The sequence below is a fragment of the Peromyscus eremicus genome, chromosome 5 (genome assembly GCF_949786415.1).
Source record: "Peromyscus eremicus chromosome 5, PerEre_H2_v1, whole genome shotgun sequence".
NCBI classification, from domain to species: Eukaryota; Metazoa; Chordata; class Mammalia; order Rodentia; family Cricetidae; genus Peromyscus; species Peromyscus eremicus.
The window spans coordinates 55,969,858-56,021,543 of NC_081420.1; the positions used below are offsets into that span (position 1 = coordinate 55,969,858).

General features: G+C 42.3%; 1 protein-coding gene and 1 pseudogene across 1 annotated transcript; both read left to right on the forward strand.

The window, feature by feature from the left end:
- Positions 1-20,927: 20,927 nt before the first annotated feature.
- LOC131910508 (26S proteasome regulatory subunit 10B-like) lies at positions 20,928-22,010 on the forward strand (annotated as a pseudogene).
- Positions 22,011-25,895: 3,885 nt separating this feature from the next.
- Positions 25,896-50,424, forward strand: Rbm17 (RNA binding motif protein 17). The gene is made up of 12 exons (XM_059263492.1): positions 25,896-26,019; positions 31,593-31,730; positions 35,383-35,499; positions 37,383-37,549; positions 38,742-38,839; positions 40,718-40,774; positions 43,190-43,331; positions 46,001-46,164; positions 47,455-47,528; positions 48,305-48,403; positions 49,734-49,806; positions 49,911-50,424. Exons 2-12 carry the CDS (start codon positions 31,608-31,610, stop codon positions 50,012-50,014), a joined length of 1,218 nt encoding a protein of 405 aa, XP_059119475.1. The 5' UTR covers positions 25,896-26,019; positions 31,593-31,607; the 3' UTR covers positions 50,015-50,424.
- Positions 50,425-51,686: the final 1,262 nt, after the last annotated feature.

Consider the following 51,686-nt stretch of genomic DNA (forward strand, 5'->3'; position numbering starts at 1 on the left):
CCTACTGCCTGCTTTAGTCTCCCCTTCCTGAAGAACACATTTCTCCCTCCTTTTTCCAAATTCATCTTAGAAACGGCCAAAATACCATTGAAATTAATCCCAAAGTCTTTAGCCTGATATTTACAAGTTTTCATACCTGGCCTCAGCCTACCTCTTCAATGTGAATTCTCCACTTTTTCTTCACACCTTCTGTGAAGAAAAATGGTCTCCTCTTTTCTTAGTTGTCTTTGAAGAATCTGTAATTCCAAATCTTACTCACTCTTTTTTTAAAAAGTTAGTGTATAGTAATTATACAAAGCAATGTAATTCATTAAGACATTTTTCAGACATGCATATATACAAAGCAGTGTATTTCATTAAGACATTTTTCAGACATTTATATAATATACTTGACCATATTTACTCCTCAATTACTTTTTAATTGTTTTCCTTTTTTGAAAATAGATTCTTGTCTCATACAATGTATCCTCATTACAGTTTCCCTTTCCTCTACTCCTCCCAGTTCCTCCCCACCTCCCTTCCCATCCACATCCACTCCTTTCTGTCTCTCATTAGACAAAAAGTGGGCTTCTAAGGGATAATAATAAAATATAAAGATAAAACAAAAATTAACACATTGGGTTTGAGCAAAACAAACAGAAGGAAAAGAGGTAAAGAGAAGGCACAGGAATCAGAGACCGACTTGTTCATACACTTGGGAATACCATTAAAAACGCTAAACTGAAAGGCATAATATAGAATCCAAGAACCTGGTACAGACCCGTGCAGGCCTGTGCCTGCTGCCCCATCCCTGTGAGTTTATATGTGCTCTGCTCAGCTGATTAGAGGGCCTTGTTTTCCTGGTGTCCTCCATCCCCTCTGGCTCTTACACTCTTTCTGTCTCCACTTCCACAGGATTCCCTGAGCCCTGAGGGAAAGGATTTGATGGAGACATCCCATTTAGGGATTACTGTTACAAGGTCTCTCATTCTCTGCGTGTCTGGCTGTGGGTTTGTTCCCATCTGTTGCAGGAGGAAGCTTCTCTGAGGATGGCTGAGCAAGGCACTGATCTAGGAGTGCAGCAGAGCGTCATTAGGAGTCATTTTACTGCTACATTTTTACTGTTGTTCTGTTCTGTTTTAAAACAGTAGTATTTGATTTTACTCTGGGTCCCTAGGGTATCTAGTCTAAGAATCTTCACCCAAGCAGTGTTGGGTACTGGTTCTGTCTTGTGGAGTGGGCCTCAAGTCAAATTAGACATTGGTTACTCCCATGAGCTTTGTGCCACCATTGCCCTAGCATATCTTACAGGCAGGACAGCATTGTCTATCCGAGGGTTTGTGGCTGAGTTGGTGTTTACCTTTTGGTATGTGCAGAGTACCTTCCTGTACCAAAGATGCCAGAACATGGAGGTAAAGGCTCTATCTATGCAGGCACCAGCTCAACTTCTCCGTGTTCAGCGAGAAGTGTTGTCTTTAGCAACGAGACCTTGCTGTCAGTTTGTGGAAAACAACCTATTATCTTGGCAACGGCCTAGGTTGTTTGGGGATTCCCAAGGGACTCCTTTAGCCAACAACTCAATTAAATGTAACCCAATCCTGGTACTTAAAGCTTCCTTTGGTGACAAGAGATAGCTAGTTGGGGCTCTGTCGTTCCCCCCCCCACACACACACACACTATTTGGTGATTTCCTTTAGATCACCTTCATATATGTATATATTTAAGGAAGCTTCTACTGTATTAAGTTTCCATACTACACCTCAAATGGCCCTTAATTTTAACTATCTCCTCTCATATTCCCTCCCTCATCCCCCTCTCCCCTCCTCTTCTCCATTTGATCCTCCTGTTCTAGCTCCCCATCCATTCCTAAGCATCTATTCTATTTCCCTTTCCTAATGAGATCTATCCATACCCCTTAGTCCCTTACTCTATGTCTAACTTCTATGGTTCTATGGATTGTAGCTTGGTTATCACTGACTTAACAGCTAATATCCTCATATAAGCAAATGCATATCATATTTGTCTTTCTGGGTCTGGGATACCTCACTTAGGATGATTTTTTTTCTAGTTCCATCCATTTCCTTCTGAATTTAATGATTTCTTCTTCCACTTCTTCTTTTAATGGCTGTGTAATACTCCATTTTGTAAATGCACCACGTTTTCTTTAGCCATTCTTCCGTTGAGGGACACATAAGTTGTTTCCAGTTTCTGGCTATTATGAATAGAGCAGCAATGAACATGGTTGAGCAAGTGTCCCTGTGGTAGGATGAAGCATCCTTTGGGTATATGTCCAGGCATGGTAAAGCTGCTTGATTTCCATCTTCCTGAGGAACCACCACACTGATTTCCATGATGGTTGTACAAGTTTTCACTCCTACCAGAAGTAGAAATGTGGTCCCTTGCTCCATACCCTTGCCAGCATGAGCTGTCACTTGTGTTATTGATCTTAGCCATTCTGACAAGTATAAAATAGAATCTCAAAGTAGTTTTGATTTGCATTCCCCTGATGACTAAGGACATTCAACATTTCCCTGTTTCTCAGCCATTTGAGTTTCCTATTTTGATAATTCTCTGTTTAGATCTGTACCCCATTTTAAAATTGGGTTATTTTGGGGCTTTTATATCTAGTTTATTGAGGTCTTTATATATTTTGGATATCAGCCCTCTATCAAATATATAGTTGGTAAAAAAAATCTCTTCCCATTCCATAGGCTGTCACTTTGTTCAAATAACAGTGTCCTTTGCTGTACAGAAGGTTCTCGGTTTCATGAGGTCCCATTTATTAATTGTCAGTCTTAGTATCTGCACTATTGGTGTTCTGTTCAGAAAGCTGTCTCCTGTGTCAGTGTGTTCAGGGTTGTTCCCCACTTTCTCTTCTATCAGGTTTAGTGTATCTAGTTTTCTGTTGAGGTCTTTGATGCATTTGGACTTGAGTTTTGAGCAGGGTGATAAGTATGGATCTATATGGATTCTTCTACATGCAGCCATCCAGTTTGACCAGCACTATTGGTTGAAGATGGTGTCTTTTTTCCATTGTGTATTTCTGGCTTCTTTATAAAAATCAGGTGTCCACAGGTGTGTGGATTTATGCCCAGGGCTTCAACTCAATTCTATTGATCAATGTGTCTGTTTCTGTGTCAACACCATGCTGGTGGTGTTGTTTGTTTGTTTTTCTCTTCCTTCCTTTCTTTGTTTTTTTTTTTAAACTATAGCTCTGTCATAGTACAGCTTGAAATTGGGCATGGTGATATAATACCTCTAGCAGTTGTTTTATTATTCAGGATTGTTTTTTCTATTCTCTCTCTCTCTCTCTCTCTCTCTCTCTCTCTCTCTCTCTCTCTCTTTCTATATGAAGCTGAAAATTGTTCTTTTTAGATCTGTGAAGAATTGTGTTGGAATTTTGACAGGGATTGCATTGAATCCTTAGATTGCTTTTGGTAGAGTGGCCATTTTTGCTATATTAATCCTACCAGTCCATGACCTTGGGAGATCTTTCCATCTTCTGATATCTTCTTCAGTTTCTTTCTTCAGCATCTTAAAGTTTTTATTATACACGTCTTTCACTTGTTTAGTAGAGTTACCTCAAGACGTTTTATATTATTTGAAGCTATTGTGAAAGACGTTGTTGCCCTGATTTCTTTCTCAGTCTGTTTGTCATTGTATATTAGGAGGGCTACTGATTTTTGTGAGTCAATTTGGTATCCAGCTACTTTGTTTAAAGTGTTTACAGTTGTAGGAGTTTCCCAGTGGAATTTTTAGGGTTGCTTATGTAACTATCATATCATTTGCAAATAAAGATACCTTGACTTCTTTCCTTCCAATTTGTATCATCTTGATTTCCTTTAGTTGTCTTGTTGTTCTAGCTAAGCTTTCAAGTATTATATTAAATATGCATAAAGAGAGTGGAAAAATGCTTTATTCCTGATTTTAATGGAATTTCTTTGAGTTTCTCTCTATTAAAGTTGATGTTGACTATGGACTGCTTTTATTATGTTGAGGTATGTCTGTTGTATCCCTAATCTCTTCAAGACTTTTATCATGAAGGGGTGTTGGATTTTGTCGAAAGCTTTTCCTGTATCTAATGAGATGGTCATGTGTGTGTGTGTGTGGGGGGGTTCTTTCAGTTTGTTTATATGGTAGATTACACTTATCAATTTACATATATTGAACCATCTCTGCATCTCTGGGATGAAGCCTCCATGGTCATGGTGGATAATATTTTAGTGTGTTTTTGTTTGCAAATATGTTACTGAGATTTTTGCATTTATGTTCATGGGGGAATTGATATGTAATTCTCTTTATTTGTTGGGTCCTTATGTGGTATGAGTACCAACTCCCCTATTACTTTTTAAGGTCCAAATCCATATACCACTCTCTTTAAAAACGTCTCATCAGATGCCACCATCTGAGATGTTCTCTTCTCTGAGCTGTTACCTCTCCAGTACTGAAATAATCACTAGCATTGAGTAAATGGTTACTACATGGCAGGCTCTGTGCCAAGCATTTTGAATGTCTTATCATATTGACTTTTACACAGCAGCTGTGTATGACTGGTGCATTATCACGATTTCCATTTACTGATGAAGATATTGCGTTACTGTGGTTATGAAATGCGTACTCTCACACAGCTTGTAAGGAGTGGTGTCTGCAAATGTAACCCTCAAATGGGCCACCATCCCATCACTGTCAAGACATTGGCCAACTTAAAGCTGCTTTCATCACTGGATGTGTGCCCAAGAATTCCAACTGTACTCCGTGTGTCTTTAGAAAAAGGATCTGTCTTCTAACATGACCTTTTTAGTTTCAGTTCTGAGTGGAGGACCTAGCACATGATACATACTCACTATCTGTTGAATTAAGTATTCTATGGAGAACCATTTAAAAGGCTTCTGTATAAATGCTTTATTTGTTTTCTTTTCCCCACTGGATGTGTTAAACAGATGTGTTTCTGTCACGGTGACAAAATCCTGTTAAAAATCAACAAATTTGTTTGGCTTACAATCATCTGTAACTCTTCTCATGGGACATCCCTCTTCTGGCTACCACAGGCACCAGTTATGCATGTTGTGCACAGAAATACATGCAAACAAAACACACAAATACATAAAATAAAAAAAATTAACGCACTTGTAGGCAGAAGTTTCTCAGTCTCGCCCAGCCTGCAGTCCAGACAAATCTCTCCCACCCGCTGTCCCACAGCCACTTATAAAATAATTACACAGAGGCTCATATTAATTACAAACTGTATGGCCTATGGCTCAGGCTTCTTGTTAGTTAGCTTGTAAAACTTAACTCAACCCATTATTATTAATCTATGTATTGCCACGCGTTCCATGGCTTTACGTGCGTCCCATTACATGTTGCTCCTTGGGAGCAGGTTGACATCTCCCGCACTCTCCTTTCTTCTCACTATCTCTCTTGGATTTTCCCACCTTGCTCCATCCTGCCCTGCCATAGGCCAGTGCAACTTTATTTACCAGCCAATGGGGGCAGCACATATTCACAGCATATAGAAAGACATCCACAGCACACACTTTATTTTTTAAAATTAAAAATCAAAACAATGTTTTGGTAGAAAACTTCAGTGAAGTTGGATAGTCATAGGCTCAACCATAAGTTCAAAAAGTTGGGCCTGCTGATGCAATTTTTTTTTCTTACTTGTAAAATCCCTCCTTTGACTCTAGACCTACCTCTCCTTCAGAGCAGATGGGTCAACAGGAGTGGAGCACGCTAGCCTTGTGCTCTGAGCACACGAGACTACTTCCTGAAAAGAGAGAGATAAGAGAGGAAAGTGGCGTAACGTCTTGTCCGTTCTAGGTTCCGAGCAACATTGTTCTTCTCCTCTGAGTCTCAGCTTTCCTACATGTCTCCTATTTCTAGTGTCAAATCTTGAGGGAAAAAAGTCAAAACAAAAACAAACCATGGAATTGTTCTCAGCGATGATGCCAGAGGATTGTCTCCTCAGAGGCTAGTGTTTTTCATACAGCACCAACAACAGTGTTCATAGAACATTAAAAGGAAGGGAGGACGATCTCGCAGAAACTCTGCTGCACCCAGAAGCAGTGCTCCAAGTGGTTCGTTTCACAGAATCAAATATCTGTCTCATCAGCTATGGCAGGATGGCATATCAAGAATACCTTGAATCAACAATACTCATTTTTTCTGAGAAGCTAGAAACTTTTGTTTGGATAGCCTCATTTTCCCTGCCCAACACACCATGAAATATTTTTTATTTGATACAGGAAAAGACTGAGCCTGGGAGAATTCATCCACAGTAGAAAAAGGACTGTCTTCTTTCTTTCCTTCTTTCCTTTCTTCCTTCCATCCTTCTTCTCTTTCTCTGTTTCTTCTTCTTCTTCTTCTTCTTCTTCTTCTTCTTCTTCTTCTTCTCTTCTTCTTCTTCTTCTTCTTCTTTGTTTCATGATAGTCTCTCATGTAGCTAGGCTAACCTTGTATTTGCTATGTAGCTGCAGATAACTTGAATTCTTGACCCTCTTGCCTCTACCTCCTGAGAGCAGGGATTATAGGTGTGCACCATCACAAACAGCTCAGAAAGGACCCATTTCTAATTTTCTTACCTCTCTGTCATTTGCTGAAAGCAGTCTCTGTTTTCATAATCCACATTTTCCCATGTTGTTGACCGGCCCACCTGTTTTATGCAAAATACTTTCTGCTCAGATTTGAACCCTTGTGACCCCCACCTATTTATGAAGTAGCTACTATGTGCCAGGTGCATGTTAAGCATTGGGAAAGCAAATAAATACACATAAAATCCGTCATATTGTCACTATGGCCCTTCAGTTGGGGTGAGGCTGACAGACAAGAAGCAATGAAACCAGTGCATAGCATAATGTTCCATGGTGATATGGATTATAAAGAAAAGTAATGGAAGTAAGCAAGTCATGCCAGAGATAAGGTGGAGAGAGTGCCCTTGTAAGTGAAAAAGTCACCTAGAGAAGGTGCCATTTGCTAAGCTGGAGTGGAGTAGAAGCTGGGTTTATGAGAAAGACATACAGCCAAGAGTTCTGTTTTTGATGTCAACACTTGGCAGTTCTGGGCTGGGGATGTAACTCAGTGGACAGAGTGCTCATTCATGTGTATGAAGCTCTGGATTTCATCCCTATTACTTCATAAAACTAGGCATGGTAGCACAGTCCTGTAACTCCAGCACCCTGGATCGAGAAGCAGGAGGGTCAGGAACTCCTTCTGGAAAGAGTTTAGTAAAACTGGCCTAGGTCTAGGGTTATGAAAGCAATGTAAAGCCAGGCCTCCTCAGCTGCATAACGAGTTCAAGGCCAGCCTGGGATACATGACACCCCATTGAACAACAAAATGGAGCTACTATATGCATGTTGGATAAACACCTCATTGGAGAAGTTGTACTCTGACATGGAACAAAACCTCCCTCTCCGAGAGAAGAGTACCTCTGAGCCAAGGAGTTCAGGGTAACTAATATTGCAAGACAGTAATCAGACTAGTGGGGGAGAGAAGCCAGGCACACAGGAGATCAATGCAGGTTGGGCATTTGTGCAGGGCTCAATTGTTTAAAAGCTTGCAGGTTAAGAGTCTGGGATTTTATTCTGTGTGGAGAAGCTACAGGTAGATGAAAGCCAAGGGAAAAGGCACTCAGGCTACTGCAGTTGCTCAACTCGGGGGTCATGTATAGTCTGTCACTGCTGGGAGACAGTAAGTGGTAGCTACTTGGGACTCTGTTTTAAAAAGTATAACCAGCAAGAGCTGGGGATGTAACTTAGTGGTAGAATGCTTGCCTAACATCTACAAGACACACACACACACACACACACACACACACACACACACACACTCCCCCGGTATATTGCCTCATTGATCAAATGGGGTGTGTGTATAAGGAAAATACAAAAATCGATTCTGACTCAAATTTTTGGCCTGACTCCCCAATGGAAGATGTTGCTTCTGGGGCTGGAGAGATGGCTCAAGTGGTCACGAGAGCTTTCTCCTCTTCCAGAGGACCCAAGTTCAGTCCCCAGCACCCATGTAGGGCAGGCAATTTCCAGCTGCCTGTAACTCCAGCTCTATGGGAATCTGACACCCCTGGTCTCCATGGGCACCAGTGCTCGGGTGCACATTCCACAAGCATGCACACTTGTATACATAATTAAAATACTTTTCTGCATTTTTCAGGAGTATGGGTGTTTTTCCTGCATGTATGTCAATGTACCACATGCCTTCAGAGGCTGTTGGATCCCCTGGAACTAGAGTTACAGGTTATTGGGAGCTGCCAAGTGGGTACTGGGAATAGAACCTGTGTCCTCCAGAAGAGCAGCCAATGCTCTTAAGGGCTGAGTCATCTCCTCAGCCCATGAGGAGCATTTTTAAAGATGCTGCTGGTTCCTGAGAGAGATGAATAGAAGCTGGTGTGTGGTTATGAAGAAGATGTAGAGCCAGGACTTCTGTTTTGGGGCGATGGCAACTGGCATCTAAATGGAGACGCTGTGTGGATTGACTAACTACCTCAGTGGAGACAGTGTGCTCTAAAGTAGAGCAGAGAGTATATAAACAGGAAGTGGAAGGAGTTGAGGGACTAGAATATATAGCTGTTCAGTGGTGGCTCAAGCCTTTCATCTCAGCACTTGGAAGGCAGAGGCAGGTAGATCTCTGAGTTTGAGGCCAGCCTGGTCTACAGACTGAGTTCCAGGATATCCAGGGCTATACAGAGAAAGCCTATCTCAAAACACACACACACACACACACACACACACACACACACACACACACAGAGAGAGAGAGAGAGAGAGAGAGAGAGAACAACAACAACAACAAAAACCCCAGAGTGTATTTTTCAGAGCAGACTTGGGTGAACAGCACGTGAGCAGATGGTACAGATGTCACATCTACTTTCTGTGTGTATGTCACACATTCACAACCTCCCCGTCAGACCGGCCATCTTCTGCAGCTGATGAACCCACTTCGCCACGTCATTATGTTTCTGTGTTTGATTTGCTTAAAATTAAAACCATTGGCCGGTAAGGTGTGTGGCAAGAATGAACTTTGCTGTATGTTAAGCTGTTGAGTATACCCAGGGAACGAGATGTGTCACATGCTAATGTTTTTCAATCTTGGGTGATTCTGAGAATTTTCTGCATAACATTAGCATCTTTTTATACTGAGCTCTACACATGAGTTTCAGGCTCAATCTGCATAAGTTTGAGGCATCTTCAAGTTCTCAAAACTCTCAGATAATTTTCAAGTGTAGTCTCCATTGAAAGCAGGGTTTAAGTCTTAATTGGCAACTGATATTTGAGATTAAGAAGTGAGAATATGAAATAAATACATTTATTTTAAAAAAAGAAGTGAGAGAAGAGCCAGAGAGATAGCTCAGATGATAAGGGGCTTGCTGCATAGGCATGAGGACCTGAATTGGGTCCCCAGAACTCACATCACCAGCCAATGTGGCCTCCTTGGTGAGCTTCAGGTCAATGAGAGATCTTCTATTAAAAAACAAGGTGGATGACATCCTGGAGGATGACACATGAGATTGTCTTTGGGCCTCCACAGGCATGTACACACACACACACACACACACACACACACACACACACACGAACATCCACACACTGAGTCACACACAGACACACATACATCAAAATGTGAGAGTAGCACAGATATGTGGTTTGATTTTTAGAATAACAAGTCGGGGCTACTAATTAAGCCTTCTCAAAGACAGAGCATTTTGAATTGTGTAGTTCTACTTAACACAAATCCACTTAAATGAGGGGGGGCGCAGTTTGTGGAAGGATATATGAATTTTTCACAAGACCCAAGTAAATCTTGGGCTATGGTAGGTTGGAGGAGTAGAAGGAAAAGAAGTAGAGGCTTTTGATGAATCAACATTCAATGGCTCTTCCCATAACTCCCAGCGTTGTCCATTCACACTCTCAATGAGCATGGGATTGGTCATAAACAACCAAGGGATCTGAATTTCCCCAAGCCAGGGCCCCATTTCTGATGCTTTCTAATGTAGTCAAAACTCCCAGCATACCATCCTGAATATGCACAACCTCCTCTAAGCAGCCAGCAATGCCAAGGGCCTTGGTCACACAGACAGATTATGGTTACAGGAAAATGTGTGTGTGTGTGTGTGTGTGTGCGCGCGCGCGCGTGCGCGCGCGCTCACAAGTGTAGGGACAGGTGATTCTTAAAGACAGTGATTCTAGGCTGAGTAAGTACACAAAGGAGAACAAGATTAACTAAAAAAATATAAAAGCTAGGAGCTAGAGCAGCAATTCTCAATCTTTCTAAGGCTGTGACTTTTAAAAACAGTTGCTCATGTTGTGGCGACCCCCAATCATAAAATTATTTTGTTGCTACTTCATAAATGTAGGGTTGCTACTGTTATGAACTGTTATGTAAATATCTGTGTTTTCTGATGGTCTTATGACCTCTGTGAAAGGGTTGTTGGACTCCCAAAGGGGTTGTAACTCACAGGTTGAGAACTGCTGAGCTAGAGAATTGGCTCCATGGTTAAGAGCACTGATCTCTCCTCCAGAGGACCCAGGTTCAATTCCCAACACCCACGTGGAAGCTCACAAACATCTGTAGTTCCAGTTCCAGGTGCTCCAAGCCCTCTTCTTACCTCCATGTACCTTGCACACACATGGTGCACAGATTTATATACAGACAAAACATCTATACACATTAAAAGTGATAAAATAACTTTAAAAATGTTAACATAAAAGTCATACTGTGTATTTAAAGAATGAAACTGTGCATGTTGCTGTATGCCCATATTCTTAGCACCTCAGAGTTAGAGTCCGGAGAACCACAGCAGCTTCGAAGCTAGCCTGGTCTACATAGTGAGTCCCAGGCTAACCAGGGCTCCTTAGGGAGACTACTTCTCAACACCTCTCAATATCAAAGAAAAGAAAAAAAAAACAATTAAAATATGTGGCTTTCCTACCCCAGCTTTTGTTGAAGCAGGGTCATGACAGGAAGATCAAGTTGGTCTTGAACTCAAGATCGTCTTGCTTCAGCTTCTGTAATTGTAGAATTACAAGCATTGGCATATTCCCAAGCGAGGTATAGAACTCAAGACCTTATAAATGCTTGGCAAGTGTTATATCACTAAAGCCATATCCATAGCTCTCAACAACTCCTAGTTCTATATATGATGAATTGTTGGTAGCAATTTTATAATCTCAACGTCTTTAAGCGCAGTTCTTTAAAGCCACATTCCTAGAAGTCAATGATTTGGGGCAAGAAATAGAAATTCAGGTATAGATAACATCTGCCTATTGAATTCTAGCTGCTGGAAATATTGAATAGAAATTTTCATCTTCTTTACCCTCTCCCTTCCCTTCCTCCAAGAAGTTGACGGGCTAAGTCTAGTGGGCATTGGTCTACTTTTCTGCTCTCAACAGAATGAGTGTGCAAAGAGTTGTCTAGGCTCTGTGTTCTGAAAGAAGTCAAGGCAAGCCTCTTCCTCCATGGAATTGCTAGACAAGAGTCCCTTCTGTACACTCAACTCTCCACACGTGAGTCACAAGCCTACAGTTTGGCTCACACTTTACATTCACCATGCATTCCAATCTAGATTTACCACCAGTAAGGATAATACTTTAATTTTTATGTTCCTTTTATTTCCTAACAGGTTTGGTAGTCAGAAAGGAGGGAGATGAAATTAATTAGCTTCATGTCTTCTTCCATTTTCTGTTGCTGTAACCCCAAATCTGAGACTATAATAGAGACAAAGTCAGGTATCATGGTGCACACCTGTCATTCTAGCACTTAGGAAGCATAGGCAGAAGACCAGCCTGTGCTACATGAGGTCCTGTCTCAACAACCCCCTGCTCCACTACCCCAAAATAAAAACAGCAGACATTATCTTTCTAGACTCATGATTTGGAAGGCTGGAAAATTCTATGACCATGGTGCCAGACTGTCCTGAGCTTCTCGTGATTCTTCCTGTTGCTTCAACTCATGGAGGAAAACGGAAGGGCAAGCAGATATATTTGGAGCCCACAAAACGATAAGGGCAGCCTACTTTATGACAGCTGCTCCCACGAGAATGGCATTAGTCACAATTAACGGTCTAACCACCTCTTAAAGTTCCCATCTCCCAGCACTACCACCACAATGGCAACCAGATTTCGACATGGGTTTTGGAGAGGACAAACCACATGAAAGCATGGCGCAGTGAAGTTCCAGTCTCATGGGTAGAGTAGAAATGATCTCACACTGAATTAGATGATGGAGTCTACAGGTGCTTCCCACCTTAACATGGCGTGACTCTATGGAGGCTGCTCGATTTCATCCCCTTCATTCACTCTCGACAGCGCAACGTCAAGCCACCACATGGTTTCTGACAGCCCCCATCTGAGTGTGAAGAAGACATTTCAGAATTGCTCTCTTTTCTGGAACAGTGTTTATGTCTAGATAAACAAAATGTCTTCTCTGGACCACAGAAAACCAAAACTCCCAGAGAGACAAACATTAAATTCTGATTTTCAACTTTTTTTTTTTTTTTTTGGTGATAGAAATGACATCTACTTTTGTTCAAGGAAAACATCTAAACAGAAAGGAAATGAAAGAAAGGAAGGAAAGAAGGGGAAAGAAAATATCTGTTAAGGGGAAAAGTCAAGAAATTCACCCATGCTCACTGTTTCTCTGAAGGTCACACTGACAGATGTTTTGATAAGGACATCCTCTCTGGTGCATGATGGGTAGGTAGATGGTGCTGTGAGTCACAGCATCACCGTCCTTCCTTGAACCTCACTGGCGAGTTGGGGTGAAGGGAGACTGAAGCAAAGCCTCTCCCCATTTGTCCTGAGGCCTTGCTTTCCAAGCCACCCATTTATCTGGACTCCACACTCTTCATGTCGACTTTCAGGCTCCCACTATGAACAGTCTGGTTTAATAAAGTTTTAAAGTCCATGGCTGGGAGGTCACAAACCCTCGTGCGGAAGCTACGCCTCTCCCCTCTGCTATGTGGACATCAGGCTGAAATCTAAATATTCTGTTTATGCCCAGAGAAGGGTGCTGCCATCAGTGTTGCTTGGAGAAGAGTCTTTCTTGGCTCCTCTGCAGTGGGCAGTGCTAACTTCAGAGACGCATAGTCTGTCCAAGTGCTGAGAGTAAGTGGCTGTTGGATGCCCATACTCACAGCAGCTTGAGGCAGTTTGTAGTCGCTGGGGGAACAAGAAGCCTTTCTTCCGTGGTGTAAGCTGTCCATGCTCCTTTAAACAACCATTCACCCATGCTCCTGTAAGCAACCAGAATGAAACTCATTGAGTCACACACAAAAGATATGAAAATAGGGACTTGCTGGGAAGAGGAAGGGTGTTAGCCAGGAGTGGAATAAGAAATATGTGATATATATTTATGACTGTATCGTAATGAAGTCTGTCATATACATAATTAATATGGTCTAAGAAACTTAAAAACTTTAAAAATTCTAAAAATTAAACTGGAACCTTTTTCAAAATTCTAAAAATTAAACTGGAACCTTTTTCAAAAAAGGAAGAAAATATGTTTTTAAATATGAAAGTGGTCTTCAAGGAATGGTTATTTGGAAGTCTTAAACTAGACAAAAGAATTCACATTGCATCCTGCATTCCAATGAGATCCTAAAGATCTTTCAATAAATCAGAGGCTCACAAATTAATTTATAATTTCACATATGACAAATAATAAGAGATGACTTCAGGAAGTCTGTACGCAAGACATTTTCATAAGAGTCTAAATAGTATGCGTGTGTCCAGCACACAAAATTCTAAACCTTAGAAGACATAAATGATCTTCTGAAATGAAAATTCAGGTAGAAAATGAACTTCCAAAGAGGCAAAAAAGGACATGTTTAATATTACCATGAGTGCTAGGAGAAATCTTGGAACACATGTCCAATGAAGATGATGTGTGTGTAAGTGAAAGGCAAAGCTTTAATACTAAAAGTGAGATCCCATGAGGTGTCTGTAGCTTGTGGAAAGAAAAAAAGACTAAAAGGAGGATGATTGCCTCTGGAGAGTTTCTGGAGGTACCTCAAGATCAAGCTGTCCAAAGGCAAGGATGATCTGCCCATCCCACACTGGCTCTTCATCATTTTTGTTACCAAATGAGGCTTGATACAAACAAAGTTCTGTAGGGAGGCCCTGCTGGTCAGATGTAGCAGTCTACCATGGCCTGGCAGCTTTCTCCAAAAGCTTGACAACATGGGGGACTCCTTCTCCAGCAGAGACTTTCTGCTTTCTACCTGCCCTTATCTGGAGAATGTCCCTGGGCCTGGAGGACTGACCTTATCTGAAAGCTGTCTCTAAGTCTGGATGCCTGTCATCTCTAGCATGGCCCTTGGCACAGTTTCCTGCTAGAAGCCTTTCCTCTACTGCACATATGGTAACTAAGGTTTGTGCTAGGAGCTTTGTATAGGACTCTGCTGCCACATATGAAGCATTATGATAGGAGCAGCGTTCCCCTTAATGCAAATTAGGGTTTGTTCCCAGACTTCACAATCCTGTATGTCCCTCGTACTCTGGAATAACCCCAGAGGGCTATCTCCATTCTGTTCATGGGCTGTCCAGGGATCTCTGTCATCCCTTCTGCCCCTTTGTCTCATGGACTGGTGGCCACATGGACCTTGAAAATAAAGGGGACCCCACAAATGTCTAGTGGTCAGTGCAGGATAATGTGACCACTGACTGGCCTTGCCTTATCCTCCTGGGTGCCAATGATCCTCTTCCAGCCCCTCCTCTTGTTTCTTATTCCTTTGTAAATCAGGAGCCTAAAGGTGGGCAGAATCATAGAACATCTAATCTAGTCCATGATGAAAGTATCCAGAAGACCTTTACCAGTATTGATGAATGGGGCAAGTTATTAGTCACAAAGTTCCCAGCATTTGCCAGTTTCATAAGTTAAGGTGAAGTTATGTTCAGTCTACGTTCATATGTCCGTTCTAAATGATCTTCATATGGTAATTCTTTTGAGGAAAAAAAAAGGAAGTAAAGTTGCAGCTGGTGGCCATCTCTGAAGGTATGTGTGATGTAAGCTTTGGTGTATCTCAGTGTGCTATACATACCCACTTCAATCACCCATCTGACTTATTTGGGGTTCCTGCAGCCCACAGAGCCCTTTGTGTGCCTCATGCCCATTTGCATAGACCATTTTTATAGTAAAAAGAGAAATGTAAAGACCCATACCTGACTACCTAGTGCAAAGAGGTAGTGCAAACTAGGCTAGTGCAAAGAGCCCTCACCTCACTTCTATTCAGTTCTAAATATTTCCAACACCACTACCATTGGCATTAAAAACAAAAGTCCTGGTTAATGGGGATGGGTTATGGCTCAGTTGGTAAAATGTTTGCACAAGCATGGAGACCTGCGTTTGGATCCCCAGAATTCACAGAAAAGCTGGGAGTGGTAGTGTACCTCAGCAATCCCAGTGTTGAGGAGGCTGAGACAGGAGGAGGATCCCTTAAGGGTTTACAGCCAATGAGAAGGCAGAACAGAAAGGCAATAAAAAGACAGGAGATCATGGGATAGCCAGGCTAGCTGAGTCAGAGAGCTTCAGTGAGAGACTGTGTCAAATGAAAAGGTAAAAAGTAATCGATGAAGATATCTGATTTGGATCTCTGGACTACACACACACACACACACACACACACACACACACACACACACATACCACACACATACCACGTAATAACTAAATAAATAATTGTAATATTTTAAAGTATTGTGTTTCCAATATTCAGTGACACAGAAAAATAAAACCAATGTGTTCTAACAGGAAGAAATGAGGCAGATCGAAGACTGGCTGGCTAAAGCAGGACCAAAACCCACAGGCAGATCCCAAACCTCAAACTCCATGTCTGTTCTCTAGAACACGTCAGGTTTGGGTGGTCATGCCCCTGTTACTCTGCCTCCTGCAGCACACAGAAGACAAGACTGTGGAGAATCACTTCTGAGTTGGAATTTTGAAGACAAACTTTGGCAAACCATTCTAGTTCCCTTTGGCCAGGAGCTGCTAAGTATGGTGATATTTTATTTGTGCTGAAATGTGATTTTATTTGTATGTTAATAAAGTTGCCTGGGGATCAGAGCTAAGAGCAAGCCATTAAGCAGAAGTCTGGTAGTGGTAGCACACGCCCTTCATCCAATCACATGACAGGTAGAAACTGTGTGTTCAAGGACACAGCCAGCATGGTGACACACGCCTTTAATCTCAGTACAAACCATAGAGACTTGGAGGTCTGTATAGACCGGCAGTGACGAGGAAGTCATGTGGTTGAGTTTACAGCCAATGAGAAGGCAGAACAGAAAGGCAATAAAAAGACAGGACATAGGGAGAAGGTCTCTTTCTGAGGGGAAGAACAGCAGCAAGTGGTAAGAAGGTGGTCTTAGCTCTTGGCTACTGCTCGATCTCTGGGCTTTTAACTCTTTATTTGGCTCTGTGTTTCTTATTTAATAAGACCGTTTAGAATTACGTCTATAGCTAAGTGGTGCAGGATGGGATACGATCAGCCCAGGGAGGTGGGAGTTTGTGCCCCTGGGCTCCTGGAGAGCCTCCTTGTCTGCTATGCTGGCCATTCCACTCAGTGACAACATGCCAGCACTTTGGTGATTCACGACCACGGCTGACTGATGTCATCTCCCCATGGCATTTATCTTCTAAATCTTTAGTCCCTCTTTGGTGGTGGAAGCTTTCTGGAATCAAAGAGATGAGCCACAAAGTGTTCATGCTTCATGTCCACGAGATTGCTTCATCCCCAGTCTTCCAATGCTTTTCCTTCCATATCCCTAACCAGTCAGTCAGAACATCTACACTGATGAGTAGGAGTCTATCCTCAGGCCATGTCTTCTCTCCACACACAGTAGAGCTTCCATCAATCAGCCCATGAGAAGGACTGTCACCACTGTCCTTCAAGGCCTCCCTGGGTACAGCTGTAAGGACTTCTATTTCCAGCATGCATCGTATAATAAGCTGGTTTCTCTGATGGCAGCTAAGTCCTTTCCTCCTCTGAAGTGGGTGTAAAGGGTCCCTCACTTGCCATGGGTGAGTGTGGACTGAAGACAGCTTTAGCTCATTTTCCTGTCCCTGTGACAAAGTACCTGGCAGAAGCAGCTTAAAGGGAGACAAGGATTATTTTGGTTTAGGGTTTCAAGTAGTTCAGATCTGGGGGTGGCAGCCCACACCTATAATCCCAGCGTGTTACTTGGTTGTACTCCATTTTATTTATTAAGGCAGAGTCTTGGTAAACCTTAGAAAACCTGGAGCTTTTGATTAGTCTAGTTAAGCTAGCTGACTTGTCCTCGAGGATCCCCTGTCTCCTCCTGAGTGCTAGGATTATACGTAGGCCACCACACACAGTAGGCTTCTACATGCGTGCTGGGGATTTGAACTCTGGCCATCATGCTTTCGTGGCAAGTGCTGAATCTTCTGAGCCATCTCCTCTGCCCCCCCCATATCAATATTTTGGAGTCATACTAGAATATCATTAGTAATAAAGATAAATAGAGCTAGAGAGATGACTCGGTAGGTAAAGAGCTTACTGTACAAGCATAAGGACCTAGCTCATCCCTGGACCCAACTAAAAAGCCTAGGGTAGTGGTAGTCACCTTCCATACCCATGCCAGGAGGAGCTGTCGGCCAGTCATTCTAGCTGAATTGGCAGTTCCAGGTCAGTGAGAGGTCCTGTCTCAAAAACAGAAAAAAAAAAGGGGGGGTTCAGAGTAACAGAGGAAGACATCTAACGTTAATCTACCATCCCCCTCTCTGCCAGGAAGTGAACAGACCTCCTCTGCCAAGCATCTACCAATATGTAACTGTATTAGTACTGCTCTGAAACACCAGAGCCAACCAACTAGGAACTAAGACCTTCAACACTGTGACCCAAAGCAAACCTTTTGTCTTTATAAGCTTATTATCCCAGGTATTTGTTTACAGTAACAAAAAGCTGATGATCACTGCTATTTTTCCTTGGTGGGAGAAGGACCTGTGGATTTGAACATTTATGAACATTGGCAAAACTTCCTGAAGTTGTCATTTCTTCATTTGCAAATGGGTATGTAACAGCTGGCATACAGACCTCAGAAGGAATAAGTTAGAGTAACTATGTAACTGATTCCTTCCAGTGTTTGGTATATACAGAGGGTTTGACAAATGCCGTTGTTAGGATGGGGCTAAGGAGAGTGTTTCAGTGAGATTCTAAATTGGAAACGAAACGTCAAAGTCAGAAGTATGCCTGGTGGAGAGCATCACTGCCATGCCCCTCATTAAACTGTCTTCCCATAAGCAGCTGAATGTACAAAAACCACACCAACTTCTGCCAGGCAGACCTCAGTTCTCATTACAACTCAGTGACTCACCAGTTGTATAGCCTCAGGAAATTCTCTAACTTCTGTGAGCCTCCCTGTGTCACTATGAAAAGTGGGCATAATTCCTGCATGATTGGGAATAAACGCGACGTCCGATGCTAAGATTTCTAGCTGCAGTCCTCTTCTACCGTTCTAACCATGTCTTCACATCTGTGCTGAGCCCTGTCACCTTGCATCATTTCTGCCCCAGAGAGCGAGAAGAGAGTGTGACTCGAAAGGGTTACTAATCCCTTGAAACCCTCAGATCTCAGATAAAGTCATTTCCCGATCGTGCCCCTCCTTGGCTTACATGGCTTTGATGACCTGATCACACGCCCTGGGACCACATGAAGGTCACCGCTCAGAGCTGTACTCCCCATCAAAGACTTGTTCCTGCTCACGTACACTGGGTATGAACTAAAGGACACAATGAAAAGGACTGTGACAGTTCTCCAAGCCGACATCACCAGGACCAAGCGCTTGCCTTCACTGCTTGAGGGGTGGGAACCTCACGGCTGAAAGGATAAAGACAGTTATCATGTCACTTTAGGTGTATGCGTACACAAACTTGGAAGTGAAAAAAGCTACAGGAGCCATAGAACTTGTGGGAGTGGCCGGCCAATTTGACCCGTCCACCTTGAGGCCTTTGCCACAAGAGGGAGCCCAAGCCTGACACTGCCTGGATGGCCAGGAACCAGAGTCTGGGTAGTCCAGAGACCTAGGATAGAATCAAACATGACTGGAGGGGGGAAGAAAAAAGTCAATGAGAGGATTCCTAATGATATTCTGCTGTGTAGACTGGAACCTAGCACAACCGTCATCAGAGAGGCTTCATCCAGTAACTGAACTGGTAAGAGCAGATGCAGAGACCCACAGCCAAACATTAAGTGGAGCTTGGGGAATCCTGCAGAAGAGGGGGAAGAAGGATTGTAGGAGCCAGAGGGGTAGAGGACACCACAAGAACACAGCCCACAGAATCAACTAAGCAGGGCTCATAGGGACTCACAGAGACTGAAGTGACAATCCGGGAGTCTGTACGGGTCTGAGCTAGGTCCTCTGATATATATTATGGTTGTGTAGCTTGATATTCTTGTGGGACTCCTAAGAGTAGAAGTAGGGGTATCTCTGACTCTTTTACCTGCGTTTGGAACCCTTTTCCTCCTACTGGGTTGACTTACATAGCCTCGATATGAGGGGAGGTGCCTAGTCTTACTGCAACTTGTTGTGGCATATTTAGTTGATATGCCTGGAAGACCTGCTCATTTCTGAAGGGAAATGGAGGAGTAGATCTGGAAGAGAGAGGAGGTTGGGGGGAGGGACTGGGTAAAGAGGAGGGAGGGGAAACTGAGGCAGGGATGTAATATATGAGAGAATAATACATTTTAAAAATTGAAAGAAAAGTCTAGTCACATGAAAGCCATCAAGCATGCACAGAAATTACTTTTTGTTTCATAGTGTTGCAGATGAGGTCCAGAGACTGACTCCTACTATGCAGATGTGCTATCACTGAGTGACACCCTCAACTGTACACACATCCTGGGCAGGGGTAGGTGGTAAGGCAATGTCCTAGGATCCTCTGGCTCTCAGTTTCCTACCCAGAAATGAAAAAAAAATGAAACTAGAACAGAAAACAAAATCTTACTTGAGAAGACTAAATTTCAACCAATTGATGTTATTAAAGATTGATGAAAATATTGTTAAACAAACAAAAGAAGCATTAACTGATAGATTAGAAGTTTAATTTAATTACAGAGAACTCCACATCTCTGAATATTGATCATCTATTTCACTATTTTTGTTATGAAAGTAATGCTTTCATAAAAATAGGAAATTAGAAGATATAGGCAAGTTTAAAAAATCCTTATAAATCCATCTAGCTAGAAAAGCAACAAAATTAGCAAATATCTTTTAGATTTATTCTCTGTAGTTTTAAAACAAAACCAGGATCCTTCAATTAAATTATTTTTGTGCAACACAATTGAATTTTGTGAGTTTTCATTGTGGGCTATTCAGTTTGCTTCTACAGCTTTGCTATTATAAACATCACAGATTGGCAATGAGTGTATAAAATGACTTGGAAAGGGGTTGGAGAGGTGGCTCGGTAGTTAAGAGCACTGGCTGCCCTTCTAGAGGATGTAGGTTTGAGTCCCAGCAACTGCAGGGGGGCTCATAACTGACTCTAACTCCAGTCCCAGAAATCTGTTGCCTCTTCTGGCCTCCCTGGTGGCCACATCCCTGGTGGCCTGCACATGGTGCACAGACAGGCAAGCAGGCAAAACACCCATACACATAAAGTCTAAAAATTAAAAAACAACCCCCTCCACACACACTTGGAAAATAATGTAGTTAAAGCACTTGAAAACATTCTGGAAAGTGGACAAAAGTGTTTACAGATGTGTGAGGGAATTGGGCTGGGGAGATGGATCCGTGTGTAAAGCACCTGATGCACAAACATGAGGACCTAGGTTTGGATCCACGACCCTCATGCAAAAATCTGGGCATGGTCACACATATCTGTAACCCTAGTACAAGAAATGACCACGCAGCTTAGCCAAAACCGTGAGCTCCAGGTTTAGTGGGAGACCCTGTTTCAAAAGTAAAAAGCAGGATGAGTGATGGCTTCTCATCATGGAGGACCCTAGTGGTGAGGCACTTCCGGACTACTACAAGCATCGGCTAGAATGCAAGGAGACTGACTGCCGCCTTAAGGAGCTGAGGGAACAATTAGAACTTACCAAGCGGTATGAAAAGTCTGAAAGTGATCTGAAGGCACTACAACGTGTTGGGCAGATGGTGGGTGAAGTCCTTAAACAGTTAACAGAAGAAAAATTCATTGTTCAAGCAAGCTGAAGCCAGGAACGAGAGTTGCTTTGGATGTGACTACACTAAGCATCATGAGGTATTTGCCAAGAGAGGTGGACCTGTTGGTTTACATGTCTCATGAGGATCCTGGAAATGTTTCTTATTCTGAGACCAGATTCGAGAATTAGAAGAGGTAATAGAATGACCTCTTACAAGCCTCAAATTATTCCAGCATGTAGGAATGATACTCCAAAAGGCTGTTTGCTATATGGATCACCAGGCACTGGGAAAACACTCAGCAAGAGCTGTTGCCAGCCACCTGGACTGCAACTTCCTAAGGACTGTATCTAGTTCTTTTGTAGACAAGTACATTAGTGAAGGTGGTCATTTGATTAGAGAAATGTTTAACTATGCCGGGGACTGCCAGCCATGGTTTTTTTAATGGATGAAATAGATGCTGTTGGTGGCCATCGGTTTTCTGAGGGTACATCAGTTAACAGAGAAATTCTATGGAGTTACTAAATCAAATGGATGGATTTGATAAGCTGCATAGAGTTAAGATGGTCATGGCTACAAACTACCAGATACACTGGATCCTGCTTTGCTATATTCAGGAAGATTAGGTAGAAAAACACCTATAGATTTACCAAATGAACAAGCATGATTGATGTATTGGGAATCCATGCAGGCCCTATTACAAAGCACGGTGAAATAGGTTATGAAGTGATTGTAAAACTTGCAGATGGCTTTAATGGAGCAGACCTGAGAAATGTTTGAACCGAAGCACGTATATTTGCAATTCATGCCGATCATGATTTTGTAGTTCAGGAAGACTTCACGAAAGCATTCAGAAGAGTGGCTAATTCTAAGAACCTAGAGTCCAAATTGGACTACAAATCTGTGTAATTTACTGTGACATTTTGGATGGCTGCATAGCAGACATTGGCTTAATGTAAAAATAAAGTTAAGGAAAACAATGTATGTATTGGCAGTGATCTCATTAAGAGTGAATAAACATGTATATGAGCAACATAATAATATGTAATTCAGTAATTCTTTTAAAATTGGTACAGGAGAAAGTTGTATACTTGTTAATTTTGCATTTACTGCAGCAGAATTCACAAAAGACATGTTGAGGCCTTTCATATTTGCTTTGCGAGCATTTTGAACAACAGTCAAAATGGTTTAAGATAGCACAGGAGAGCATTTCTTAGGACTTATTTTATATTGTGTTTTCCTTGTCCTAAAAAATGGAATAAAATCTGTTTTAGTTGTCATATAAAAAATAAAAAGTGACAAATAAAAATATGCCACATGCATAAAAAAGTATATTCCAGGAAACAAAAACTATCCTTCATGACATGACATCAGTAGTATCACTAGCCTGGCATGGTTGCACATGCCTTTAATTCCAGCCTTTGGGAAGCAGAGGCAAGAAGATTTCTGTGAGTTCAAGTCCAGACGAGGACTACACAGAGAGACCTGTCTCAAAACAACAACAAAAATACCATTATACACACCACACAAAGTTATAATCAAATTACAAGTTTAAGCAAATTCTCACCTTAACTAAGTTGTGTAGATGAAATTCTAAACAGTCTTAGTAAACAAGAAACACAGAGCCAAATACAGAGTTAAAGCCAAAGAGATCAGAGCAAGAACCACAACTACCTTATCTGACCACCTCGCTGCCGTCACTTCCAGAGAGAGAGAGACAGAGACAGAGACAGAGACAGAGACAGAGAGAGAGGCAGAGACAGAAAGACAGAGAGAGAGAGGGAGACCTTCTTCCTGTGTGACTTGTCTTTTTATTGCCTTTTTGTTCTGCCTTCTCATTGGCTCTAAACCCAACCACATGACTTCATTGTCACTGCCTGTCTATACAGACCTCCAGGTCTCTATGATTGGTACTGGGATTAAAGGTTCGGGTCACCATGCTTGACTGTGTCCTTGACCACACAGAGACTCTGCCTGCCATGTGATTGGGCTGGACTTCTGCTTAATGGCTGGCTTTTACCTCTGATCTCCAGGCAACTTTATTTATTAACATACAAATAAAATCACATTTCAGCACAAATAAAATATCACCATAAAGTTGTTTTCCTCTGGGAGCACCCACCACTTTGTTCTCCCCCTTCACACCAGCCTCTGTTTCTGTCCATTTTTATGCGAGAGCATTTGATCTACCATTTCCCTTCTGGCCCCAAATGCCCCTTGGTCTTGCTTTCTTCTGGAGCATCTGCCCTGCTAATATTCTGTTTGGATTAACTAATGTCCTATTTTTTTTTTAATTAATGCTACCATTTGCTTCCTGTGTCCTGACTCCAGGCTGCTGAACACCGCTAGAAGAATTCACAGGACTTGTTTGTGTTGGGGTTCCTTTGTACACTTGCTCTGCAGCTCACCTCTCTCATATTTTCTCTTTTGGTTTTTTTTCGAGACAGGGTTTCTCTGTGTAGCTTTGCGCCTTTCCTGGAACTCACTTTGGAGACCAGGCTGGCCTCGAACTCATAGAGATCCACCTGCCTCTGCCTCCCGAGTTCTGGGTTTTTTGGAGGGGGTGGTTTTTTTTTTTTTTTTGAGACAGGGTTTATCTCTGTATTTTGGGTGCCTGTCCTGGATCTTGCTCTGTAGACCAGGCTGGTCTTGAACTCACAGAGATCTGCCTGGCTCTGCCTCCTTAGTGCTGGGATTAAAGGCGTGCACCACCACTGACTGGCCTTTGTCCCTTATTTTTAAATGAGAATTTTCTTGTCATTTTCTCAATTTCTTCTCATCTCCTTATTTTTAAAATGAGAAGAAAATTCTCACTTAAAAATCTTTGTGTTCACTGAAAGTTTGAAATAAGTTCATTGATCTAAGAGGCTATGTAAGAAGCTAGAAATAGAACAAAATAAAAGTTTTTAAAAAGCTGTGCATGGTGGCATGTGGTACTATTGTGTTCCCCAAAATATTTGTGCACCCTAATAAACTTTCCTGGGGTCAGAGAACAGAACAGCCACTAGATACAGAGGCCAGAAAATGGTGCCACATACACCTTTAATCCTAGCATTCCAAAGGCAGAGATCTTTCTGGATCTCTGTGAGTTCAAAGCCACACTGAAACAGCCAGGCATGGTGACACACACCTTTAATCCCAGGAAGTGATGTCAGGAAGCAGAAAGGTATATAAGGCGTGAGGACCAGGAACTAGAGCTGGTTAAGCTTTTAGGCTTTTAGCAGCAGCTCAGCTGAGATTCATTCTGGACGAGGACTCAGAGGCTTCCAGTCTGAGAAAACAGGATCAGCTGAGAAGTTGGTGAGGTGAGGTGAGGTGAGGTGCCTGTGGCTTGTTCTGTTTCTCTGATCTTCCAGCATTCACCCCAATACCTTGCTTCAGGTTTGTTTTTTATTAATGAGACCTTTTAAAATTTGTGTTACAGTGGCACATGTCTTTATCCCAGCGTTCGGAAGGCAGAGGCAGACAGATATCTGAATTTGAAGCCAGCCTGGTGGTCTACAAAGTGAATTCCAGGACAGTCAGGGATACACAGAGAAACCCTGTCTCAAAAAACCAAACCAAACCAAAACAAGCAAAAACAAACAAAAAAGTTTAAAAAAAACAGATGAAAGTCTACATATTAGACGACCTAACAAATTAATTTTATTTTAAAATCTCAATTAAAATGTATTTTATTTTATGAGTATGGGTGGTCTGCATGTAAGTTTATGTGCCACCTGTGTGCCTATTGCTCACAGAGGCCATTGGATCACCTGGGACTGGAGTTAGAGATGTTGTAAACTGCCCTGGGGGTGCTGGATAGTGAACCAAGGTCTTCTGGAAGAGCATCCAGTGTTCTTAACTGCTCTCTCCAGCCCCATAAAAACAAAATCTCAACTATCCTGTGTGTGTGTGTGTGTGTGTGTGTGTGTGTGTGTGTGTGTGTGAGAGAGAGAGAGAGAGAGAGAGAGAGAGAGAGAGAGAGAGAGAGAGAACGCACCAATTCCTCTTTCCTATAGTGTTTGCTATAAATAATGAGATTATGCTATCTGGTGCATAGATTTCCCATTAGGAAATTTTTTCCTAATTTTTCATTAGGAATTGTGTTTATAAAATTTCATTTAAAACTTTTGTCCAGAAATCAACCTGTACACACTGTTGGTATCTGATTTCTTTTTATTTATCTGTCATAAAGTGGTACATCTTTCCCAGTTTTCAAACTTTCAGAATTATTTGAACACTTTTTTTTTTTTTTTCGGTTTTTCGAGACAGGGTTTCTCAGTGCAGCTTTGCGCCTTCCCTGGAACTCACTCTGTAGTTTAGGCTGGCCTTGAACTCAGAGAGATCTGCCTGCCACTGCCTCCTGAGTGCTGGGATTAAAGGCGTGTGCCACCACCGCCCGGCTCGCTTCATTTTTTTTAAGTGGGCAAGGTTTATAGTGTTTATCTTCTCCTCTGAAGCCCTAATCTCAGCGTGTTTTTCAATGCTATTCGGCAAAGTATCGCCTACAGAGATTCATTCCCAGCTTTTAGTTTATAGAGGAGTGGCTGGGAATGAATAGCTAGAGCCTAATAGGGGATTCTCATCGCTCTTACTCAAAAGTCATGAACCCTATGGAATTTCAAAACCTTGCACCAATAGCGACATCTCTTGGTGAAATAAGAGGCAGGCGGAGGGGGTGCAGTGTAGTCCTCCCGTCAGCAGGGTGCAGTGCGAGCCGGGCCGGGCCTCTTTGCGGCCGCGAGTCACGCGCAGGCGCAGACGTGTGCTCCCGGCAGCCTCCGCTCTCTCACCCCGCGCGGTGGATCACCCTGCGGAATCGGCGGAGGGTCGGCGCCGCGGCGGGCTCCGGCTGTCGGCGGGCTTCCGCGCAGGGCGGCCGGGCTCCGCGCTGCCGCCGCCGTGGCCCATGGGCAGAGTCGTCTCGGAAGGCCGGGTGAGTAGCGCCGTGGCGGCCCCGGGCAGGCGGTCTGATCCGGAACGGGGACTTGGGTGAGCGCGCCTCCACGGAGGAGCTGGACGCGAGGCCGCGACTCTAGGCCGCGCCGTGAGGGGCACGGGGATGCGGGCGCGACACCCCGAGCTGCCCAGGGGTTCCCAGCCCTCCGCTGCGGGCCTCTTCTATCTGCCAGGCTCGACCGGGCCACCTAGATCTCCCCTCCACCTGTCTTGATCGCCTTGACACTAAAGAACGTACCTTCCTCACCTCTTCATGGCCCATGTCCAGACGAAGTTGTTGGGTCCCTAGACCCCAGTAACGCGGGGTGCGTCCGGCCTACGGAATGGAGGGGCAACCCCCCCCAAAACTTGTTTCCTTCCGGGGCCCCAGAAGTAAGGGTTGAGGGAGTTGTCTCACCTGGTCAGGTAGAGACAGTTGTAAATCCGGCATCCTCAGCCCTGGGTTAAGGGGAGTTTATCGTTCGTGCCCATCCCCTGGGTATTGAGCTTCGTTTGCTTGGGCTAGGTGTGCTATGAATGCGTGCTGCAAGTTCAGTGAGGTACTTCTCCAGGAGTTAGAGCTCTAAGAAGCAGGCTTTAAAACCCAGGCCTGGGTTGATGTGAAGAACCAGAGTACAACCTGAAAAGACCTGGGAGAGGAGCTGATGTTTACTCAGTTTTAGAAGGATTTTATTCGAAGTGCGGAACTGAAAAAGCATCAACAGCGAAACACCGTAGAGTATTCTGCAGTTTAAGGCAGTTAAGAGGGATGTACAGGGGTGATCAGATCCTGACCACCCTTTGTTAAGTCAGGAAGGGAGGACCGTTGACATTAAAGGGCACATGAGGATGGAAAGTAGGATTGCGACAGGTGATTCTTTTAAATCATGCAGTGCAGCGCACACATACTGGGGTGAGCTGTAAACATCTCGAGAAAGCGAATTATAGTATATATGAATAATCGAGCCCGGGATGGTGGCACGTCTTGAACTCCACCAGTACTTGGGAGGTGCAGGCAGGAAGATTAGGGGTTCAGGGACAAGCCACATGTGGAAATCAGACGACAGGCTGCAGGAGTCCCTTTTCTCCTATCATGTGGGTCCTTAGTGACCCCTTATTTGTTTTTACATATTTTCCCCTGTGCATGGCTTTTTCACACATCCAGCAGGGAACAGTTTACATTAGTAGTAATTCTGCAAGTTGAGAACAGTAGGGAAACCTGCTCTGCTGTATGCTTAAGTTACAAATGTCTCTAATTAGTTTTTGAGAGGCTCTGGCCTATGGAATTTTGGTAATTTTGATGGGAAATTTAAACTGTCGAAGATGGCGTAGCTACAGATAGAGGGGAATAAATAATTCTGTAAAAAGTCCTCATTCCGTCTTGTATATAAGGTATGATTGTGTGTCATGCTGACAAGGGGTAGGCTTGCAATGGTTGCTCTTTCTTGGTTATCAACTTGACTACCTCTGGAATTAAGAAACCAAATGGCTGGGCACACCTGTGAGGTGTTTTTTGCTTTTTTTTTTTTTTTCTTTTTTTTAAAGACAGGGTTTCTCTGTGTAACATCCTTGCCATCCTGGAACTTGATCTTTAGACCAGGCTGTCCTTAAACTTACAGAGCTCCTCTTGCCTCAGCTTCCCAAGTGCTGGGATTAAAGGCATGCGCCACCACACCCAGCTTTCATTTGAAGTGGAAAGACCCACTTCTAATCTGGATTTTTTTTTTTTTTTTTTTCAAGACAAGGTTTCTCTTTGTAGCTTTGGAGCCTGTCCTGGATCTCACTCTAGGCCGGGTTGGCCTCTAACTCACAGAGATCCACCTACCTCTCTGCCTCCTGAGTGCTGGGATTAAAGGTATGCACCACCACCCACCACCTGGCTAAATATTTATTTATTTTATGTATACGAGTGACCTGTCGTCATGCACATCACAAGAGGGAATCAGATCCCATTAGAGATGGTTGTGAGCCACCATGTGATTGCTGGGAATTGAACTCAGGACCTCTGGAAGGGCAGCCAGTGCTCTTAATGGCTAAACCATTTCTCTAGTCCCTAACCTGGATCTTTGAGGTAGGAAGATCCACCTTTAATCTGGACCACACCTTGTGCTGGCAGCCTCTGTGTGGAAGAAGGCAGTTTGCCCTGCCTGCTTGCTCTTCTTCTCATTAGTAAGTAGTCCACTTCTTCAATTCCAGTGTACACTGGAGACCAGCTAAGATATTCAGCTTCGTGGACAACTACTGAACTACTGGACTCTATCAGTTTGTAGGCAGCCATTGTTGGAGTAGCTGGATCACAGCCTATAAGCCATTCTAATAAATCTATATAATATATACACATATATATTCATTCTATATATGTAATTCTCTATATAAATTCATGTATGCATATATATTCATTCTGTAAGTTCTGTTCCTCTAGTGTCTAGAGAACCCCGACTAATACAATAAGGTGGGCTGATCAAAGGGTAATATTGTCATAAAAAAATGAGCTAAGGACTGGGGAGATGGCTTAGTAAATTACTGTTGGGTAAACATGAGGCCCTAAGTTAAGAACCCCAACACCCATGTAAAAATTTCCCCACAGAGGTGCATGCCTATAATCCCAGCTCTGAGGAAGCCAAGACTGGAGGTCCCCTGGGGCATGCTAGCTAGTCTTTCCACGTCAGTGAGTTCTGGGTTTGATAAAGAGACCTTGTCTCAAAAAAATAAGGTGGATAGAGAGTGACTGTGGAAGTGTCCATCTCTGGCCTCCACATGCATATGTATACTTATAGCACACACAGGCAGTGGCTGAGCATGGTGGTGAAAGGCTGTAATCTCAGATGCTCATAGTTCTACGGGCATTCGACACACGTGAATTCATTAAAACATTTTACATTATAAGGGCCAGCTTCTGTTTGTGTTTACATTTGAGTCTTGATTCTTGTGATATGTCTAAATATTAGAAAATGTTGCTTCTTATCAGCTGGCATCAGACTTAATGAATTAAACGTATTATATAAGTGATACAAAACATTTTAAGTTTGGATCTCTCCAGAGTCTCCTTAATGTATTACTTCAGTGTTTGCCCTGTGTTTGTAGGGAGATTAATGACTAAACTATGATATATTCATGTGTTTAAAATAGCTCAAAGGTAAATATATACACCTTAAAAGGAATAGGTCCTTTGCAAGGAAAATTATTTAAGGTAAAATAAAAACCAAGGAAGTAATATAGCAGTATTTAGGGAAAAATCACCTGGCTGGCTTGAGGAGCCAAGGGATTTCTTGTCCAGATCCTGTCTTCTGTTTTAGTTGATGAATTCACAGGAGCTTGTAGTAGTTATCATTGAAGTAATTAGTACATTTATGCGGGGGTGACAAACGTGCTTTGCTGTGATAGTCCAGTTCTGTGAACGTAAAGGTCAGCGAAACTCAGAAAATCAGAAGACCGTTCTTCCATATCTACTGAGACATAAAGGTGTAATTTCGTGAGCTGTTACAGAAAACTATCAAATGCTGAAGAGATGACTTTGGTTTCTAATATTTTAAAGTTTTTTTTTTTTTTTTAAGGCAAAGGAGAGCTAGTCAGATCATATGGAATTGTCAACAGACCATCTTCAATTTAGAGAAGTGAATTGAAATCACAGTAGTTCACAAAACCTCATTAATTCAGCAGTGAAGATTGCATTAGCCTTGAGTGGTGGTACATGCCTTTTATCCCAGTACTTGGGAGGCAGAAGGTTTATGAGTTTGAGGCCACCCTAGTTCATGTATCAATTCCAGACCAGTTAGAGCTACATAGACCCTGTCTGAGAGAGACAGAGACAGAGAGGTGGTGTGTATTAAATAGGAATTTTCAGATGGAAGGGCTCTGTTGAGTGCTGAGATCCTTCAGAGTGTTTGATTGTTTTTTTAACCCCAAAATTTATGAAAATACATGTGTCAGAGTTGACACTTTGAATAGGGTGGTATACCAGTGTTTTCTAGTGTTAGTTCACTCCCATCTCTATCCCGAGAACTTCCTCTTTAACTTTTTATTTTTAAACTGCTATATGGCACCAGCTGACTTGGAACTCATGTTCCTTAGCCTCTTGGTGAGATTGCCCTGTGGCAAAACAAATGTAATACAAATACACTATTAGCTATTTGTAAGTATACACTTCTATGGCAGTGTGCTGGCTAGTTTTTTGTTGTTGTTTAGTTTTTTTTTTTTTTTTTTTTTTTTTTTTTTGTCAACTTGATATAAGCTAGAGTCATCTGGGAAGAGGGAACCTTAATTGAGAAATTGCCTCCATCAGATTGGCCTGTAGGCAAGTCTGTGGGGGCATTTTCTTGATTAATGATAGATGTGAGTGGTCCCAGTCCATTGTGGGTGTTTCCAACCCTTGGTAGGTGGTTCTGGGTTGTATAAGAAAGCAAGCAGAGCACCCAGTAAGCAGTACTCCATGGTCTGTGCTTTAGCTCCTGCCTCCAGGTTTCTGCCCTGCTTCAGTTCCTGCCTTGACTTCCCTCAGTGATGGACTATGGTGGGACATGTGAGCCAAATAAACCCTTCCCTCCCCAGGTTGCTTTAGGTCATGGTGTTGTCACAACAATAGAAACCTAGGGCAGGTGGTAAATATACTCAACATTGCTCAACTTCTTGCCTTTTTTCAGAAAAGATTTTTTTGAGCTAGGATTTGGTGTAGCTTAAGCTGGCCTAGAACTCACTATGTAATCAAGGATGACCATGTTCTGATCCTCCTCCCTGTAACTTCTAAGAACCCAGGGCTTCTGTGTGCTCTGCAGTCTGCCACTTGAGCTCCATCCGCAGCCCCACGGGTGGATGTGGAGAAACAGGAGTGTTTACGAGACAGCCCCTCTATTATATTACTCTTCCCTCAATAGTCATGTTTATGAAACCACAGAATCATTTTACCACCCTTTTTTCCTGTGAATATGTGATTCTTATTTATTTAAGACAGGGTTTCATGTGTCCTAGGCTAACCTCAAACTCCTATGTAGTTTAGATGACATTGTGTTCTAGATCCACCAGCCTCCACCTCCCAACCACCACACCTGGTTTGCATGTTTTCTTGATGAAGAGCAGCTGCCTGTGCTGATCCAGCCAAAAACTGCTGCTTTTATAAGACTTCTGCTTTCTGCCATTGAGATGAAGAGTTTTAAAACTGATCTTTATAGGTAATAATGCCGCACATGTAGAGTTTCCATCTTACTTCATTGTTCTAGAACTGATTTTACTCATGAATCACTTCACCAGTCTTTCAGGTTGAGAAATTAATTCTAGGCTGGACATAGTAGTATTTCCCAGCACTCAGAAGGTGTAGGTAAAAGAATCACAAATTCAAGGCCAGCCTTATCTTTGTGGGGAGTTAAAGACCAGCCTGAGCTACATGAGAACCAATTTTAAAAGAAAAATTAATTCTAGAGGACTGTTTTAAAATAGTTCATGGGTATAGTTTTGCATATTAGAAAGAACCCTGCATTTGTCACGACAGGGGTCCATGGTGCAACTATTTTAACACAGAGATGTTCAAAACTTGCTTCAGTTTCATATTATTTAGTCTCTGCTCTTGCTTCCTTTCAGCATTAAACCAAAAAGATGTCCCTATATGATGACCTGGGAGTGGAGACCAGTGACTCAAAAACCGAAGGCTGGTCCAAAAACTTCAAGCTTCTGCAGTCCCAGCTTCAGGTGAAGAAGGCAGCACTCACTCAAGCAAAGGTAAAAACAGGCCAGAGCAGGCGTGGGCAAGTCTACCACTCGAGTTCTTGAGAATACCTTGGTTTAAACTTGCTCTTTTGCCTCCTTCTTGGGTCAATATGAAATAGTGATGGAGAGAGGGATGGAGAGGTGAGGTTCCTTTCCTTCTCCTGGCTCTTGGGAACAGCAGAACTATTTCATGGAGTAGGAGTGAAGAAAAGCAGTCCTCTCAACTCCTATCCATGAGGCTGGCTCTAGATTTGAGTGTGTCAGAGACTGAGAACTTGTTTCAGATGCTTCTTTCATAGCTAGAGTCCTAATATTCTGGTGGTTCTGGTTCTAGACAGGGTCCCAGGAATGTACATTGTTAATTTTTATTGTAGGAAGCTTGGAAGCAGCTTAGTAGAATAATCAGATCCACGGTGCACATCACAGAGGGCATCATATTTGTGAACATGTCCAGCATGTATAGTTATAGGTGGGAATTGTTCTTGTCTGTGTTGTATACGCATTGGACATGAGCATTATCTTTGAAATAATTCCACTATTTCTTTGTTTCTGTTTTTGTTTTTTAGACAGGACTCAATACATGGCCTGAAGCTGGCTGTTTAGACTAGGCTGGCCTCAAATACACAGAAATCCACCTCTGCCTCCCAAGTGCTGGGATTAAAGGTGTGGGCTACCACAAAACTTAAAATATGGAAGGTATAGTTGTGAACTGGATGTTTCTTAACTAAAATGTCCAGTATATTTTAGGAATAAGAATACTTTGCTCAGTGTTTGTTTCTTAGGTAAAGGTCTTGCTCTTGTAGGAAGTATAGACACACAGACAATGTATACTGTATCTTTACTGTGGCTCCTTAAAGAGGGAAGTAATAAAGGTTGAAGCTGAACATGGTAGCACAACACTTGTAATCCAGCACTTAGGAGGCGGAGGTAGGAGTATCAGTCTGGTATATAGCATGAGAAAAGGTGTGGAGGGATTTAGAAAAGCTGCTTTGGAAGTAGACCCTGAAGGATTGCTAATGAAATGATTCCATTGGTGGCTGGAGGGATGGCTCATCCGTTAAGAGCATTTATTGCACTTGTAGAGGATGTGAGTTCAGACCCCAGCACCCACATTAAGCATCTCACAAAAAACCTCTAACTCCAGCTCCAGGGAATCTGACACACAGTTCTGACCTCTGTAGGCATGCATGTGGTACATAGACTGCACACTGGCAAAACACTCAAAAATTAAAATAATGTGTGTATAGAATGCTTGCCTAGCTTGTGTGAGTCATCAGGTTCAATCCTCAGCACCTCCCTCCCCCAAAATAGTCTTTACCAGATAAAAACATCTGTACATATCTTTAATCCCAGAATTTGTGAGACTGAGGCAGGAGGAATGCCCAGAAGTTTGAGATCAGCCTGGGCTACATGATGAGACCCTGCCTTCAAAAAAAGCCAATTTTATAGATTATGTATAACTGACTTTTTAAGCCATGTCTAATTTGTCATTTTCTGTATCTAGCCAGTTCATAAATCTGTTCATGAACTAAAGGTTAAAATCTATAGGTTCAAAACCATCTTAGACGTTAGCTTAGAAGAGGAGGGGGATCAGTGAGAATGGGAGAAGGTGGAGAAGGTGATGAGTTGAGGGATGAATATGATGGAATACATTGTGTACGTGTTTGAAGTGGCAGAAAACCTGGTAGTATAGGTGAAGACGAAACAGGGTTTCTCTGTAGCCCTGGCTGTCCTGGAACTCAGTATGTAGACCAGCCTGGCCTCAGAGTCACAGAGGTCTGCCTGCCTCTACCTCCCAAGTGCTGGGATTAAAGGTGTGCACCATCACTGCCCAGCTCACATTGGTTTTTTTTAAATGACATTTTTGTGTGTGTGTGAAAATATAAAGTTAGTTTTTAAGAAGTTGCTGCTTAGGAGCAAGAAATTAATATTTTCATATGAAATCTGAGCTGTTGGTTTTCTGCCTCAGTCTTTTTAATTTATATTTATTTTTGCTTATCGATATATACACTTATATATGAATATATATGTATATGTTATATGCTTTTCAAGGCAGAGTTTCTCTGTATAGCCCTGGCTGTCCTGGAACTCAGGGATCCATCCACTTCTGCTTCACAAGTGCTGAGATTAAAAATGTGCGCCATCACACCTAGCTATCCAGATATTTTATTGTCAGCTATTAGCAAATATCTTGATACTGCAGATAGATTTTAATCGGTCAAAATGGAACATTACTTTAAAAAAAAATCATGTCTGATAACCTTCTGACATGAATTTTGAGGATTCTCTCTGTGCTTAATTTCTTATGAGGAAGTGAAGCTACATTATGTTGTTTCTCTTGGACTCCTCAGGGAGTTTCTCAGAGTACTAATCAAACTTGTCAAAAATATTTGGTAAAGAAAAATTTTACCTGTACCTGAAAGATGAAGCTGTGGTTTCATTTGTATTTCATTTTTGAAAATACCTATTAAATTTAAAAATGAGCAAGTAAATGATTATCCTAACCCCTGTTGTGGAAACTTTAAGGTTTATGTTGTGATTTTGCAGTTGATACCTGCATGACATGTTTGCTTAAAGCCCTGTTAAAGTCCAGAGAGCTCAGACTTCCTGATAAGAATGAAAGTTTGTACCACTTTAAAATGTAAAAATGAGAAGTTAAACTTTCGTGATCACCATCATTCCATTTGATCAGCCATGGCATCTTAGCAACCTGAGAACTCGATGTAGTTCACCAGCTCACAGTGAGACACATTCTTGCCTATGAGCTTTACCGGGTTTTAGAAATGCTGGATCGCAGAGGTCTAAGTTAACTAGACAGTCTAGAAGAAACAGCGTTCGAAAGAACAACATCCCAGGGAGAAAACAAAGGTGGTGATGGTGCCGGGGAAGAGGGACTGCTAAGATTAAGACACCCACAGACCAGAAGTACATTTCGGAAATGTCAGGGTCTTTGTTTGAAAAAAACAAAGACCAGCTGGTTAAAGTGCACTTTGAGGATGGTGAGATGCTCAGTGAGTCAAGCCTGATGACGTGAGTTTGACTAGAACCCTATGGTGGAAGGAGAGACCTGTCCCTCCGTTGTCCTCTGACCTCCATACAGACACCGTGGTGTTTGCATGTAAACACACATGGGTACACACCCAAGTAAGTGTATAAGTACTTTTAATTGGTCAGAGTAAGGTCATACTAAAAGAGGTAGGGTAGGAGCTTGTCCTCGGGAGGTAGAGAAGTTAAGGCTAACCAGAAAGTGGTCACAGTTACTGTAAACTTTATAGAAAAGTGGAGGAAATCTGTGCTTTGAAAAAAAGATCAAAAAGGATGAAGATATAGCTCAGTTAATAGAGTGTTTGCCCAGTCTTCAGGAAGTCCTGTGTTAAATCTCCAGCACTGTATAAACTGGGTCTGGGTATATACCAACACTCAGTGATGTGGAGTGAGGTGGGTCAGGAGTCCAAGTTCATCATCAGCTACATAGGGCACAGGGGCCCAGCCTGGGCTACATAGGACCCTGCCTCAGAAAACACTGTATTAAAGACTGTTACTGTTTCAGACTGTGATTTTATCACAGCTGGAGGTTTGTTACAGAGACCAGAAAAGGTGTCTGTTGCAAGTAGCAGGAATTTTAATTTGGAACATGGTGTGTTTCTCTTGTCTCTGATGTCAGAGCCAACGGACAAAACAAAGTACAGTCCTTGCCCCAGTCATCGACCTAAAGCGAGGAGGCTCCTCCGACGACCGGCAGATCGTAGACACGCCACCTCATGTAGCAGCTGGCCTGAAGGTAAGCCTGCACACACCTGCGGCTTTGTTGTTGCATTTCCTGTTTCCTTTATTTTACACATACGTTCCTCTGGTTTTTTAAGACTTTATGTGTGTGTATGTGTGCGCATGTATGTGCTGGTACCCATGGAGGCCAGAAGACGTTAGATCTCTTAGGGTTGGACTTAGGCATTTGTGAACACCCTGATGTGGGTGCTGAGAACCAAAGCCTGGTCCTCTGGTAGAGCAGTAAGCACTCTCAACCCCTGAGCCATTGAAAGCTAGTATCCTTTGCAGCTCAAGTTTACTTTTATTACCTAAAATAGTTTTAGGTAAATCATTCATCAGGAATGAAAGATGGGCAAAAAAGAAGAGCAGGTATCTTTTCAATCATACTCTCCACGCATTAAAAGTTACATAATTTTGGAATGTCTTTCTTGTATGAGTTCTACCTTCTGTTCTCTAATTTGCTTTTCTTAATATCTCAGTGAGTGTTCATCCATCTCTTTCAAAAATACAGAAATATTTAAAAATCTTTTTGTGTGTTTGAGTGTTTTACTGTACTACATGTGTACCTGTGGCCTGTGGGGACACATCCCCTAGGACTGGAGTTACAGATAGTTGTGACCCACCATGTGGGTGATGGGAATCAAACCTGGGTTTTCTGGAAGAGCAGTCAGTGCAGTTAATTACTGAGCCATATCTCCAGCCCCTATGTGGTCATTTTTAATGGCTTTAGTGTATTGCCTTGGTAGATTACCTATAATTTAATTCTGTTGATGTATGTAAACTATATAATTGTTTCTAGTTGTTGTCTATTAACAGTGTCAGAGCTTATTTTAGAGAAAAGCATTAAAAATAAAAATTGAGCATAGTGCTGCATGTCTTTAATAGGACAGGGCTCCAGGATTTGCAGGGGGATTGGGACTTGTTCGGGGTCATCATCCTATGTGTCTAGTTTGTGGCTCTATGAGATACTATCTGGAGGGAGTAAGACACTATGTAGTAAATGATAATCCATTTTCACATGTATTTTTCTACAGATGTCATTCAAATGGTGACTGTGGTAGTTTAAAACTCATCTAAGGGCTGGAGAGATGGCTCAGTGGTTAAGAGCACTGACTGCTCTTCCAGAGGTCCTGAGTTCAATTCCCAGCAACCACATGGTAGCTCACAACCACTTGTAATGAGATCTGGTGCCCTCTTCTGGTGTGCAGGGACACATGCAGGGAGAATACTGTATACATAATAAATAAATAAATCTTAAAAACAAAAACCCATTTAAGAAATGATTGTGTTCATGAATTGTTTTAGTCTTTCTAAGTTCTGTCGTACTTTTCTGTGAATAATTAAGCTTCGCTTGATTGCCAGGTTGTGCCACCACCTGGTGAGATGTAGTATGCTATGATTGTTACTCATCTAGGAAATAGAAGATAACCTGCAATGTAGATGTAATTCAGTGTAGATGTAGCCAACGGTTTTATCAGACAGAAGAACACAGAGCCGATTTAGAGAAGAAAGCCAAGAGGTCAGAGCCAAGAGCCTCACCCTTCCTGATTCAGGGATCCTCCTCAGCCAAGAGAGCTCTGCGAAAGAGAGGAGCCCTCCTTCCTGTGTGTCTGTCTCTAAAGTCTCTCTGTTCTGGCTTCTGATTGGTTGTCAACCCAATCATGTGACTGCCTCGTCACTGCTTGTATGTACCGCCCTCCAGGTCCTTAAAGGCGTACACCACCACTGCCACGCACTTGCTATGGCTCTAATAGCTCTGACCCCAGGCAACTTTATTTATTAATATAAAATACCACCACACTGCAAGGCCTCTCTTTGGTCATCCTTTGACCTTGATCCGGTGATAACCCTGCAGGATATGAAGATGGTACTCACTTGGATGTTTTTCTTCCTCAGGACCCTGTCCCCAGTGGGTTTTCTGCAGGGGAGGTTCTGATCCCCTTAGCTGATGAATATGACCCTATGTTTCCTAATGATTATGAGAAAGTAGTAAAGCGCCAGAGAGAAGAGCGGCAGAGGCAGCGGGAGCTGGAAAGACAGAAGGAAATAGAAGAAAGAGAAAAGTAAGCTTCATCTTGATTTGGGAACAGATGTCTTGCAGTTGTTGTGCATATGAGTGGATTTCAGTGTTGTCTCTATGGCTGGAGTTAGGGTTTCAATCAGCAGGAGTTTACTTGTTTTTAAGAATTTATAATCATTCCATCCCTGTGGGACAGTGCACTTCAGAAAGTTTATTTATAGACCCTGAAAACCTTAAAGTGTAGACTTTGCATGAATTAGAAAAGTAACCTAGAAAACCCACCTGGTGTGGTTTTGCATTCCTATAATCCACCTGCAGAGTTCAAGGCTAGCCAGGGCTACATGAGACCCTGTCTGAAAACCAAAACACAACAGAAACCCATGTTGAAATTGTTTGCAGGGCTGTGTCTGCTAGAATCACAACTATTTCAGTGTTATTTCTTTACAACTTTTTGGTTTTGGTTTTTTGAGACAGGGTTTCTGTGTGTAGCTCTGGCTGTCCTGGAACTCACTCTGTAGACCAGTCTGGCTTGGAACTCAAGAGATCCTGCCTGCCTCTTCCTCTGCCTCCCAAGTTCTGGGATTAAAGGCGTGTGCCACTCTATCTGGTCCCCTTTCCTATTTTTGAGCCAGGCGAAAGTACATGTATTTTTCATTTGCTTTTTAAAATTATAGGCAATAGGATTTATTTCTTAATTTTTTTTTTTTTTTTTTTTTTTTTTTTTAAGTCAAGGGTCTCATTATGTAGCCCTGGCTGGCTTCAAACTCAGAGATCTGCCTGCCTGTGCTTCCTGAGTGCAGGGATTAAAGACGTGCCACCATACCTAGCTTCTTAAAATATTTAATTGTGTTAATTAATATGCATTCTATACTAATATGGCAGTTCTTATTTATTGGATGGGTTTTTTTTTAATGAGTGAATGTGTAGCCTAGAAAATTGAGATCATTAAACTGTATATGCATATGCCTTAAAATAAAAAGTTAGATGTCAAAATTTTCTTCCTATGGATTACCCTAATGTATCTGTTCAACTTGTTCATTTTTTGTTTTGAATTTTTTCTATTGTATACATCCCCAGCATATATACATAAATTAACAATTTATTCTCAAAGAACATTTTTCTTTCTTCCTTTTTTTTTTTTTTTTTTTTTGCCAAGAGGCAGTCACAATGATATTTAAGCTTCATGTTCTGTACTAATTTATCTGTGATGAACATTCATTACTTTGTTGTTACAGGAGGCGTAAAGACAGGCATGAAGCCAGCGGGTTTTCAAGACGACCAGACCCAGATTCTGATGAAGATGAAGATTATGAGCGAGAGCGGAGGAAAAGAAGTAAGGCGTAAACAGACATGAGCATACTTTAGACTCAGCGCTGTCCCAGGCTTTGCTCTTGCTTTCATTTGAGACATGGTTTATTTTACATTAGTTTGGGTAGTTGAGGGGTTCAGGGGAGGTGCTTTAGATTCCCACCAGTCCACATGCCATAGCACCTTTGGATTATACTGTTTTCATATGTACTCCACTCTGAACTTCATAAACACTTGGAGACGTTTGCTGTATATTTTGAAAATAGCATTAGTTTTATTTCTGCACTTACCCTTACTTGAGGCATGGTCATCTCTTGCTTCTCAAGCCCAGTGCATTTCCAGTCAGCACTAGGTAGAGAGGGAAGACCCATATTCAGAGCACATTTGTCTCTAACTCAGCTGGATTTGAGAGCCCATTATGCTTCTTTGCGTGTTCACCTGCTTCCTGAGAGAGCAGGGAGATCAAAACCTGCACTGGGGACTTGAACCTTCTACTAACAGTTTTGTGAGTAGAGATTTAGTTGTGTGTAAAATAAATTCCTAGCAATTACAAGCAGTAGCTAATGGCACTTGAAAGAATAGAATAATCTTTTGACTTCATGATGGTATGCTTACCATGACTTTAGTTGGCTGTCTTAGTTGGCAGAAACTTCTACTTTTCTACTACCTAGCAGGCGCTGTTCTAAGCATCTCAGACCTTCGAGACACCTAGTAGGGTCTGTTAACTTTAGTGTGAGTCTCGGGGCTCAGTGGATTCTGGATATGATAGGCCCACTTTTGGTCTATCCCTGATTTTATTTGCCTGAAGCCCTCATTGTAATTTGTTGTCTTGAACATAAACCCTAAGGATTATGTGACCTGATAGTTGTCATTCTGTATAGTAGTTCTGTGTGTGTGTGTATCATTCTGTATAGTAGTTCCGTTTTATGGCAGGAATGGTCTTCCCAGCTATACGCTGAAGCCTGTTGTAGGGTATAATGTTGTTTGTTGTTGTTTTTTCACTTTTGGCTCTTTGATCTTTTGGGGGCCCAGAGACTTATTCTTAATTATAAATACTGGGCCTTTGCTTGGCTTGTTTCTTGCCAGCTTTTCTTAATTTAAATTATCCTATCTTTGGCCTCGGGACTTTTATCTTTCTCTGTTCCTGTATTCCTTTCTTTCCTTCTTACTCCATGTCTGGCTGTGTAGCTGGCTGCCTGGGTGGCTGGCCCCTAAGGTCCTCCTTCCTCTCTCATTCCTTCATCTTCTCCCAGATTTCTCCTGTAATTATTCTCTCCAGCCCCACGTATCCTTTCTCCTGCCTTGCCATTGGCCGTTCAGCTCTTTATTAGACCATCAGGTATTTAGACAGGCACAGTAACACAACTTCACAGTTAAACAAATGCAACATAAAAGAAAGCAACATTTTGCATCATTAAACAAATGTTCCACAGCATAAACAGATGTAACATCTTAAAATAATATTCTACAACAGTATAATTTAAATTTTAAAAATACCTGCCAAGTGGAAAAGAAGTTTACAATTTAAATATCTTAGTAATTAGATGGATGTGTGAATTAAATGTATTTGTATTGGGTTTTGTTGTTGTTGATGGTGGTGGTGGTGGTGTTTTGTAATTTGGTGGTGGGGCTGGTAATGGTGGTGTTTGAGACAGTCTTACTATGTATGTAGTCCCCAGAAACTGTCAGTTGTTAGCTACTCAGTTAGGGCGTGGAGCTCCTGGGCCCCTACTTTTTTACATTCTGACACCAGCTTTAGACCTGTAATTGCTTACATGTTGCCGTGAGGGATGAGATGATTCTTTCTTGGAGAGAAGGGTGGTGATACGACTGATGGGCAAGCGCTGAACAGTAGTTCCTGTGAGTGTGCTGTCCTTTAAGCACACTCCTTGTGTTTTCACAGGTATGGGAGGAGCCGCCATCGCCCCGCCTACTTCTCTTGTAGAGAAGGACAAGGAGTGTATGTACATTGCTTTCTTCTTTTATCCTCGTATTCTCTTACAGATATTTATGGACTGTGGATATCCTAAGCTTGAATCTCTAGTTTCCACCCCTGAAGTCACAGTGGCCCTTGCTACCTGCTAAACTGGGATGATTTGCTTTGTTTTGTTTTGCAACAGGGTCTCAACTGTGTAGTACTGGCTGACCTGAAACTATTGTTGACCTGCCTTTGCCTTCTGAGTGCTGGGGTTAAAGGCATGTACCACCATGCCCTACCCTGCACATGAAATATTTTAATATCAGGATCTGAGTGCAGATTTTTTTTGTTTTGTTTTATTTTGTTTTGTTTTTCAAGACAGGGTTTCTCTGTGTAGCTTTGCACCTTTCCTGGAACTCACTCTGTAGCCCAGGCTGGCCTCGAACTCACAGAGATCTGCCTGCCTCCGCCTCCCGAGTACTGGGATTAAAGGCGTGCGCCACCACCGCCCAGTGAGTGCAGATTTTTATACAGGAAGATAAATTGGTTTTTATTGTTGTTTTCATCAAGATTTCATGTTTGTGTGAGATTCATTTGAAGTTAATAAAAGCAGTAGTTGCTCATGCCCATTACCCAGCATGGGGGACAAAGGAATTACTCAAATTCTAGGCCAGCCTGTGCTGTATAGTGTGTTTCCAGGCTAGCTTGTGCTATAGAGTGAGACCTGTCTCAAAAATCACAAATAGATAAGAGATTTTGTAACTCAGAGGTTTAGAGCCTGTTGTATTTTGTGACCTTTCACAAGGAGGCAGTGCCTTTCTTGATTAAAAAATTTCCCATTAATTTTTGTTACTGAGCAGTAGTTTTCTACATACGTATGTTGCTAAAAACATGCCCACCCACTGCTGATTCTCCTCTGTACCTCTTCTAAAATCTGGCGGTTGTAATTGGGCTTTGTCCCGTGCTGTATGCTGAGCCATACCTAACCTATCATTAAAAATAAATGGGTAGGCCTGCAGAGATTGCTCAGCGGTCAAAAGCACTGACTCCTCTTCCAGAAGATCCAGGTTTGATTCCCAGCACTCACACAGTGGCTAATAGCCATCTATAACTCTAGTTCCAGGGAATCTGACACCTTCTTCTTGTTCTTTATGGGCCCCAGATGTGCATATACTTGGTACATAGAGATAAATGCAGGCAGAAGACTCACACACATAAAATAAATGAAACAAAATTAAAAGCCGTCAGTAATCTTTTAAAAATATTTATTATTTATTCTAATTTTATGTGTATGAGTGTTTTGCCTGCATTATACTTGATACCTGTGGCTATTAGAAGAGAGCATTGTATTCCCTGGAACTGGAGTTAGGAAGGTTGTGAGCTATCATGTGGGTGCTGGGAACCGAACCTGAGCCCTCAGTAAGGCAGCCAGTACTCTTAACCACCGGTCCATCATTCCAGCCCTAATATTTTTTAATATGTAGTATGCTGTTTATTATATTTTAAAAGAAGATAATTTAAGAATATCATCAAATATATATTGTTTAAACAAAATACCTGACAGACTGCAGTTGAAACCAGTTTCTGACAGGAGGGCCGTGCATCTGATATCTTTAAAGTTCCCTGTTGATGCTAATATGCAACTGCATTAAAAAGCAACTGAATATGGTCCTGACAGCACAGATTTTTTATTTTTTTAATTAATTAATTTATTTATTTATTTATTTATTTATTTATTTATTTTATGGTCTTTGCAGCTAGCTAAGTTAGAGTCTAGAGCAGGTACTCTGATGCTGTGGCACTCCAGTGAGAGTTACATTGCATCTCCATGAGCATACAGAGATCTTGCAGTCAAGCAGAGTTGCTGACATCTAAGTGAGTGCTTTAGCGGGTGAGCAGCATTTCAGTAAGATGGGAAAAAGTATGCCTGGGAAGATATGAGCAGTAGAACTAAGAGTCTTCTCCTACTCTAGTTTTTTAAAAACCTACATAGATGCTGTAGATCAGAAAAATCAGAGGGACAGAAGGTAGCAAAACATGTGAATGAATAATGTAGCCTACTGTTCTGAATTCTAATTATATAGTTTTTATTTAATTGTTAAAAAAAATAATACCAAGAGTGCAGAGATGGGTGGCTCACCAGTTAAGAGGGCTTGCTGCTTCCAGAGGCCATGAGTTCGGTTCCTAGCATCAACCACCTGTCCATACGTACACTCAGGCATACACAGAAGGTATATAAATGAGTCTAAAAAATCATCTCCGAACAATTCATGCTGGCTGTGAAGACTGCTGAAGTAGGGACAGTGTTTTTTAGGAAAGAAAGAACATAAAAATGTAGGTGAAATCAGCTCACGGTGGACAGTTGAAGCTAGTGAAGCTTTGGATGGTGTTTTTGTTTGTTTCTTTGTTTGTTTTTTGGCGCTGTGGTGAGCCGCCTACTTTACTTTTCTCCAACAGTACCCCGAGATTTTCCTTATGAAGAGGACTCAAGACCTCGATCTCAGTCTTCCAAAGCTGCTATTCCTCCCCCAGTGTATGAGGAGCCGGATAGACCAAGATCTCCAACTGGACCCAGCAACTCCTTCCTTGCTAACATGGGGTAATTAGAGCTTTAAGTGTCCTAGCCAGCTAAGAAAAATATCACAAGTGGCTTGAGACTCAGGGTGTGGGTGTGGCACAGTCCTTTGAAAGTGGAGCGCAGAGGATATCGAGTTTCCGGCTAGCCTGGACTACACAGTGAGAATGAAAAACAGTATGAAGTGTTTGTCACCCTCTATGGGTGGAACTCATTTGAAAATGAAGACTGTCACATGTTTTTCTGTAAAGGATTAGTCTTCAAACCATGTTGAGTGTTTTCCAACCCGCTGAGGGTTTGTACAAAGCAGCCTTCTAATACAAGTCATGGCTGATTTAGACACATTATTTCTATACATAGGAGAAGTTTCTGATAGTTAATTATACTGTTTTTTATAACATGCAAATAGAATGGCTCATAGGAGTTAGAAATGGTTTGGGTTATCTCCAAAGGGTGAGGGACACTGGATTTTCCTGAAGAAATGGGTCCTTTGCCTTAGATTGTGGTCTTACACCTTTGGTTTTAAGAAACTGTTCAGGCTGGGGGTGGAGTTCAGTGGTAGAAGGCTCCTTTGTTATTCTAACTATATAGACATGTGTTTGTCATAGTATGAACAAATGAGGTGTTTTTTTTTTGTTGTTTTTTTTCGAGACAGGGTTTCTCTGTGTAGCTTTGCGCCTTTCCTGGAACTCACTTGGTAGTCCAGGCTGGCCTCGAACTCACAGAGATCCACCTGCCTCTGCCTCCCGAGTGCTGGGATTAAAGGCGTGTGCCACCACCGCCCGGCGAACAAATGAGTTTTAAGATTAACATTTGAGTACGACTGGTGGATTTTATTCATTGGTTCTGGAGTAGTGTCTCCTTATATAGCCCAGGTTGGCCTCCAACTCATTGTTCTCCGGCCGCCTGCCTCAGTCTCCAGAGTCTGACGTTAGGATTGCAGGGGTGTGCCACTGTATTTTATCTCAGCTCTAATGCTGTGAAGGGCTGCTCAAGTGGCATTGCCCTAAATGATTTGTTCCATGCTGCTTAGCAGGATGCTGCTTAGCAGGATGCTGCTTAGCAGGATGCTGCTTAGCAGGATGCTGCTTAGCAGGATGCTGCTTAGCAGGATGCTGCTTAGCAGGATGCTGCTTAGCAGGATGCTGCTTAGCAGGATGCTGCTTAGCAGGATGCTGCTTAGCAGGATGCTGCTGGAGTAGAAATGCTGTTAGTGAGACAATAGGTGTGGTAGTCTGTGGGAGCCCGTTCTCGGGTTCCTCGTGGCTTTACCCAGCAGGTCCTCATAGAGGATGATTAGACCACGGGCCTGAGTGCAGGTGTCTGAGATGGTCTGCACTTGGCTGTGCTGGGGGAGGAGGTCTTTTGCTCCACCCCTTGGCGTCTCTATAAAAACCCTGGGGCAGAGACAGTCGGGGCCCGTTGGAATAGGTTCCAGGCCCTCTCGAGGCTATCCTTTATTTTCTATCTGTTTATCTCCGCGATATTCTTTGCAATAAATCCTTCTATCTAATATTTCCTGCTGCTCGCACTCAAGAAAACTCTGGGGAACTGTGGGGGTGGTTGGGTAAACGCCCCACAGTAGTCCCACTGAGTGGCCACTGTGTGTACCTGGATTCTGAGAGCTCTCGGGAGGTACTGATGAAAGAGTTGGAGCAGATAGGTGGCTGGCTTCATGCAGTGGGAGGGCTTTTCAAATAATGAAAAGACTTTCTTCAGTCACACCGGTCTCAACTGCTGGTAAGCACACAGTACAGTTAGCAGTGCGGGTGTTGGTGCAGGTCAGGATGGCTGTCTTAAGGACAGTGCCTCTCTCACTGCACAGCCCTACACTGGAGGGGAAGGTAGCGGGGACATGCTTCTGGTTCTTGTCCTTCCTGCTCACCATAGAAACTGTCATTTAATGAGAATTGGATTTCTAACTTCAAAAGGATCCAACATGGTATAGTTTAGCCTTCGTAGTAGTTTGCTTTGCCCGGGAATAGCTTGTTCAAAGAAAATCTGAGAGGAGTTACAGAAGACAGGCAGGTGCAGCTCTGGTGGAAGCTGGGCTCGTGATCAAAGCAGGCAGATGGTGTCACCGGGGGCCCTTGAGACCCTTGGACACCAGGAGGAAATTGTGCACTCTTACAGAACGCAGCAGACCGAGAATCCAATTCCATTTGTGCCCTTAACACCTGGAAAAAGCGTTTCCAGTGCTTTCTTGCTGTGCATTTGACCTTAAACTAGCCATCTAACCTTGGCCTTGTTTTACTTCCTGTCCGTTCAGTGGATGCTTTCTAAGGTTCTTTCATTGTAGTTTCTGCTGTGCCACGAGAAAATACAATCTTCTTATCTGAAACCTCGTACTCAGAACTTGACAGGCCACCATTTTCAACTGCTCTTAAGCGAGGTAGCTGTGCAGACAGGCAGCTCACGGAGATACAGTTTGTCTTACACGACAAAGCTGTTCTTAAAGAAGCTATCATTCCCCACAGAGATAAACTCGGCTATCTTGAGTTGCATTTATTAGCTTTTTATACTTCTTCCGTCCTGGGCATCCCCAAGGTTTCCATCTAGAAGCCACTACTAACTGTGTGTCTTGAAGCCTTGTGGTATGCACACTGTTTCCGGCCAGGGCATTGCTGCCATAGATCCCTTGTGTTCCAGTGTCAATGGCATCGACTCTAAGGACCCTTTTCCTTTCCTCCTAGTGGCACCGTGGCTCATAAGATTATGCAGAAGTATGGCTTCCGGGAAGGCCAGGGGCTGGGGAAACATGAGCAAGGGCTGAGTACTGCATTGTCAGTGGAGAAGACCAGCAAGCGGGGCGGCAAGATCATTGTGGGTGATGCGACGGAGAAGGGCGAGTCTCAGGGTAAGTTCACAGAGCAGTGTGGGTCCTTCAGCCCAGAGGGACGTGTACTCTCCCTTTGGTGCACAGTGATTTCTGTTATGACGTGTTTTCCCCTGCTGTCTTATGAAACCAGGAAGCCTTGAGACTCGTCTTTATTTTCTTCAGAGCCAAGACAGAGATGAAATATGCTTGTGGCAAAGTTACCCAGCTGCTTTGATTAGGCTAAGAATCTCCATAGCTTGATAATAAATATTCAGTGTCCTCTTTATTCACATCTTCAGTGGATCTTCCTTTACCCTTCCAATACAGATGTGGTTTTTGGTTCACTTACTGACCATTCATTTGTTGAGGTCTACTGTTGCTTTGTAGTACCTACCGAGTTGCTATTTGATTTTCATTTGATTTTTATAATTTGTTCTGTGTGTATAGAAAATAGGAATGAAGCATATCTTAGCATTAGCATTTTAAGTAGAAAAAAAGTGGTTTAATTATAAATCAGCTTATCTGAATTCCCTTCCCTAAAATACACTAACACCTTGACTGGCAGCCCTGTTAATACACCGCCTCAGCAGCAGCCAGTTACCTGAATGCTGAGTACTGGTTGCAAAAACAATAGTTATTCCAGTTTACAGTAGTATCTAAAGTCAGTTAGCTAGTGGCTAGATAATTGTCTAGGCCAGCAACCTTGAACTGTTACTCCAAGACAAGGGTCGTCCATCAGTAAGTGTTATAATCTGTGTGCTCTGCCAGCCTTCAGGAAATGAAAGAAGCAAAAGGTAATGGTAGAAGCTGGAAACATTCAGAAAATACCATAAAAGCATGTATCAAAGAAAAACATGTTTTTATTGCAGGGACTGGTTGCATATAGATGCTTTTATAGATGACTTGAGGGCACAAATAATGAAATTGCTATTGTAATTGAATTAGTCATGTGATGGGACTCAGTTCTACAACACTTCTGTTTTAGTTTCATTTCCTGTTGCTGTAGTAAAGTACACGGACAGAAGAACCTCATAGAGGGTTTACTTGGCTCAGTTCCAGGTTGCAGTCTATTACTGAGGGGTGACAGCAGGAATCTGAAGCAGTGTAGTTGGAGAAGGGAGCAGTGAATTAATGCATGCGAGCTAGTTCTAGTTTGCTTTCTCAGCCTGGTGTAGTCTAGGCTTCCAAACCCAGAGGCTCTCCCATGTCAACGAATGTAATTAAGATAGTATCTCGCAGACATTCTCAGAGGCCCTTCTGGATGGTTCTAGATTGTGTTGCTGACAATTAAAACTAACCTTCATAGTGTCTGATAATGTTTTGATACAGATGCATCCAAGAAGTCGGATTCAAATCCATTAACTGAAATACTTAAGTGCCCTACTAAAGTGGTCCTGCTGAGGGTAAGAAGTAAAAGAAACCTGTCCCCCTTGATTCTGTGTTACCCCGATCTACCTGTCTCTGTGGTCTTTCACAAAGTCCCACTGATAACCTAAAAGTCAAGAAGACTGAAAATATGGGCTAGAGCAGTGGCTCAGTGGTTAGGAGCATGGGATGCTCTTCCAGAGGACCCAGGTTTGTTTCCCAGCACCCACATGATGGTTCACAATTGTCTATATGGATCTATCCAGTTCCAGGGGATCCACCCCTTTCTGGCCTTTGAAGGCACCAGGCACTCACATGGTACACAGACATACATTCAAGCAAAATGCCCATCCATATAATAATCAGTAAACTGTTTAAAAGAATACTGAAAATGATACTTTTGCAGGTAGTACAGATACTGGGTACAGCCTTACAGATGGTTTGGGTTATCCTCTCAGTAGAGTGTGACATTGAAGTAATTAGTTGAAAGCGTTGGAAATTTCTGGAACATCCTCTTAAGTGTAGTTCTGTGCACATAGTCTTGTAGCACTTTTCAAGGCTTCATGTGTATTTACAGGAATGCCAGCTTTGAGTACTTGAGGGGCAGAGTTTTCCTTGTGTTTTGGGGATTAGAACATGCCCCACATCTGGGGTGTTGCTCATTGTTAGAGTGCTTCCTAGCATGTGCAAGGTTCTAGTCCTGGGTGAGTGAAGGGAGAGAACGCTTGTCATTATGAAAGAAAATGTTATTTCCAAAACCCTTACACATTTGTAAATTATGCTTGGTGCTTAATTGTTGGTCTGTTTCTTATAGAACATGGTTGGTGCAGGAGAGGTCGATGAAGACTTGGAAGTTGAAACCAAGGAAGAATGTGAAAAATATGGCAAAGTTGGGAAATGTGTGATATTTGAGGTAGGAAGATTTTCCTTTGATATAACTTGTAATTGGCAGATTATAAATTCTCTTCCACAAGTAGCATTGGCATTGATCCACTGTCTTACTACAAAAGCCAATGCATATTGGTTACATTTCTCATATGTGCTAGGTTGTTGTTATTTTGTGGTTGGTTGTTTTTAAGACAAGATCTTGTTTTGTAGACCAGGCTGGCCTTGAACTCAGAGATCTGCCTGCCCTCTGCCTCCCAAATGCTAGGACTAAAGGCGTGCGTCACCACTTCCAGCTATGTGTTAGTTTTAATTGTAAAAACAAAAGTAGATTTTAGGGGTAGGGGGGTTGCACACCTTTAATCCCAGCAGTGGGAGGCAGAGCCAGGCGAATCTCTGAATTCAAGGCCATCCTGGTCTACAGAGAGAGATCCAGGACAGGCACCAAAACTACACAGAGAAACCCTGTCTCAAAAAAAACAAAACAAAAAAAAACAAAAAAAAACCAAAACAAACAAAAAAAAAGAGGTAGATTTTATTTGGTAGTATAATGCAAATATTTTATTACATCATTTTGTAAGTATTTAGCCTCTCATAGAGCCCTTCTTTATTGAGAACATTTAAGAAACCAGAAATGTGTTATGTTTTGAGGAATATGCTCAGTTGAAGAGACATAGCACATAGCAAATAACCAGGAAATATAAAACAGTAGACCTAGTAGTGTTGGTAAGTACAGATCTTAGAAAAGGGTCAGCAAAAACAGGAGGAGGAGGAGGCTTATGAACACCATCAGGTGTGAGCTTAGCTCTGATAGGATATGTGGGGAGTCGTGGAGGCGGGTGTTCAGACTAAGGCAATAGATAGGAGAGTGAGGACTCCTTGGGGAATTAGTTGAGAGTTCTGCTTACATAAATGGAATGGAGCCATATTATGGAAGGCTTGAAAAGCTAAAGTCAAAATGCAGACCTGTGTGAAAGCAGCTGGAGTAGTGCCGTGTACTAAAGTTTCTGCTTTCCCTGCTGCTGTGTCTTCACCTCGTTGTTTCCTGATGGTGTGATCACTTGATTATATGCTGGCTGCCATGGGCAGCGTCCTCCAGGAAGTCAAAAGACTGCAATCGATTAGCTTTAGATGTGTTCTCAGCCCCTAACACAGTACCCTCAAAGAGCATTCGTATATTTTGATATGAGCAATTTATATTTATTTCCTTGATGGTTGACCATTTTTGTCATATGTATGTGTGTATGCATGCATACACACACACACACACACACACACACACACACACACACAAATGATTATAATTAGAGTATGTGCACGGACACACAACTTTACTCCTATGGTCCTTTCCATTCTAGATTCCTGGTGCCCCTGATGATGAAGCAGTACGGATATTTTTGGAATTTGAGAGAGTTGAATCAGCAATTAAAGGTACACTGATAATTAAAGATTTTAACAAATATTAAAGTTACTGCTTGTTTTGATATCTTCCAGGATACCTGTATTAACTGATTGTCTTTTTGTTTGCTTTTTAGCTGTTGTTGATCTGAATGGGAGGTATTTTGGTGGACGGGTGGTTAAAGCATGTTTCTACAATTTGGATAAATTCCGAGTCTTGGATCTCGCGGAACAAGTTTGATTGTCACCTAAGTCACCTCCATGATCCTTACATGAGCTGCAGACTGAGCAATGACATAGGCGTCAGCCTCCATGGCTGTTGGACACAGACTCTTGGACGGACTTCTGAGATATATGTTGATGGATCCCTTTTTTATTTTGTGGTTTTTTTAATATAGTATAAAAATCCTTAAAAAAAAAAAAAAAAAAAAAAAAAAAAGAACCTGTGTGCCTCTGGTTGTTTTCTCGCTGCTGCTTCTGTGTGGTAGCTTTCACTGGGATTTCATGCCATGCAGCATGTCTGGCCCTAAAAGATATAGAAAGGCTGAGAATGGAGTTTGTATTAAGTCATCCTCTTCCTCCTTAATAAAGCCTTCAAGTTATGGAGCTGTAGCTTTATACATTGTACAATAAAGTCACATCTTGGCGGTCTGCTGGAGGTGAACATGCTTGCTTTCTATATAGTGAAGTTCAGTGACTCTGGTCAGGAAAAACCCTTAGCCTGAATTAAGATTGCAGAATCAAGAGCTCATGTGGCCTACGTGCTGGGTTGAGTTATTTGCTGTTTAAGCTAAGCCAGACTATAGGATTTGTGATAGTTTTGTGCAGTATATGGGTATAGAAATCATTTAGGGTGGATTAGAAACATCAGGTAATTTAAAACCTAGAACCTGCATTATAAGTGTGTGTCCAGTTACATTTTGGGAGTGGCTGCTCCTTGGAGTTGTGTATACTGGCAAAATCTGAAACTGTTAGTTCTAGTATATGTAGTCTTAAAATTCACAAAATTCTGCCAAGTTAGCTATTTAAATGATACTGTCAACTACTATGATTCTGTAAATGTGGGAAATTATACTCTTGAAGCACAGTGGTACAAGGTTCTTAAAAAACAGCTGGACTACAGAAAAAGGAAACAAGAAGTGTTTAGTACTGAGTTCAGTACCAGGGCAAGAGGTACTTGAGGAAAGTACATATTCCTGTGTTGTTCCATCTTCAGGTTATGGCCTGGGGGGTGGGGTGGGGGAAACCTCAGTTTCTTTATAGCCATGGACTTGGTTTGGAGACATAGAACCTTTTTTAAAAATATTTTCTTGTGTTTTTACTTGAATAGGACTTTATGTTTTAGAGTATTTCGTGAGTACAACTGAATTAAAGTCTGGAGAGATGATTTAGTCAGTAAAGTGCTTGCTGGCAAGCGTGAAGCCCTGAGTTCATTCTGTAAAACACATAGAAAGCTTAGATGCATTTACTCGTAACCTCAGCCTGGAGAGGTGGAGACCAGAAGCTCTGTGGGGCTCACTGGCCAGGCAGTAATAGCCAAATCAATGAGTTCCAGGTTCCTTAAGAGACTCTGCTCTCAAACGTAAGGTGAAGCCAATGAAGACACTGAGTCAAGCTCTGGCTTCACACGTGTGCACATTAGTGCACACAAGTGAATGCAAGAATCTATACAAACAAAACTAAGATGAGTTTTGTGATCAAAGTACATATTGTGTAAGTTTGGATTAAATAATAAAAATGAAAAATGTATTTGGGACATTTTATAAGACATTAGGTCAAAAGCAACTGTGATGTTTGTGCCAGCTTTACCTGTGGAATCAGGCATATGAATGTTAATGTAAATAGCCCTTTTGAGCTTCGAAGTACCCAGCTGTTGAATGATGGCTAGTTCGGTGTCATCTCTTAAGGCATGG

Coding starts and splice junctions, on each gene's coding strand:
- Rbm17 (XM_059263492.1), top strand. CDS start 31,608: ATGTCCCTATATGATGACCTGGGAGTGGAGACCAGTGACTCAAAAACC. Junction 46,165..47,454: donor GGAGAAGGGCGAGTCTCAGG/GTAAGTTCACAG, acceptor GTTTTGATACAG/ATGCATCCAAGAAGTCGGAT. Junction 49,807..49,910: donor AGTTGAATCAGCAATTAAAG/GTACACTGATAA, acceptor TTTGCTTTTTAG/CTGTTGTTGATCTGAATGGG.